General features: G+C 36.5%; 1 non-coding gene across 1 annotated transcript; it reads left to right on the forward strand.

Moving 5' to 3' along the window:
- Positions 1 to 35,723: 35,723 nt before the first annotated feature.
- Positions 35,724 to 35,830, forward strand: LOC132358082 (U6 spliceosomal RNA). The gene has a single exon (XR_009500435.1). It is a non-coding gene; the product is annotated as a U6 spliceosomal RNA (small nuclear RNA).
- The last annotated feature ends 36,259 nt before the right edge of the window (positions 35,831 to 72,089 follow it).

The following is a 72,089-nucleotide window of genomic DNA, read 5'->3' on the forward strand; positions in this document are numbered from 1 at the left end:
TTTAAGGTTTAACAAACACTGTTCTTTTTCCAACAAGCATCACTGCCCTGAGTCTGCAGTGTCCACACATGGTGATTTCCACTTTAGACTCGGGTGTGAGCCTTGCCCATATGCACTGCTGCGGTCAGAGCGAGGTCAGAGTTGAAGGCCTTGCACGGCGGTGCCTTTACCAGATCTGCTGTGCGAGCCACATATCCGTTAGACTTCAGTGTAGATTTTGGAGGGTTTTATTTATGCCCATTTATGTATGTGTCTTCAGAGCCGAAGGTCAGGTACGGTCTACCTGGAGATCATGCACGCCCTGAGGTGTCTTGGCCGGTGCCTCCAGAGGGTCTGAGACTCAGGGCCCCTCTTGTGTGGGTTCCCCAGCACAGCTGACCTTCCTCCCGAAGATGCCACCCTCTGCGTGCCCCTGCCTGGCTGGGCTGCTGGACCCGGGTCAGCTGGGCCCATGTGCCAGCGTGTTTGGGGAAGGCGTGTGTCAGTGCACCACTGGATTGGAGAATGTTGGCATACATTTAAGCCTAGGATTAAAGAAATCTGTACACATGTCATTTATGGGCCCTCAATCTTGAGGGTCGTTGACAGTGGGGTTGGCTGGGTGGTGTGTGTGCCTTGTGATCCTGCCGCAGGCACTGAGTCCGCCCACAACTTTTAGATCTTTTTCACTTGTTTACAACTAAGACTGTACTCTCTCCCACCCCCACCCCACGTTTCCCATTTCTCATGCTTTTTCTTCCTTCTCCAGCCCTTAGCCAAAAGGGTTGTTTTCTTTTGCGCCTATGCTATTCTTAATATCAGTGGTGTGCACCTCATTTTATTAAAAAATTATCCTACCAAAAAAATTATACTGGAAGGAAATAAAGTGATTAACATTGAATTGAGAAATATTATATTACCTGATTTTTCAGATACCTATAGTGTGTCCAGTCATTTGGACTTTAAGAATTCTGGAGGTGGATTTTGCTCTGATACTTAATATATCTACAACCTTGGCCAAGTTCTACTTGATAAGCCTCAGTTTCCTCATGTGAAAAAAATAGATAATTTTTAAAATCTGTATTACAAGGCAGTTTTGAGAGTTAGTGATTATGTATGGAGCTTAGCATAGTGCTTCACCCACAATAGTAAGCAATCTAAATTTTAATTACTCTCATTAGTGTAGACACAAGATATCTGTAAATCCATTTAGTTCCATTGTGTGTGGGTGTCTGTGTGTGTACACGTATGTCTCAGTTTTGTCAAACTCCTTACACAGGAGTTTCTTCTCCTTTAGATGACCATTTAATAATATAATTGTTACCAAACTGAACTGAGGTCCACTCGCCTAACATTCAGCAAAGCCTATCTACTGACACTGGGTTGTGGTGAAGGAAAATACAGCAGTTATTGCAGGGCACCAAGCAAGGTGAATGCGCAGCAAATACTCTAAAAACCCAAACTCCCTGATGGCTTCCAAGGAAGGGTTTTTAAAGGTAACGTTAGGGATGAGGGTTGCAGTGTACATGATCAGCGTGTGGACCTTCTTCTGATTGGATGGAGGTCAAAGTGATGTTTCAAGAATCTTAATCTAGGGACTTTCAAGATGGCGGAGGAGTAAGACGTAGAGATCACCTTCCTCCCCACCAATACATCAAAAATACATCTACATGTGGAATAACTCCTACATAACACCTACTGAATGCTGGCAGAAGACCTTAGGCTTCCCAAAAGGCAAGAAAATCCCCATGTACCTGGGTAGGGCAAAAGAAAAAAGAAAAAACAGAGACAAAAGAATAGGGACGGGACCTGCACGTCTGGGAGGGAGCTGTGAAGGAGGAAAAGTTTACACACACTAGGAAGCCCCTTCACTGGTGGAGATGGGGGTTAGGCGGCGGGGGGGGGGGAGCTTCAGAGCCATGAAGGAGAGCCCAGCAACAGGGGTGCAGAGGGCAAAGCAGAAAGATTCCTGCACAGAGGATCGGTGCTGACCAGCACTCACCAGCCCGAGAGGCTTGTCTGTTCACCTGTTGGGGCAGGTGGGGCCTGGAAGCTGAGGCTCGGGCTTCGCAGGTCAGATCCCAGGGAGAGGACTGGGGTTAGCTGCGTGAAGAGAGCCTGAGGGGGCTAGTGCACCACAGCTAGCCAGGAAGGAGTCTGGGAAAAAGTCTGGACCTGCTGAAAAGGCAAGACACCACTGTTTCGGGGTGTGTGAGGAGAAGGGATTCCTTCCCCATGTGCCCACAGAAGGCAGAGCACCACCCAAGCAAGCTCCAGAGACAGACGTGAGCCACGGCTATCAGCTCAGACCCCAGAGACAGACATGAAATGGTAATGCTGCTGCTGCTGCCACCAAGAATAAAGTATGCAACCACAGGTCATTATCCACAGCACCCCCCTCCACACCGGGAGCCTGTGCAGCGGCCACTGCCAGGGTCCCATGATCCAGTGACAAGTTCCCCAGGAGAACACATGGCATGCCTCAGGCTGTTGCAACGTCACACTGGCTTCTGCCACTGCTTGCCCCGCATTACAGTTATGACTACCGTACCTCTCCCTCCCCATGGCCTCAGTGAGCAAGAACACCCTAATCATCCACTGCTTTAACCCCTTCCTGTCTGGGCGGGGAACAGACACTTGAGGACAACCTACACGCAGAGGTGGGGCCAAAACCAAAGCTGAACCCCAGGAGCTGTGAGAACAAAGAAGAGAAAGGGCAATCTCTCCCAGCAGCCTCAGGAGCAGCGGATTAAAGCTCCACAATCAACTTGATGTACCCTGCATCTGAGAAATACCTGAATACACAACGAAATGTCCCAAAATTGAGGCGGTGGACTTTGAGAGCAACTGTAGACTGAGGGTTTGCTGTCTGTGACAGATTTGTTTCTGATTTTTATGTTTATATTAGTTTAGTTTTTAGCACTTGTTATCACCAGTGGATTTGTTTACTGGTTTGGTTGCTCTCTTCATTTTTTATTATTTTTTCAAATTTTAATAACTTATTTTTATGTATTTATTTATTTATCTTTTTTTCTTCTCCCTTTTCTTTGGAGCCATGTGGCTGACAGGGTCTTGGTGCTCTGGCCTGGTATCAGGCCAGACCCTCCGAGGTGGGAGAACTGAGTTCAGGACATTGGACGACCAGAGACCTCCCAGCCCCAAGTAATATCAGTCAGTAAGAGCTCTCCCAGAGATATCCGTCCCAGCTCTAAGATGCAGCTCCACCCAATGGCCAACAAGTTCCAGTGCTGGACACCCCATGCTAAACAGCTAGCAAGACAGGAACACAACCCCACCCATTCGCAGAGAGGATGCCTAAAATCATACTAAGTACACAGGCACCCCAAAACACACCACCAGATGCGGCCCTGCCCACCAGAAAGAGAAGATCCAGGCCCACCCACCAGAACACAGCCACCAGTTCCCTCCACCAGAAAGCCTACACAAGCCACTGAACCAACCTCACCCACTGGGAGCAGACACCAAAAACAACGGGAGCTACAAACCTGCAGGCTGCGAAAAGGAGACACCTAACACAGTAAGATAACAACATGAAAAGACAGAGAACTATGCAGTAGATGAAGGAGCAAGGTAAAAACCCACCAGACCAAATAAATGAAGAGCAAATAGGCAGCCTACCTGAAAAAGAATTCAGAGTGATAATAGTAAAGATGATCCAAAAGCATGGAAATAGAATGGAGAAAATACAAGACATGTTTAACAAGGACCTAGAAGAACTAAACAGCAAGCAAACAATGATGAACAACACAGTACATGAAATTAAAATGTCTCTAGAAGGAATCAATAGCAGAATAACTGAGGCAGAAGAACGGATAAGTGACCTGGAAGACAAAATAGTGGAAATATCTACTGCAGAGCAGAAAAAAGAAAAAAGAATGAAAAGAAATGAGGAAAATCTCAGAGACTTCTGGGACAATATTAAACACACCAAGAGTCGAATTATAGGGGTCCCAGAAGAAGAAGAGAAAAAGAAAGGGTCTGAGAAAATATTTGAAGAGATTATAGTTGAAAACTTCCCTAAAATGGGAAAGGAAATAGTCAATCAAATCCAGGAAGCGCAGAGTCCCATACAGTATAAATCCAAGGAGAAACATGCCAAGACACATATTAATCAAACTAACAAAAATTAAATACAAAGAAAAGATATTAAAAGCAGCAAGGGAAAAGCACCAAATAACATACAGGGACTCCCCATAAGGTTAACAGCTGAACTTTCATCAGAAACTCTGCAAGCCAGAAGGGACTGGCAGGACACATTTAAAGTGATGAAAGGGAAAAACCTACAACAAAGATTATTCTACCCAGCAAAGATCTCATTCAGATTCGATGGAGAAACTAAAACGTTTACAAACAAGCAAAATTTAAGAGAGTTCAGCACCACCAAACCAGCTTTACAACAAATGCTAAAGGAACTTATCTAGGCAGGAAACACAAGGAAAAGACCTACAATAACAAACCCAAAACAGTTAAGAAAATCATAATAGGAATATACATATTGATAATTTACTTAAATGTAAATGGATCAAATGCTGCAACCAAAAGACATAGACTGGCTGAAAGGATACAAGAACAAGACCCATATATATGCTGTCTACAAGAGACACACTTCAGACCTAGGGAAACATACAGACTGAAAGTGAAGGGATGGAAAAAGATAATCCATGCAAATGGAAATCAAAAGAAAACTGGAGTAGCAATTCTCATATCAGAAAAAATAGACTTTAAAATAAAGACTAGGGGCTTCCCTGGTGGCGCAGTGGTTAAGAATCTGCCTGCCAATGTGGGGGACACGGGTTCGAGCCCTGGTCTGGGAAGATCCCACATGCCGCAGAGCAACTAAGCCCGTGAGCCACAACTACTGAGCCTGTGCGTCTGGAGCCTGTGCTCCACAACGGGAGAGGCCGCGACAGTGAGAGGCCCGCACACCGTGATGAAGAGTGGCCCCCACTCGCCGCAACTGGAGAAAGCCCTTGCACAGAAATGAAGACCCAACACAGCCAAAGATAAATAAATAAATAAATAAATTTTTTTTTAAAAATAAAGATTATTATAAGAGACAAAAAAGGACACTACATAATGATCAGGGGATATTTCCAGGAAGAAGATATAACAATTGTAAATATTTATGCACCCAACATAGGAGCACCTCAATACATAAGGCAAATGATCACAGCCATAAAAGGGGAAATTGACAGTAACACAATCATAGTTGGGGACTTTAACATCTCACTTTCACCAATGGACAGATCATCCAAAATGAAAATAAATAAGGAAATACAAGCTTTAAATGAAATATTACACAAAATGGACTTAACTGATATTTATAGGACATTCTATCCAAAAACAACAGAATACACTTTCTTCTCAAGTGCTCATGGAACATTCTCCAGCACAGATCATATCTTGGGTGACAAATCAAGCCTTAGTAAATTTAAGAAAATTTAAATCATATCAAGTATGTTTTCTGACCACAACGCTATGAGAGTAGATATCAATTACAGAAAAAAATCTGTAAAAACTACAAACACGTGGAGGCTAAACAATATACTACTAAATAACCAAGAGATCACTGAAGAAATCAAAGAGGAAATCAAAAAAATCCTACAAACAAGTGACAATGAAAACACGATGACCCAAAACCTATGGGATGCAGCAAAAGCAGTTCTAAGGGGGAAGTTTATAGCAATATAATCCTACCTCAAGAAACAAGAAACATCTCAAATAAACAACCTAACCTTACACCTAAAGCAATCAGAGAAAGAAGAACAAAAAATCCCCAAAGTTAGCAGAAGGAAAGAAATCATAAAGATCAGACCCGAAATAAATGAAAAAGAAATGAAGAAAACAATAGCAAAGAGCAATAAAACTAAAAGGTGGTTCTTTAAGAAGATACACAAAATTGATAAACCATTAGCCAGACTCATCAAGAAAAAAAGCAAGAAGACTCAAATCAACTGAATTAGAAATGAAAAAGGAGAAGTAACAACTGACGCTGTGGAAATACAAAGGATCATGAGAGATTACTGCAAGAAACTATATGCCAATAAAATGGACAACCTGGAAGAAATGGGCAAATTCATACAAAAGCAAAACCTTTCGAGACTGAACCAGGAAGAAATAGAAAATATAAACAGACCAATCACAAGCACTGAAATTGAAACTGTAAATAAAAATCTTCCAGCAAACAAAAGGCCAGGATCAGATGGCTTCACAGGTGAATTCTATCAAACGTTTAGAGAAGAGATAACACCTATCCTGCTCAAACTCTTCCAAAATATAGTAGAGGGGGGAACTCGTTCTACGAGGCCACCATCACCCTGGTACCAAAACCAGACAAAGATGTCACAAAGAAAGAAAACTACAGGCCAATGTCACTGATGAACATAGATGCAAAAATCCTCAACAAAATACTAGCAAACAGAATCCAACAGCACATTAAAAGGATCATACTCCATGATCAAGTGGGGTTTATCCCAGGAATGCAAGGATTCTTTAATATACACAAATCAATCAAAGTGATACACCATATTAACAAATTGAAGGATAAAAACCATATGATAATCTCAATAGATGCAGAAAAAGCTTTTGACCAAATTCAAGACCGATTTATGATAAAAACTCTCCAGAAAGTAGGCATAGAGGGAATTTACCTCACATAATAAAGGCCATATATGACAAACCCACAGCCAACATTGTTCTCAATGGTGAAAAACTGAAACCATTGCCTTTAAGATCAGGAACAAAACAAGGCTGCCCACTCTTACCACTATTATTCAACATAGTTTTGGAGGTTTTAGTCACAGCACTCAGAGAAGAAAAAGAAATAAAAGGAATCTAAATTGGAAAAGAGGAAGTAAAACTGTCACTGTTTGCAGATGACATGATACTATACATAGAGAATCGTAAGGACACTACCAGAAAACTACTAGAGCTAATCAACGAATTTGGTAAAGTAGCAGGATACAAAATGAATGCACAGAAATCTCTTGCATTCCTAAACACTAATGATAAAAAATCTGAAAGAGAAATTAAGGAAAAACTCCCATTTACCATTGCAACAAAAAGAATAAAATACCTAGGAATAAACCTACCCAAGGAGACAAAAGACCTTTATGCAGAAAGCTATAAGATACTGATGAAAGAAATTAAAGATGATACAAACAGATGGAGAGATATACCATGTTCTTGGATTGGAAGAATCAACATTGTGAAAATGACTATACTACCCAAAGGATTCTACAGATTCAATGCAATCCCTATCAAAATACCAATGGCATTTTTCACAAAACTAGAACAATAAATTCTACAATTTGAATGGAAACACAAAAGACCCCGAATAGCTAAAACAATCTTGAGAAAGAAAAACGGAGCTGGAGGAATCAGGCTCCCGGACTTCAGACTATACTACAAAACTACAGTCATCAAGACAGTATGGTATGGGCACAAAAACAGAAATATAGATCAATGGAACAGGATAGAAAGCCCAGCGATAAACCCACACACATACGGTCACCTTATCTTTGATAAAGGAGGCAAGCATATACAGTGGAGAAAAGACAGCCTCTTCAATAAGTGGTGCTGGGAAAACTGGACAGCTACATGTAAAAGAATGAAATTAGAACACTCCCTAACACCATACACAAAAATAAATTCAAAATGGATTAAAGACCTAAATGTAAGGCCAGACACCATCAAACTCTTAGAGGAAAACATAGGCAGAACACTCTATGATATAAATCACAGCAAGATCCTTTTTGACCCCCTCCTAGAGTAATGAGAATAAAAACAGAAATAAACAAATGGGACCTAATGAAACTTAAAAGCTTTTACACATTAAAGGAAACCATAAACAAAACGAAAAGACAACCCTCAGAACGGGTGAAAGTATTCGCAAATGAAGCAACTGACAAAGAATTAATCTCCAAAATATACAAAGAGCTCATGCAGCTCAATATCAAAAAATCAACCCAGTCCAAAATTGGGCAGAAGACCTAATAGACATTTCTCCAAAGAAGATATACAGATTGCCAACAAACACATGAAAGGATGCTCAACATCACTAATCATTAGAGAAATGCAAATCAAAAGTACAGTGAGGTATCGCCTCACACCATTCAGAATGGCCACTCTCAAAAAATCTACAAACAATAAATGCTGGAGAGGGTGTGGAGAAAAGGGAACCCTCTTGCACTGTTGGTGGGAATGTAAATTGATACAGCCACTATGGAGAACACTATGGAGGTTCTTTAGAAAACTAAAAATAGAACTAACATATGACCCAGCAATCCCACTACTGGGCATATACCCTGAGAAAACCATAATTCAAAAAGAGACATGTACCATAATGTTCATTGCAGCACTATTTACAATAGCCAGGACACTGAAGCAATCTAAGTGTCCAATGACAGATGAATGGATAAAGAAGTTGTGGCACATATATACAATGGAATATTACTCAGCCGTAAAAAGAAACGAAACTGAGCTATTTGTAATGAGGTGGATGGACCTAGAGTCTGTCATATAGAGTGAAGTAAGTCAGAAAGAGTAAAAGGAATACCATACGCTAACACATATATATGGAATCTAAAAAAAAAAACAAACAAATGTTTCTGATGAACCGAGGGGCAGGACAGGAATAAAGACGCAGACATAGAGAATGGACTTGAGGACACAGGGAGGGGGAAGGGTAAGCTGGGACGAAGTGAGAGAGTGGCATGGACATATATACACTACCAAATGTAAAATAGATAGCTAGTGGGAAGCAGCCGCATAGCACAGGGAGACCAGCTCGGTGCTTTGTGACCACCTAGAGGGGTGGGATAGGGAGGGTGGGAGGGAGGGAGACGCAAGAGGGAGAGGATGTGGGGATATATGTATACATATAGCTGATTCACTTTGTTATACAGTAGAAACTAACACAACATTGTAAAGCGATTATATTCCAATAAAGATGTTAAAAAAAAAGAACTTTTCCTCAACTTTTTGGTTCCAGTCAGTCTGGGATCTACATGCTTGTGGTCATCATGTAGACACCATGCTCCACCTAGGTGGGGGTCTTATTTCCTACAGAACAACTCAAATATATGCATTAGATTGTTGTGTATATCCCTTCAGTAGGAACTAGGGGTCCTGTAATTCTCTTTTGTCACTGAACTATTGTTTAAACTACCATTACTTTTCTTGCTTGACTGCTTTTCCTTTGTTTCTGCATTACTCACTTCTCTAATTAGTAACACCTGAGTGTGCTCTTTGGCACTTGAGAAAGGCCTAGAAGACTAATGTCTTTTTTTAAAGCAAGAAGTGGGGAACACAGAAGGGCTTTTGTACCCAGGAAGGCCCTACAGATTCCTGCTCAGTTTCAATCCCCCCTTTTGATACTCCCCAGTTCTGAGGGGAATAGGGGTGAGACAAGAAAAGGAATAAAGTTTTGGATAGAGAGGTAAATCATAAACTCTTCAGGGAAACTCAGTATTAGAAGGACTTGGTTTCATAATCACTAAATCAGTTAGCTTTTACTGTCTAGCAAGCAACCTCAAGATCCCATTTGCAAACAACAAGCACTTATTGTTGGTGTATCTGAGATTGCGCTAGGCCATTCTGCTTATCTTGTCTGGGTTTGCTCACATGTCTGTGCGTTAGCTGGCTGGTCTGCTGTCTCAGCTTGGGTAGATAGGGTGACTCAGCTCTGCTCCACATGTCTCTTTTCCTCTAATTTATGGGTTGGTGGGCTAAATTCAGCCTACCACCTGTTTTTATAACTAAAGTTTTATTGGATCACAGACCTGCCCATTTGTTTACATACTGTGTATGGCTGCTTTTGCACAACAAAAGCAGTGTGAAGTAGTTGCAACAGAACTATATGGCCTGCAAAACCTAAAATATTTATTATCTGTTACTTTACAGAAAAAGTTTGCCTACCCTTGTTCTAAAAGGCCAGCCCTGGCAGTTCTCCTGGTGATGACAATGATAGAAAAGCATGGGCACCAACTCATGTGCCTATTTTGAGCCTCTGTGTCACATGTGCTAATATTCAATTAGCCAAAGCAAGTCACATGCTTGAGTCCAGGGGCAAGGGGCAAAGAGTAAAGAGTGGTAAAGAGTGTGGAAGCAGGAAGGATAAAATGACTGAGGCCAATAATGCAATCTACAATTCATTTTCATAATCTTTCTTTTTGAAGAATAGTCACATGTGTGTACTTGTTTAGAACTTGCTACTTTCTCTTCCAGCAACTCTTTTAATACATAAAGAACCAATGATCTACCCCAGGGGTCAGCAAACTTTTTCCATAAGGGGCTAGATATTAAATATTTTTGGCTTTGTTGGACACGATCTCCTTCACAACTACTCAAATCTGTTGTTGTCACATAAAGTGGCCATAGACAATATGTAAACAAATGAGTTTGGCTGTGTTCCAATGAAACTTTATTCACAAAACAGGCCATAGTTTGCCTGTTCCTAATCTACCACATATAGAAAATAAGAAAACTAAGACACAAAGTATTTAGATGACTTTTTCAGGATCACACAACTAAGTAATGATTAAACAAGATGAGAGCTATAGTCATACAGTGGCCAACCCAGAAGATATGTTTTGTTTGGTTCCACATAAAGTTACAAGATTTGACTTGTCTGTCAACATGTAAAAATTGGGAGAATTTATATAAAAATCTGGATGTCCGGGTTTTCTTAAAAATTGGATCCCGTGGAAATACTGGACTCAAATTCCTACAATGCAACAATTGGTAGGAGTCAAGTAACTGCCATCTCATTAGATATACTGTCAGTTCCACCATTTTTTGAGACACTGCATTTGGCCCAGCTCACTCATTTACATTATTTTACTGACCCCTGTGGGCATATAAGTTTACTACCATGGACTTAGAACACAGTCCTTTTAATTTCCCAGTCCTGGGTTTCTTCCACTTGACTACTTCATCTGGTCAAGCCACTCCGATATGGTTAAGTGTTAGGTTTTAAGATTTGTAAGAACTGCTTTCTCTTTGAAGAAGTGTTTCCCTCCTCTATGGATTTCTGGAGATGATGAGACTTTCCAACTTAATTAGTTTAGAATCCATAAAAATGTGTTTCAGAGAAGTAATTTATGATCAAATCTCTTCTTTATTACAATTGAAGGTATAATTTGCAACACCTACTGAGGTGATTTTAAACTTTGGACTGTCTTTAATAAATATTTCTTAGCACCTGAGCTAGAAATATTGGAAAAGAAAGTGAACAAAAAAAGTGATTTAAGGGAAAATGCTCCTTGAACACACTCTTTATTAAAATTTTATGGTCATGAAATGAATTGAGAATTATTTGGCGCCACAAAAGTTGATAGATTCACATTCAGAGATTCTTCATCTTCATTTGAAAATAGGTGAAAGTAATGACATTCTTAGAAAATTCCACCTCATGTATTGAAGTTTGTATAAGACACATCTTTTTGGTAATTAGCTTCCTTTGCTCAAGGGTTCAAATCAACCACCTGATTATGATTAAAGATACTTCATCTTACAAATTTACATCATATAACAAATATCACCAACTAACACCCCCAAACACTTGTAGCTAATCACGTCTCATAGACTAAAGGTCATGCCTATGGAAAAGAGGAAGAGAAAAAGAAAACTAACATTAACTTTTACTACAATGCCATTCAATGTGCTAGGTGCTTTATAGACATTTATCCTCATTTAATCTACAAAGCAATCCAGTGGAATGGGTGCCTTTATTATTCCCAGTTTATAGTAGGGGAAACTGAGGCTCAGAGTACATAAGTAACCTGCCTAAAATCATCTAGTTAAGTGACAAAAGCTGGATTTTTTTAGGCAGGTCTGTCAGACTCCTGTGTAGTAAGCTACATGGGGGTAGCATGGAAGATAACAGTACTGGATCTATCTAGGAGGTAGGAAAACTGGACAGTGTAGTAATAGCTTTCTATTTAGTGAGCTAGCTTGACTAGATCAGAGCAAGGCCCAGTCAAGGCTAAATGCAAGGATCATAGATAAAATAAGCAAAGCTACTATAAGGCTTACAGATTATCAAAAGGCATCTCTTCATGACTATACACAGAATGAAGCTAATGCTGTTGTGCTTATTCTGGCAGTCAAATGAAAAATTCCTGCTTTGGAAGGTTTGTTCACAGAAGTGTTCCGAATTTGCAGAATTATAATAAAAGGCTTTCAAACATTTCATCAATCCATTTTGAGCTACTGTGGCATTCTTTCTGTCAAGGATTTTGAGTGAGTTTATTTGCCTGTGATTATTAAGGCTCTCGTAGAAGCATAAAAAGTAAGCTCTCTTGAAAGAGAATTTAACTCATTAAGTTCTGTTCTGCCTAACCTGCACATTTGCATTGTTTGGTCCTCCCCTCAGAGAAAATTGATGCATACTCCCCTCGTCCTGCAAAACTACTGGCAATTTTGCCAAGAGAAAATTTCTAAGAATGCCTCTTGGCATGGAAGAAAGTGAAGTGTTACATGAAAATAAGTAGAAATAGTTTTCAAAAGAGCTATTTAAGCAGTTGAGTGCAATTTGCAACAGGATTTTGTACACACTGTTGCAAGACTAACTGAGCATGAAGTTGCATGTGCAAAGCATCAGATGTTCAAAAAAGATTTTGTGTCCAGACTGACATTCTGATCACCACCCCTTTTATCTTTGACATAAATGACCCAAACAGTAGACCAATGGCTTTAAGTATGCTTCCTGTTGTGGCAAACTCTTCAACATTTATAAGAATTGCTTTGTGAAAAAACTGGAAGGTCACATGATAGGCTAGCCATAACCAAATGATCATGGTCAAATTCTTTATTTTTGTCTTCCTGTTTCTATCTCCATTAGATAGTGGTTATTTTTAATATTTTTGTAACTTTTTTCTATTTTTTTCCTGGTCCTCTCCTGGATGCTTTTATTACATTAGCAATATTAGAATAGTCAAGATTATGCAAGGCAATAAAAGCTTAAGTAAAATAAAGATTTTTATATATGAGCTCTCACACTGCCTAGTTGAGACCATTCTAGATAACTGATACAACCAGTTTTTGGAAAACTGGTTCATGCAACTTGAAATAGGAAGAAAACTCAATTCTTAGTATACCAAAATTAGGATGCTTCGACATTTTTACCTACAGGACATAATTAATAATGTAGAACTTCAGAAATGAAGTTATAAGAAGTATCCATCTATAAAACAAACCACTCTAGCTATTTTGAACAGAAAGATTTTTATTACAGGGAATTTTGTGCTTATGAAATCATTAGAAGGTATAAGTGAGCAAGATTTAGACTGGGAACCAAGAACAACTCCCAGAACAACACAGAATTGTCCCTCCGCAGGAGCTGATATCTACACCACAGTCAGCAATCAGGAAAACTAAGACACCATTGTAAAAAGTGTTGCGAAAAAGTACCATGTCACCCGAGTTATGACCTGGAAATCAGAGAGCTACTAACAGAACTGCTGGAGACAGAACCACACAGGGCTCCCCAGATCTATACCAGCAAAATAGATGTTTTATATATGTGTCTCTCCTAACATTTAATGCAGTTATGAATGCAAGTGTTGGGTGAATGCCTCTGGTGGAAACCTGAAAGCTTAGCTACCAAAGGATTTTGGAAATGTAATTTTTAGCTTGCTAGCATCTGCCATTCAGAAGGATAGCCTAAGAGTTGAAATAGATATTGAATAAATCAGTGTACCACATCTGCTGTACCAAAGGGCCTGGAGGAAACCTTATCACAAGTACTAGTTTTAAAAAATAGATTATTTTTAAGAAGGGAGTCAATACCTATAAATCATTTTGGTATAAAAATGATATAATTAAAGTGTATTTCTGGTATATTTATACCCACCCTAAACTGATGTATTTGAGAACTTGATATTTCAAATAATATTGAGCACCTGTAACATTTAAGAAGTTGGGCAAGGGGAGTCAGACATGGTCCCTGTCCTTGAGAAATCCACATTCTAACTTGGAATAGAAGAGCTGGGGACAATTGACAATACAAAATAACATGTGTTAAATACTGATAAAGTGCTGACTGTACTAGAGAGGACTCAGGAAAGGTTTTAGGAAGGATGTGGCAGTTAAACTTGGCCTTACAGAATGAGTGAGGGCAAGCAAAAGCAAATACTTGTAATTTTACAGCAATTTTCAGTTTAAAAAATATGTTTACATATATTTTTTCATTTTACTTTCCCAGCAATTTATAACTAGAGAAATGTTTTCCATATTCCACAGTTTTTTTAAAAAAAATTGAGGTTGAGACCACGTAGCTAGGAAGCAGCAGAGATAGAAAATGAACTCATGTATGTTTCACTCCAATTCTGCTGATCAACCATATCACATTGGCACTCTCAGAGGGATTTAGAAACATAGGAATTCCTATATAGAGAAAGCAGAATGAACAAAATAACACTGGAATAAAAGTTGTTATACCTTAGAAACTGCAAGCAATTGCATTTGGCTGGATTGCAAAGAATATAAAGAAAGTAGAGAGACTAGAGAGAAAAGATGGATTAGGACCAGACAGTAGGTATGTTTGAATATCAGACTAAAGCAATAGACATCTAATTAAATTTTTAGAAGGAAATGATTACTGCAGTGATTTATTAAAAAAAAAATCATGCACTAATTTATAGGGTTGAAATGCAGTGTGAAAAAGACTGGAGACTGAAATGGGGGAAATAAGGATCTCATAATTGCCTAGGTGAGAGTAATGAGAGTATAAATTAGTTTGGTAGGACTATGAATCAAGACTTCTATCTCCAGCAATATGATTAATTACATATTTTGACATACAGCCCCAACAATCTCAAAAATGCAGAAATGATGGATCAAACCTAATAAATACCTTTCCAAATCAGTACATAGCTGAGCTCATAGGAAAGCAAGGGAAATTCCCATGGATTAAAACTGAAGACAGCTGTAAAACAAAATGGTACACTGAAGCTAAGCTTACTAGAGCCCTAGAAATATTTGTCAATCTCCTTAAATAAGAGGCTTGTATTTCAATAATCTGCCACGTAGGCATAGGTGACATAGCCTTGGGCCAATACAAGGTAGAGAGTTGCAAAAGAACTTTCTCACCCTCGAAAAACTTGATATAACTAAATACTCAGTGAATGGGTAGAAAACAACTGGGAAAATACATATGGCTCTGAGTAGATAACAGCTTCCTGAGGGTAGTATCCTATCAATAGGCCTGACTATGTCTATATCTGGTCTTCTGGTTTTAAGGTGTAATAGCTATGTGATCCAAGAAAATATAAACTGAGAAATTAACTTAATCCTTGGTTGGCATCTTTCAGAACCTAGTACACATTAACGGAGAAATGGACCCTCAAACCAGGCTTTCCAGGATTTCCACGGGTAAAGTTACATTAAGCATAAATTCACAATCCAAAATCACATATATTATGACCAGGCAGGACACCTCATAGATAGTAGTAGCAGTAGTGGCATTATGATTTTTCACTCTGCCTAAACTGAGGAATGAGCTTCAGACTATCAAGGAAATATTGAAGTGCTTGTGAGCATTAAATATATTTAACTACATCACTAAGAATAAATGATGGGAATAAGGATGAATGAATATATGTAAATGATATGGGTTCTAATGATGATATACTGCAACTATCAAAAATCATGGTGAGAAGAAGGAAAAATCAATGGTAAGTAGAATAAGCTGGTTGATTGTCTTATATATATTTTTATTGGGAATATAGGGATATAGCTTTAATTTAGATGATTGGGGAAAGGAAAATGAAAAAAAAAGATTTGTAGCTATTTTCAGTAATGCTTATAGTAACAAACTAACAGAAAGTACCTTAAAAAACAAGATTAAGGATAGTAAGAATATAATGGCAATTATCAGAACAAAAAATAAAATCTTCCTAAAGAGCAACATTAGTATGAGAAAGATCTCATAGAAAAAAACTTTAGCTACAGAGTTTGATAGAGAACAGAACTGACACTAAATATATTACACATAATATAGTCATGACTCACAGATTAAAAGAAAAATACTTTAGATTAACTGAAGAAGCAGAATACAAACCTATACTTTATACAAAGACACATCTAACATACAGAGATTCAAAAGGTTAAAAATAAAAGGACACTTATTTTCATACCAAACAAGCAAATAAAAAGAGAGCAAGAGTCAAGCTCTTAATATCTAACAAGGTAGAATTCAGATTAAAAAGCATTAACACAGACAAAGAAAGATTTTATAATGCTCAGTCTATAATTCATAATGATGTAATCAATATTGTATAGGTAAATATTATCTCTGGTACCCTGGATTATAAAGAATATATCTTTTTTTAAGTGTACATTAAAAATTTATGAAAACTGAATATTTGGTTGTTTTGAAAAATCTCAACTCCAAAAAAGGGAAATATTACAGACATAATTCTCTAACTCCAGTGTGATAAAATTAGAAATTGAACACATTTTTTACAAGATATTTCCACCCAAAATTTTTTTAAAAAGCATGCTAGTGAGCAACCCTTAGGTCAAAGTAGAAATATAAAACAAAAATTGGAGAATTTCTTATATATAACAATGGAATACAGCAAAAGCAGTTGTCAAAGGAAAATTATGCAATTAAATACCTCCATCAACAAAATTGAAAAATCAAAATAAATGAACCACTCAGTTAAAAGAAATCCATAATTAAAAATAAAGAAAAACAATTAAGGAAATAATGAAATCAGATATTAATGAGCTAGAAAACAGAAAACTATAGCAATCATAAATAAACAATAAAGCTGGTTCACTGCAAAAAAAAATTTTAATACTGCATTATTAAATAACCTAATGGAAAGGGGAAAGGTACCACAAATGCACATAATCAGAAATGAAAAGTGGAAAACAACCATCAATTGTTTTAAATGAGACTATTTTGCACAAATAAATGCAATTCAATTTTAAAATCTAAAAACATAAATAATTCCCTAGGAATTATAGTTTACAAAATTTGACTGCAGTCAAACTAAAAATACTAAAGAGACTATTTCCCATAGAAAAAAAGAGACAGTCATAAAGTATTCACTTGCAAAAAAAGCACTAGACCTATATAGCTTCCCAAGGGAATTCTACAATACCTTTAAAGATCTGTTAACTCCAGTGTTTCTAAAACAATTACAAACCATACAAAAGAAAATCTCCATATTATTTTTGTATGGCAAGCATAACATTGACATCCAAATGAAATCTACAGTCTGGTATCACTTATAAATATTTAATGCAAAAAGTGTACATAAAACATTAGCAAACAGAATCCAGCAGCACATTAAGAATAACATATTATTTGGGATTATATAACTAATTGGGTTTTATTTGAGAATGCAATGGTGATTCAACAGAAAGAACAAATGAATACAACTATCATATTAATAAAACTAAAAAGAAAAAAAATCATCTTTATTAGATGCCTAAAAGGCATCCCATGAAATTCAGCAACCATTAATTTTTTAAAAAGCATTAAATCAAATAGGAATCTATGGATATTTTCATACAATCATCAGCCCTGAAACCAGCATATTTCTCAATTAGTAAATTTCACAGATTTCCCTACTGAAGTATGCTCACTGTCTCTACTACTACTTACATTGCATTATATGTATTAGTACACTTGGATAAGAGAAAGCAATTGAAAATATAAATCTAGAAGAGATAAAACAATGTGTTTGCAGGTATAACTATATAACTGAAAAACCAAAAGAATCAATGGAAAATTATAAATAATAAAAGAATTTAGTAAAGTAGCAGTAGCAATATATAAAATTAAGATATAGAACACAATAAACTTCACATATAAACCGAGAGTAAAAGATCTATTTACTAAAAACTATAAGACATTGATGAAAGAAGTTGATGAAGACACAAATAAATGGAAAGACGTCCTGTATTCATAGATCAGAAGAGTTAATTGTTAAATGTCCATACTACCCAAAGCCATCTATAGATTAAATGCAATCCCTATCAACATTCCAATAGCCTTTTTCATGGATAGAAAAAAACCTTGAAATTTGTATTGAACTAAAGAAGACTCAAAAAAACCACAGCAATCTTGAGAAAGAACAAAGCTGGAGGACTCCCACTTCTGGATTTCAAACTATAGTACAAATCTACAGTAATTAAAACAGTATGTAGGGACTTCCCTGGTGGCGCAGTGGTTGAGAATCCGCCTGCCAATGCAGGGGACACGGGTTCGAGCCCTGGTCCGGGAGGATCCCACGTGCCGCGGAGCAACAATCCCGTGTGCCGCAACTACTGAGCCTGCGCTCTAGAGCCCGCGAGCCACAACTACTGAGCCCACGTGCCACAACTACTGAAGCCCGCATGCCTAGAGCCTGTGCTCCACAACAAGAGAAGCCACTTCAATGAGAAGCCAGCGCACTGCAACAAAGAGTAGCCCCCACTCTCCACAACTAGAGAAAGCCCGCACACAGCAACAAAGACCCAATGCAGCCAATAAATAAATTAATTAATTAAAAAAAAAACAGTATGAACTAGCATAAAAATAGACACAAGGACCATTAGAACAGAATTGAGGGCCCAGAAATAAACCCTCACACACATGGTCAATTAATATTTGACGTGAGCCAAGAATACTTAATGGTGAAAGATAGTCTCTTCAATAAATGGTGTTGGGAAAACTGGATATTAACATGCAAAAGAATGAAACTGGACCTTTATCTTACACCACTCACAAAAATTAACTCAAAATGGATTAGGGACATACACTTAAGACATGAAACCATGAAACTCCTAGAAGAAAACAAGGATAAAGCTCCTTGACATCAGTCTTGGCAATGATTTTTTTTTTATATGACACCAAAAGTATAAGCAACAAGATCAAAAATATCAGTAAGTGAAAGCTTCTGCACAGCAAAAGAAACAAACAAAATGAAAAGGTGGAAAATATTGCAAACCATATACCTGACAAGGGATTCATATCCAAAATTTATAAGGAACTCATAATTCAATAGCCAAAAATAAGTAATTCAATTAAAAAACTTAATTGGCAGCGAATTTGAATAGACATTTCTCCAAAGGAGACAAATAAATGGCCAACAAGTACATGAAAAGGTGCTTAACATCACTAATCAGGGAAGTGTAAATCAAAACCATGATGAACTATCACTTCACACCTGTTAGAATGACCTCTGTGAAAAAGACAACAAATAACAAGTGTTGGCAAGGATGTGGAGAAAAGGGAAACTTTGTGCACTGTCAGTGAGAATGTAAACTGGTACAGCCACTATGATATACAGTATGGAGTTTCCCCCAAAAATTAAAAATCTAGCTACCATATGATCTAGTGTTGGGCTGTACCTCGCAGGCCTGCAAACCTTGTAATTGCCCAGCCTCAAGATTAAAGAAAGAGCCTGGAGCAGGGCTGCTACTTTTAAACTGGAAAGAGACTCTGAGGCTTACAGGATATCATCAACATAATGGAAGGGAAAGACGTCTCTCATGGTAGTCAGCTGCCACAGGGCCCCACATGCTAGTGGATGGCCACCTCAGGATTACCCCAGTAACTTTTCATTTCCCGTCCTTATTTCCGAACATCTCGGTGCTCATGGGAGTTTCCTCGGCCTCTTGGCTGACTCACCAATTGTTAGGCTGCACCCAGCAGGCCTGCAAGCCTTGTAATTGCCCAGCCTCAAGACCGAAGAAATAGCCCAGAGGCAGTGACAGAGACATCAACAGTTTATCGGACAGGGGATCTTACATGTTTGAAGCAAAAGGTCCTGGAGCAACACCCCATGATGTAAGGCAGACGGCAGACGGCAGACGGCAGACGGCAGACGGCAGACGGCAGACGGCAGACGGCAGACGGCAGACGGCAGACGGCAGACGGCAGCCATCTTTGCTACTGGGGAGCAGGGAGAAGGAGGCTACAATTTATAGGGGGAATTTACGTCAGATTGGCTCATCAGTTACCAGGGAAACCAGCAGCTGGGACCCATCCCGCACAGCCTCTCAGGTTAACAACCATCAGGAGGGCAGGTATTTCCCTTTAATAAACTAGCAGGTGGAGTCATTCTGGCCTAAGGATTAGAATAATCACTAGTTGAGGCAGGGGGCAAGCACGTTCATGTGAGTAGGGTGTGGGTGAAGCAGGGGATGAACAGCCATTTTGAGTGGCCGGACCGTACATCCAGCAATCCCACTTCTGGGTATATATTGAAGGAAAAGAAATCTCTATGTCAAAGAGCTATCAGAACCCTCACGTTCATAGCAGCACTATTTACAATAGCCAAGACATGGAAACAACCTAAATGTCCATGGACAGATTAATGGATAAAGAAGTTGTGGGGGGTGTGTGTGTGTGTGTGTGTGTGTGTGTTATTCAGCCATAAAAAAGAAGGAAATCCTGCCATTCAGGACAGCATGGATGGACTTTGAAGGCATTATGTTAAGTGAAATAAGTTGGACAGAGACAGACACATATTTTAGGATTTCACTTATATATGGAATCATAAAAAAAAAAAACTCGTAGAAAGAGATAAGATTTGTGGTTAACAGAGGGAGGGGGTGGGTGTATGGGAATTGGATGAAGGTGGTCAAAAGGTACAAACTTCCAGGTATAAGATAAATAAGTCCTGGGAAAGTAATGTACAATATGATGACTATACTTAACACCACTATATGGTATATTTGAAAGTTGCTAAGAGAGTATATCCTAAAAGTTATTGTCACAAGGAAAAAAATTGTAACTATATGAAGTGATGGATATTAACTAAACTTATTGTGGTAATCATTTCACAGTATATGTAGGTCAAGCCATTATGCTGTACACCTTATTTTTTTCGTATTGAAGTATTGGGATTTTCTTTTTTTTTAAACTTTTCATTTTATATTGGAGTATAGTTGATTAACAATGTGTTAGTTTCAGGTGTACAGCAAAGTGATTCAGTTATACATATACATGTATCAGTTCCTTTTCAAATTCTTTTCCCACTTAGGTTGTTACATAATATTGAGCAGAGTTCCCTGTGCTATACAGTAGGTCCTTGTTGGTTATCCATTTTAAATATAGCTATACAGTAGGTCCTTGTTAGTTATACAGTAGGTCCTTGTTGGTTATCCATTTAAAATATAGCAGTGTACATCTTATATTTATACAGTGCTCTATCTCAATTATATCTCAATAAAACTGGGAGAAAAAAACCTAAAGAAACCTAAATGTCCTTCAATAGGAGAAGAGATAAATTGTGACTGTATTCATGCAATGGAATACTATGTGCAATATAAATGAATATTACTCAACTAAAGTCATCAATACAGATGAATATCAAATAAAAAGTAAATTGCATAATGATGTATATAATATAATTCCATTTAAATAAAATTTTAAAACATTTAGGTCAATATTATAATATTATTTTGAAGTACATATATATATGGTAAAAATATAAAAATGAATATTAAAGATAAATACAAAATTCAGGATAAGTGGTTTCCTGGAAGAAGGAGGAACAATAACTGAGGGGAAAAGGAAATGTGACCAGAGAACATGAGTTTTGTAATGTATTAGGTATTAAAGCACTTAGTTGGAACTCAGACACTCACTACATTATTCTTTGTATCTTTTTGTATGTAGGAAATATTACAGAATATACTGGTTTAAGGAAGTGTAAATTGTGAGACATAACAAAAAGGGATAGGATTCAGGGTAAGCTGTTGAATTTAGACAGGTCATTGGTGATCTTTTAGGGTGAAATTTCCACAGAACGATAAGGCCAGAGGCCAGATGCCAGATTGTGAAGAGTGAAGGAATGACTTTAAGGTAAGAAAGTAAAGGCATTGAATACATTTTAGTTTTTCTAAAAGTTTTCTCTAGAGTTAGCAAAAGCAAGGCAGGGATTTTTAAAACAGGATTGTATGTCTTAGGCTGAGGAGAAAAAAATTTTAACTTTTGCATACAAAAGTTCAAATCCTAGCAGTGATATTTGCTGAGACCAGATGGTGAATCAATTCCATATGGAGGCAGATTTGCCTTGCCAAGGAGCAGAGATTCTTCTCTGAAACTCTACTAATAGTAAAGAGGAGGGAAGGTAAATATCCAGAGATTGTGGTTGTCAAACATATCATATAAAAAATCTCTGGGGAATGAAGGGATCAATCTTCCAAGCAGTAAATTAGTAACATTGATCATACCATTGAAAATATGACTATTGTACACATACAAATATATACAAACAGGTTATATCATGGGTTTACTCGTTTCTCTAAATGATAAAGATACTCATGTAACACAAACAACCTATAACGGGAATGTAAATCTTTTCCCTCTAACACAGCATAAAAAGTATTTCTTTGTCAGATAACTTGATTTGGACAAAAATATACATTAGTGTTTAAGTAAATCGTGATACTTTTTATCACTGTGCAACATCGTTGAATTAGCTACCTGCATTCTGTTAAGTTTGGGGTGTCTGGAAGCCTCTGTAGTCTTTTTGAGATTCTTGCCACTAGATGGTGATTCTGAGGCGCAAGGATTTTAATAAGATCTCTGATAACCACTTTGCATCAATGGATTTTTCGTGAGATTGTAGATTGTTTATCTGTATTACAATAAATATTACTATGACTTAAGTAACTAATTATTAAGTGACAAAGTCTAGGACATGACTGAAAATAAAAAGGAGCAAAGAGTTAAAAAGAATAATCTGTTCAGTATTGATGTACTTTCTACCTCACTAAACACGCTTTCAGAGTTACTGTTTCTGAAAAAGTTGTGTTTACTTGAAACTTAAAATGATGACTCATTTTGAAGTCACACTGAAACTTTAATGGCTCTCAATTTGAGCAAATCCTCAAGTGTTGCAGCCTCTATCTACGGGCTGCCAGCCAATGTTAAGCCACGCAAGTTGGGTAGGGAATATGAGCTGATCAGGCACGTATCTAAACATTTCTTTTCTGAAGTTGGCTTCCTTTTTGATGTGTTTGGTCTCATTTAGTAAATAGTTGAAACTCCACTTCTAAAATTAACCTTACATTAACTTTCAGGAAAACATTATTTTTTGGCTTTCTGCTTTCTGAGAAAAAACTGTTTCATTGGCTGCTAGGAAATTGTTTCAACTGTTATAGATGTGGAGCAAGCCTCTTTTACCCTGTCTTATTGCTTCGCTTTCTTACCAGAAAGGGCATCGCCAGACAATATTTGACTGGGGACACTATTACCTCAGCCACTAAGTCACTGGTTGATATGTACTTCTGCATATAACTCATTTACAGAATAATAGCCAACATATTTTAAACAAATAGATACCAATACCCTTCCGTTTATCATCAAGAAGGTGTTTCTGTCTTCTGAAAAGTAAACAATATGAAATAATTACTGGTTATGCAAATCTCCCCAAGCAAAAGAGAAAATAATTCTTCTGGCTTTTCCCTATTACCCTGTCAAGCTATGTCCTTTCTCACTCAGCTAAACTTGACAGATAATGAGAAGAGTTAAAAGTAACTGAAATATCAAGACTGGTGACTGAAAAGATGGTGGAACCAATTATCTGAAATAGTGCAGCAGGTTTAGAAGAGAATTTGATGTGATGTTGATGGCAGGCAGATCCTGGAAAAGGTTGTTGAAAGAGGATAAAGAACTCTCCATAGGAAAATGTTGTCCCATAGAATAAGTTCTCATACAAGGTATTCAATATTAACAGAAAATACTGAATATCCAATACTCATATGAATATTCAATATTCACAGAGGACACACAAAAATTAAGTGACCTTTCTATTACTTTTTCAGTATCATAATTAATGCTTCTTACAGAGCTTTCTGCTCCCAAACCCCAGAATAGGCAAGTAGTCCATTAAAAGTACCATTGAAATGCTTTCAAAATTTTATGATTTTGGTGGGGAAATGTTGAGCTTTTGAATTAAATCAAATTGTGACTGCATATAAAGTAAGTTACTTTACTTTTTAAAACTCTTGCCATTTATTTTCATTCTCCATAATAGTATGGTTCATTCATTTTTATTTCCTAAGATAACTAAGGACGGTATTATCTTTATACAATTTACATATACACTCAGTGAGTGTTTTCCACTTACTAAATGCAACACATAGAGTTTGGAGTATTTATTAAAATAATGTCACAAAGTTCCAGACTACTGTTCCCCAAAATAAAAAGTTAACTTCTATGATTTAAAATTTCTTTCTATGGAGTTATTCCTCTTGAAGCTTTATCAGAATACTGACTGTGAAAGAGAAAGCTGTACTGATGTTGAGTTCTATAATTAAGAATATAATTTCTATCTTTTAAAAGAAATGTAAATTTTCTCAAAAAAGTGCAAGTAGAGTGAGTTTTGCCCTCACTTAATTGGATTGAATTTTAAACGTAAGCCCAGTATAGATTACTAATTTTCCCAGAGTCACTATCTATAACTGTGGTAGCTGATACCAGATGATACATGGCACCAATATTACATTTACACTCTACTGAGTATAACTCCGAGAGGTGAGGCAAAGTCTGTGTGTCCATATGCTTTTAATTACAAATTTAGTGATGATGGTGTTGTGTATAATAATGATGGTAAAAATAACTCATTCATTAAGCACATTGTTAATGTACCAGGCACTGTGCAAACTGCTTTACATCTGGTATCTCATGTATTTGGCTGCTGTATCTTGCATCACAAAAGTAGCTCTGCCAGAATTTTGTCTGAATTTGTCAGAATTTTTGGTAGGACATACGATGTATTTTGCTTTCCCACATTATTCACTTCAGCACTATTAATATAAGGTGGGTCTGTCTTACAGTCTATGTAAGTAGGCTTTTTCATAAAAAGAATTAACCACAAACCAGCCTTTTCACATCATCCAGACTTTATCCTTTTTAAAAAAGCTTTATAATGTAATTTACATACCATAAAATCCATTCATTTAAAATGTGCAATTCAATGTTGTTTTAGTTTATTTACAGTGTTATGCAACCATCACTACAACCTAATTTTAGAACATTTGCCACACCCCAAAAAGAAACTCCATCTGTACTCATCAGCAGTCACACCACATCTCCCTCAACAAGCTCTCAGCTCTAGGTAACCACTAACCTACTTTCTCTATATATAGATTTGCCTCTTCTGGACAGTTCATATCATAATATGTTATATTCTGTGATTGATTTCTTTCACTTAGTATGGTGTTTTCAAGGTCCATACATGTTGGAGCATGTATCAGTACTTCATTATTTTTCATTGCCAAATAATATTCCATTGTATAGATTATATCACATTTTTGTTTGATATAAGTCAACACTGTTCTTTTGTGTTTGGTTTTCCAAATTAGTCTGTGTGACTTTTTGAGCTTCAGATGAAAGAGAAATAATCTTTCAAAACACTTAAAATTGAAAAATGCAGGTCAAATTCAGGAGAGGTGATGTTAATATTTATGGTTCTTTTCAAGGTGTGACAAAAATACAATTGGAATATTATGTTAGATTAGAAATTTAAAACATTTAGTTAACGTACCCATCTTCTAATTTCTTTTTCTTTTTTATATGGCATGGGATATGTAAATATATATATGATATGTATGATTTACATATATATGATATATATATATATATGATTTTAAAAGAGAATACTGTAATCTCACTATATAAATATATGAATCCATCAGAATGTTTCACACGAACGTGACTCTTATTTTGATATTTGGAAATTAAGTTTTGATTTTCTAAATGCTATTAAACTTGGTCTTAAGGAAAGGTTTTCCTAGGTGATGGTATCACATGAGGCATCTTCTAATCTTTACTGAGTGAATAACATTTTAATTTCAAATGAAATTATATATAAATGATGTAAATATATAACAGGTGCAAAACTTGCAGCATAAATTGAAACATAAGTGCTGTTATTTTCTGCTTAGACTGTAAGGTCCAAAAAGAGATAATGAGAACATGCAGAGGTAAGTTTAAAAGAAAAATATCTTGTGTTTTTTTTAGTTGTTGTTGTAGTAATCAACAACTGTGTTCTTTATACCAAACTGTAGATCTGACTGGAAAATGGTATATTAAAAAAGTAAATAAGAATTTAAAATAATAATAATAATAAAGAAAAATGTCAAATAGAATTATTTGAAATTATGTCAATTTTAAGCCTAATGTTATACACAAAGAAATATATGGACAATTCATTATGAAAAAAAAAGAATAAATCAACGCTATAGTAGTGCTTAGGAAAAACACAACACATGAATGACCTGTTTTTCCTATGATGTTTATTTTCTTTTATTGTATGTTTAAAAAAAGGTTGTTGTACTCAATTTAAGAACTTCTATTAGGTCCTTAGGAAACTTATTCTTCCTATGAAAGAGGTTCAGTTTCCCCATTTGTATTAAATAGCTTATATCATTCATATCCTTTTGGCTATATATTGTTTTTTTAAGGACTGGATACCTAACACTTCTTAGAAAATAACATTAGATCTTACCCACATAAAGAGTTTGGTTTTTACCTTGTTTTATATCTCAGTATAGCACCAAAGTATATGTCTCAATATTTTTTCTTTGTACTAATCGCCAAAATTATGACCTAGTTATTTCCAATATATTTTTTATACTCTTAAAATTCTGCAAAGTACTTATCCTCATGGTTATACAGTTTTAAGTTAAACAGACATAATATTCTAGGACAGTGTTTCTCAAACTTGGCTGCACATTGTCAACATCTGGAAAGCTTTAAAAATTCAGGTGCCTCATCCACACTCTCAAGAGTTTTGTATAATCAATGTAGTGTGTGGTTTGGCATCCGTATCTTTCATAGCACCTCAGGGAATTCTAATGTACAACCAAGGCTCAAAACCACTGCTCTAAGAATTTACATAAAACAGAGGCAATTATCTACAGCAACTAACAAGATATGATATAAGATATGATATAACGATATTGTCCTACTAGCTCTTATATTTGGGGTATCCACTGAAAACAGGAATTGAAGTTGGGAGGGTGAATTTTATCCACATGGAATCAGTTGATTTGCTAGAATACACAGAATTTCATCAAATAATACAGTAGAAGTGAAGGTTTTTGTTGTTACTGTTGTTGTTGTTTAATTAGCTAAAGTTAAAATACTTCCTAAAAGTCAGAAAATTCTGCCTCATCATTCAGCAGTATGAAGCTTTTTATAAGCACTTTCTTGGTTTGGATTTATAGGGCAAAATTTTAGAGGCTTATTACTTCCTATGTGCCATCTGGAGATGTGCCACCAGACGGCATGTGGGTGGCAGTGATCATATGGCTTAAATAGAAAATTTCATATAAATTTTAGGAACTAAATCAAAGAGATTATATCATGTTTTCCCAGAGACTCATATTTTCTCTATTGAACTAGAGCTATACTAAGTCAAGACTAAAAATAAATTAAACCCTAATAACTATATGTTAGAGAGTAGCACACAGTTTTAAGATTTACTTATTTATTTATTTTTAAAATGTTTTCTCAAAGTATTTAATATGTTTCCTCACATATAAAAGGCTTATAATAAAAAACAACAGTTCCTTACTCCCTAGAAGGAACCATTTTAATTGTTCTTCTGTTGGTTCCTTATGTTTCTTAATTTGTCCAAACGATGAAGATTTAGAGTATTTTTTTAAAAAAGCAAACATATATGTCGAAGTTAGTAACTTTAATGGCTGGCAACTGCTGCTTAAATGTAACACTGGCTCTATTTATAAACAAGAGAAGAAATCACCCTGATTTTATATTGACTTTTCCAGGAATAACTCTATTCCTGGACAACTGATTGCATCTCACTGAGGTCTTGAAAGCATTACAACATTTCTTCTGTTATTGACACAAGTCTTTTGACTACCATAGGCTTTCTTTATCTGCTAACTGGTGCTTGACTCTTACCTTATAAATTAGGTAACTATCTTCTGTTTATTTGGCTAATGTAGAAATTGACTTTTTGCTCCATATAACTTACCAAAATGTAGTGATGAGAGAGGTGTGGGCTCGCTGTGCATATGATGACCATTTTCTTCCCAGTTAGGAAAAATTTTACCCACCAAAGGGATTGGGTTTATCCTTTTCCAACAAGATATTGCTACTAGATGTTTACTATTTAATTATTATTTAATTCACATAGAAAAAGCAGTTTATCCACCAACATATTTAGCAAGATTTAAATTTAAACTCATTTCCAAATTTCTCTTTAGCATATTTTCTAAAAAAGTTTTCAAATTATGACTCTTCTGGCATTATTTTTTGTTGTAACATGGCCAGAGTAGAACCTCCTCTCTCCCTCTCTCTCTCTCTCTCCATATATATATATATATATATATATATATATATATATATATATATATATATATATACACACACACACATATACACACACACATATATGTATATATACATATATACATGCATAATTCAGTAAAAATCAAAACATTCTGAAATTCATTATACTAGAACATAGAGTATTTAAAAACAGATTTAAACAAGGAATCATAGTTTTTCTATTGAATTATAAAATAGTTTTTTACAATAGTCAATCAAGGAAAAAAATCTGCATGAGAAGAAGAAAAAACATAATCTAGTACGGCAATTTCCCAAGCAGAGGTAGAAGCACTAAACTTTAGTCCTTGGAAAAGTATGGAAGATAGTGATGGTACCAGAGCAAATAGGATAGGAAAACTTTAACCCATGAATACCATCTACCATAAAACTAGGTTTAAAACTATTCAACAAAAACCAAAAAATGAGTGGTTAAGGACAGAATACCTATAGGTACAAGACCTACATAGTATCAATACAGTAAAAAAGTGGAGATAAGCAATAGAGCATATGACAGACACAAGAAGAGGAGAACTCCCAATCACTAACAGGTTCTCATCATCACTGGAAAGAGTGATAGGCAAATTTGTGAACAGGCATTGAAACTGGGAAGGATTTCTGTACACTGCAATTCCCATATAAAGCAAAGGGTCCTTGGTGAGATCTGAAGTTGCTGTAATAGTCTAGACCTTATGAACTCTAGAAAACAACCAGCTAAAGCTACCCTCAAGGACAAAACTTAACATTGAGAATAATTTGCTGAGCGTAGAATCCAAAGTGACAAGGACAGAGATAATAAGGATAAGGAAAAAAAGCTTCAGAGAAAGTAAGTGGAGATGGCCTTTCCATCTGAAATTATTCTATGATTTAAAAACTTAAAAAAAAAGACCTAAAGATGATTATTGCTAGAAAACAAGGAAACTTAGCCAAGTGAAACAAAGACTTGAACTATTTGAAGGATTCTGAGCAGTCAACCCAAAACATTTGTGTTAGAGCATGGATTTATTTTTGGCTTGATCTTTCCTAGTTGATATCACTAGATAATTACCCCTCTGTGTCATAGGATAATGGACTCATTGGATATAGAATAAAGGCTAAGATAATCCAGCATCTATATAACAGTTTTTCTTTAAAAAAAAAAACTAAAATAATGGGACATCACAGATATTATAAATTATAATCCAACAAAACTCTCCTTTAAAAATAGACAGTTGGAACGATGTTTTGAGAGGGAGCACCATGAGGCAATTGGGACTCCACCTGGGGGTGAAGACACTGGCAGCAGCCACTTGAGGGAGCTCATTCTACCACGATGGCACCAGCACTTGCAAGTGCCATTTTGAAATCCTCCCTCTATCCTATTAGCTCTGAGAAACTGCCACACCCACCAATGGGCCAGCAGCAGCCCTGTGCCCAAAGCTGCACAGAGAGCCAAGCAGGGACCCTGACTCACCCACCAGTGGGCCTGTAGCCACTGCACAAAGCAGGGTCTCACAGCCAACAGGGTCAGGGGACAGCTTTACCTACCAACATACCCAAAGTAGTCAGCCCTGCCACAACAGGAAGCTGTATGCAGCCCATGTAGGGGGCATCCCTAGAGATATAGCTCTGGTGACCAGAGGGGAGTGTGCTGCTGGGCCCCACAGAACATCTCCTACCTAAGGTCACTTCTCCAAGATCAAGAAATGTAAAACATCTACATAATACATAGAAATAAAAACAGAGGCTTAGGCAAAATGAGGTGGCAGAGGATTACAGTAGGCCCCCTACATACAAATGAGTTCCGTCCCGAGAGAGCGTGTTCATAAGTCCAATTTGTTCATAAGTCCCACAAAGTTAGCCTAGGGACCCAACTAACACAATTGGCTATGTAGTACTGTACTGTAGTAGGTTTATAATACTTTTCACACAAATAATATATAAAAAGCAAACAAACACAAAAAATAAAAAAAAAACATTTTTAATCTTACAGTACAGTACCTTGAAAAGTATAGTAGTATAGTACAACAGCTGGCATACAGGGGCTGGCATCAAGGGAATAGGCAAGAAGAGCTACTGACTGGAGGAGGGAGAGGATGTGGGAGACCATAGAGCTGAAGGATCATCAGCAAAGGGAGATGGTGGGCAAGCTGCAATTTCACTCATGCCTGACGTTGATGGAATGCACGTTTGCATCTTTGAAAGTTCGCAACTTCAAGGTTCATATGTAGGGGACTTACTGTATTTTCCAAATGAAGGAACAACATAAAAACACAGAAAAACAAATTGAAGTAAAGATAAGCAATCTACTTGATAAGTGTTCAAGATAATGATCATAAAGATGCTCACCAAACTTAGAAGAAAAATGGATGAGCACAAGGAGAATTTCAACAAAGACAAAATATAAAGAACCAAACAGAACTGAAGAATACAATAACTGAAGCAAAAATAAACTAGAAGCAATCAACAGTAGATTAGATAATACAGAGAAACAGATCAGTGATCTAGAAGACAGAGAAATGGAAATCACTCAAGCTGAATAGAAAAAAGAACTTTAAAAAAATGAGGATAGTTTAAGAAAATTCTGGGACAACATTGAGTGTACTACCATTTGCATCATAGGGGGCCCAGAAAGAGAAGAGACAGAGAAAGGGGCAGAGAACTTATCTGAAGAAATAATAGCTGAAAACTTTCCTAACCTGGAAAAAGAAACAGACATCCAGGTTGAGGAAGCACAGAGAGTCCCAAACAAGATGAACCCAAAGAGGTCCACACCAAGACACATTATAATTAAAATGGCAAAAACTAAAGATAAAGAGAGAATCTTAAAAACAGTAAGAGAAAAGCAACTAGTTACATGCAAAAAAACTCCCATGACATTATAAGCTGACTTTTCAGCAGACACTTTGCAGGCCAGAAGGGAGTGGCACGACATATTCAAAGTCATGAAAGGAAAAAACTTACAACAAAGAGTATGCTACCTGGCAAGGTTATCATTCAGATTTGAAGGAGAAATAAATAATTTTACAGACAAGCAATAGCTAAATGAGTTCTTCACCACTAAACTGGCTTTACAAGAACTGTTAAAGAGACTTCTCTAAGTAGAAAAGAACATGACTAGGAATATGAATATTACAAAAGAAAAAATCACATTGGTAAAGGAAAACATTCAGTAAACGTAGTAGATTGACCACTTATGAAGCTAGTAGAAAGGTAAAAGGTAAAAGTAGTAAAGTTATATATATATATATATATATAGAGAGAGAGAGAGAGAGAGATCCACAATAAGTAGTTATGGGATACACAAAGAGATGTAAACTATGAGGTCAAAAATATTAAACATGAGGAGGGTAGTAAAAATGCAAGCCTGTTAGAATGTGTTTGAAATAAGAGATCATCAATTTAAAATAATCATATATATGTTTATATATACAGTTATATAGTTATAGTCATAGATACAGTTTTATATACATACACCAAAAACCTAAACCCAAAATCCAAAAACCTATAACAGATACACAAATAAGAAAAAGGAATCCACATATAATACTAAAGATAGCCATCAAATCACAAGAAAGAAAGTAAAGGCAGAGGATCAAAAAAGAACTATAACACCAAACAGAAAACAATTAACAAAATTGCAATAAGTACATACCAATCAATAATTACTTTAGAAGTAAATAGACTAAATACCCCAATCAAATGACAAAGTGGCTGAATGGATACAAAAACAAGACCCATCTATATGCTGCCTACAAGAGACTTAGTTCAAATCTAAAGATACACACAGACTGAAAGTGAGGGGATGGAAAAAGGTATTCCATGAAAATGGAAAACAAAAGAAAGCTGGGGTAGCCATACTTAGAGAAAATATACTTTAAAACAAAGTCTGTAACAAGAGACAAAGAAGGACATTACACAGTGATAAAGGGGTCAATCCAACAAAATATATAACAGTTGTAAATATATATACAACCAATGTAGGAGCACCTAAACACATAAAGCATATATTAAAAGAAATAAAGGGATAAATTGACAGTAACAAATTAATAGCAGGGGACTTTAACACCCCTCATACATCAATGGACAGATTATCAAGACAGAAAATCAATAAAAAATATACTGGTCATAAGTGACACATTAAACCATATGAATTAAAGAGCTATATAGAGAGCATTCCATTCAAAAGCAGCATAATACACATTCTTTGCAAGTGCACATGGAACATTCTCTGGGACAGATCACATGCCAGGCTACAAAACAAGCCTCAGTAAATTTAAGAAGACTGAAATCATATTAAGCATCTTTTCCAACCACAATGTTACAAGACTAGGAATCAACTACAAGAAAAAAAAACTGCAAAAAACACAAACACGTGGAGCTTAAACAGTATGCAACAAAACAACCAATGTATCATTGAGGAAATCAAAGGAGAAATCAAAAAATGGAAGGAGACAAATGAAAATGAAGCACAATAATCCAAAGTCTATGGGGACACTGCAAAAGCAGTTTAAAGAGTGAAATTGATAGCAATACAAGCTTACATCAGGAAACAAGGAAGCAAACAAACAACCTAAAAGAACTAGAAAAAGAATAAACAAAACCCAAAGTTAGAAGAAGGAAGGAAATAATAAAGATCAGCACAGAAATAAATGAAATGGAGACAAACAATAGAAAAGATCAATGAGGGGACATTCAAGATGGCAGAGGAGTAAGACGTGGAGATCACCTTCCTCCCCACAAATATATCAAAAATACATCTACATGTGGAACAACTACTACAGAACACCTACTGAACACTGGCAGAAGACATCAGACTTCCCAAAAGGCAAGAAAATCCCCACGTATCTGGGTAGGGCAAAAGAAAAAAGAAAAAACAGATGGGACCTGCACCTCGGGGAGGGAGCTGTGAAGGAGGAAAAGTTTCCACACACTAGGAAGCCCCTTCACTGGTGGAGACAGGGGGTGGGCAGGGGGGAAGTTTCAGAGCCATGGAGGAGAATGCAGCAGCAGGGGTGCAGGGGGCAAAGCAGAGAGATTCCCACAAAGAGGATTGGCGCCAACCAGCACTCACCAGCCTGAGACGCTTGTCTGCTCACCTGCCAGGGTGGGTGGGGGCTGGGAGCTGAGGTTCGGGCTTCAAGGTCAGATCCCAGGGAGAGGACAGGTGTTGGCTACGTGAACACAGCCTGAGGGGGCTACTGCATCACAGCTAGCTGGGAAAGAATCTGGGGAAAAGTCTGGAACTGCCAGGAGGCAAGAGATCATTGTTCTGTGGTGTGCAAGGAGAGGGGATTCAGAGCACCGCCTAAATGAGCTCCAGACAGGGGCACAAGCTGCAGCTTTCAGCATGAACTCCAGAGATGCGCATGAAATGCTAAGGCCACTGCTGCAGCCACCAAGAAGCCTGTGTGCGAGCACAGGTCACTATCCACAATTCCCCTCCCGGGAGCCTGTGCAGCCTGCCACTGCCAGGGTCCATTGATCCAGGGACAACTTCCCCAGAAGAACACACGATGCGCCTCAGGCTGTTGCAACGTCATGCTGGCCTCTGCCACTACAGGGTCGCCCTGCATTCTATACCCACCCCCTTCCCCTGGCCTGAGAGAGACAGAGCTGCCTAATCAGCTGCTACTTTAACCCTGTCCTGTCTGGGCAGGGAACAGATGCCCTCAGGCAACCTACACGCAGAGGCAAGGCCAAAACAAAAGCTGAACCCCAGGAGCTGTGTGAACAAAGAAGAGAAAGGGAAATCTCTCCCATCAGCCTCAGGAGCAGTGGATTAAATCACCACAATCAACTTGATGCACCCTGCATCTGTGGACTACCTGAATAGACAAGGAATGATCCCAAAATTGAGGTGGTGGACTTTGGAAGCAACTGTAAACTTGGGGTTGGCTTTCTGCATCTAATTTGTTTCTGGTTTTATGTTTATCTTAGTTTAGAATTTAGAGTTTATTGTCATTGGTAAATTTGTTTATTAATTTGGTTGCTCTCTTCATTTATATGTATATATATATATATATATATATACACATATATATATATATACATATATATATATATACTTTTTTTCCCCTTTTTCTCTTTTTGTGAGTGTGTATGTGTATGCTTCTTTGTTTGATTTCGTCTGTATAACTTTGCTTTTACCATTTATCCTAGGGTTCTGTCTGTCCGTTTTTTGTTTTGTTTTTTGTAGAGTTTTTAGTGCTTGTTATCATTGTTGGATTTGTCTTTTGGCTTGCTTACTCTCTTCTTTTTTCTTTCTTTTTTTGTTTTATTACTTTTTAACTTTTTTATTTTTAATAATATTTTATTTTTTATTTTAATAACTTTCTTTTCTTTTCTTTCTTTCTCTCTCTCTCTCTCTCTCTCTCTCTCTCTCTTTCTTTTTCTCCCTTTTCTTCTGAGCCATGTGGCTGACAGGCTCTTGGTTCTCCAGCTGGGTGCCAGGCCTGAGCCTCTGAGGTGGGAGAGCCAAGTTCAGGATATTGGTCCACCAGAGACCTCCCAGTCCCACATAATCTCAAAGGGTGAAAGCTCTCCAAGAGATCTCCATTTCAATGCTAAGACCCAGCTCCACTCAACGACAAGCAAGCTACAATGCTGGACACCCTATGCCAAACAACTAGCAAGACAGGAACACAATCCCAACCATTAGCAGAGAGGCTGCTTAAAATCACACTAAGTTCACAAACACTCCAAAATACACCACCGGATGTGGTCCTACCAACCAGAAAGACGAGATCCAGCCTCATCCACCAGAACACAGGCACCAGTGCCTTCCACCAGGAAGACTACACAAGCCACTGTACCAACCTTACCCACTGGGGGCAGACACCAAATACAACGGTAACTACGAACCTGCAGCCTGTGAAAAGGAGACCCCAAATAGACTAAGTTAAGCAAGATGAGAAGGCAGAGAAATACACAGCAGATGAAGGAGCAAGGTAAAAACCCACCAGACCAAACAAATGAAGAGGAAGTAGGCATATAACCTATACCAAGGCATATAACCTATAACCAAGATTACTCTAACCAGCAAGGATCGCATTCAGATTTGATGGAGAAATTAAAACCTTTACAGACAATAAAAGCTAAGAGAATTCAGCACCACCAAACCAGCTTTACAACAAATGCTAAAGGAACTTATCTAGGCAGGAAACACAAGAGAAAGAAAACACCTACAATAACGAACCCAAAACAATTAAGAAAACAGTAATAGGAACATACATATTGATAACTACCTTAAATGTAAATGGATTAAGTGCTCCAACCAAAAGACATAGACTGGCTGAATGGATACAAAACCAAGACGTGTACATATGCTGTCTAAAAGAGACCCACTTCAGATCAAGAGACACACACAGACTGAAAGTGAAGGGATGGAAAAAGATATTCCATGCAAATGGAAATCAAAAGAAAGCTGGAGGTGCTCGCTTCAGCAGCACATATACTAAAATTGGAACGATACAGAGAAGATTAGCATGGCCCCTGCGCAAGGATGACATGCAAATTCGTGAAGCGTTCCATATTTAAAAAAAAAAAAAGAAAGCTGGAGGAGCAATTCTCATATCAGACAAAATAGACTTTAAAGACTATTACAAGAGACAAAAAAGGACACTACACAATGATCAAGGGATCAAACCAAGAGGAAGATATAAAAATTGTAAATATTTATGCACTCAACATAGGAGAACCTCAGTACATAATGCAAATGCTAAGAGCCATAAAAGGGGAAATCGACAGTAACACAATAATAGTAGGGAACTTTAACACCCCGCTTTCACCAATGGACAAATCATCCAAAATGAAAATAAATAAGAAAACACAAGCTGTAAATGATACATTAAACAAGATGGACTTAATTGATATTTAACGACATTCCATCCAAAAACAGCAGATTACACTTTCTTCTCAAGTGCTCATGGAACATTCTCCAGGATACATCATATCTTGGGTCACAAATCAAGCCTTGGTAAATTTAAGAAAATTGAAATTATAACAAGTATCTTTTCTAGCCAAAAAGCTATGAGACTAGATAAGAATAATAGGAAAAAGTCTGTAAAAAATGCAAACACACAGAGGTTAAACAGTACACCACTAAATAACCAAGAGATCACTGAAGAAATCAAAGAGGAAATCAAAAAATACCTAGAAACAAATGCCAATGAAAACACGACAACCCAAAACCTAAGGGATGCAACAAAAGCAGTTCTAAGAGGGAAGTTTATAGCAATACAATCCTACCTCAAGAAACAAGAGACATCTCAAGTAAACAACCTAACCTTACACCTACAGCAATTAGTGAAAGAAAAAAAAAAAAACCAAGTTAGCAGAAGGAAAGAAATCATAAAGATCAGATCAGAAATAAATGAAAAAGTAAGGAAGGAAACAATAGCAAAGGTCAATAAAACTAAAAGCTGGTTCTTTGAGAAGATAAACAAAATTGATAAACCATTAGCCACACTCATCAACAAAAAAATGGAGAACACTCAAATCAACTGAATTAGAAATGAAAAAGGAGAAGTAACAACTGACACTGCAGAAATACAAAGGATCATGAGAGATTACCACAAGAAACTATATGCCAATAAAATGGACAACCTGGAAGAAATGGACAAATTCTTAGAAAAGCACAACCTTCCAAGACTGAACCAGGAAGAAGTAGAAAATATAAACAGACCAATCACAAGCACTGAAATTGAAACTGTGATTAAAAATCTTCCAACAAACAAAAGCTCAAAAGCCCAGGACCAGATGGCTTTACAGGCGAACTCTATCAAAATTTTAGAGAAGAGCTGACACCTATCCTTCTCATATTCTTCCAAAATATAGCAGAGGGAGGAACACTCCCAAACTCATTCTCCAAGACCACCAACAACCTGAGACCAAAACCAGACAAAGATGTCACCAAAAAAGGAAACTACAGGCCAATATCACTGATGAACATAGATGCAAAAAATCCTCAACAAAATAGTAGTAAACAGAATCCTACAGCATATTAAAAGGATCATGCAGCATAATCAAGTGGGGTTTATCCCAGGAATGCAAGGATTCTTCAATATAAACAAATCAATCAATGTGATACACCATATTAACAAATTGAAGGAAAAAAACCTCATGATCATTTCAGTAGATGCAGAAAATGCTTTTCACAAAATTCAAAACCCATTTATGATAAAAACCCTCCAGAAAGTGGGCATAGAGGGCACTTACCTCAACATAATAAAGGCCATATATGACAAACCGACAGCCAACATTGTTCTCAATGGTGAAAAACTGAAACCTTTACCAGTAAGACAAGGAGCAAGAAAAGGTTGCCCACTCTCACCACTATTATTCAACATAGTTTTGGAAGTTTTAGCCACCACAATCAGAGAAGAAAAAGAAATAAAAGGAATCCAAATTGGAAAAGAAGGAGTAAAAGTGTCACTGTTTGCAGATGACATGATACTATACATAGAGAAATCACTTGCATTCCTATACACTAATGATGAAAAATCTGAAAGAGACATTAAGGAAACACTCCCATTTACCACTGCAAAAAAAAGAATAAAATACCTAGGAATAAACCTACCCAAGGAGACAAAAGACATGTATGCAGAAAACTATAAGATACTGACGAAAGAAATTAAAGATGATACAAACAGATGGAGAGATATACCATGTTCTTGGACTGGAAGAATCAATATTGTGAAAATGACTGTACTACCCAAAGCAATCTACAGATTCAATGCAATCGCTGTCAAACTACCAATGGCATTTTTCACTGAACCAGAACAAAAAAAAATCACATTTTGTATGGAAACACGAAAGACCCCAAATAGCCAAAGCAATATTGAGAAATAAAAACAGAGCTGGAGAAATCAGGCTACCTGACTTCAGGCTATACTACAAAGCTACAGTCATCAAGACAGTATGGTACTGGCACAAAAACAGAAATATAGATCACTGGAACAGGATAGAAAGCCCAGAGATAAACCCACACACATATGGTCACCTTATCTTTGACAAAGTAGGCAAGAATATACAATGCAGAAAAGACAGCCTCTTCATTAAGTGGTGCTGGGAAAACTGGACAGCTTCATGTAAAAGAATGAAATTAGAACACTCCCTAACACCATGCACAAAAATAAACTCAAAATGGATTAAAGACCTAAATGTAAGGCTATAAAACTCTTAGAGGAAAACATAGGCAGAAAACTCTATGACATAAATCACAGCAAGATCCTTTTTGACACACTTCCCAGATAAATGGAAATATAAACAAAAATAAATGAATGGGACCTAATAAAACTTAAAAGCTTTTGCACAACAAAAGAAACCATAAACAAGACAAAAAGACAATGCTCAGAATGGGAGAAAATATTTGCAAACGAAGCAACTGACAAAGGATTGATCTCCAAAATATACAAGCAGCTCATGCAGCTCAATATCAAGAAAACAACCCAATCCAAAACTGGGCAGAAGACCTAAATAGACATTTCTCCAAAGAATATATACAGATTGCCAACAAGCACATGAAAGGATGCTCAACATCACTAATCATTAGAGAAATACAAATCAAAACTACAGTGAGGTATCACCTCACACCAGTCAGAATGGCCATCATCAAAAATCTACAAACAATAAATGCTGGGGAGCATGTGGAGAAAAGGAAACCCTCCTGCACTGTTGGTGGGAATGTAATTTGATACAGCCACTATGGAGAACAGTATGGAGGTTCCTTAAAAAACTAAAAATAGAACTACCATATGACCCAGCAATCCCACTACTGGGCATATACCCTGAGAAAACCATAATTCAAAAAGAGTCATGTACCAAAATGATCATTGCAGCTCTGTTTACAATAGCCAGGACATGGAAGCAACCTAAATGTCCATCGACAGATGAATGGATAAAGAAGATGTGGCACATATATACAATGGAATATTACTCAGCCATAAAAAGAAATGAAATGGAGTTATTTGTAGTGAGGTGGATGGAGTTAGAGTCTGTCATACAGAGTGAAGTAAGTTAGAAAGAGAAAAACAAATACAGTATGCTAACACATATATATGGAATCTAAGGGAAAAAAAAAAAGGTCATGAAGAACCTAGTGGCAAGACGGAAATAAAGACACAGACCTACTAGAGAATGGACTTGAGGATATGGAGAGGGGGAAGGGTAAGATGTGACAAAGTGAGAGAGTGGCATGGACATATATACACTACCAAACGTAAAATAGATAGCTAGTGGGAAGCAACTGCATAGCACAAGGAGATTAGCTCTGTGCTTTGTGACCACCTAGAGGGGTGGGATAGGGAGGGTGGGAGGGAGGGAGATGCAAGAGGGAAGAGATATGGGAACATATGTATACGTATGACTGATTCACTTTGTTATAAAGCAGAAACTAACACACCATTGTAAAGCAATTATACTCCAATAAAGATGTGAAAAAAAAAACCAGAAAGAAAAGATCAATGAAACTAAGGTCTGGTTCTTTGAAAAGTTACACAAAATTAATAAATTTTTAACCAGACTCATAAGAAAAAAAGATAGAGCGACCAAATAAATAAAATCTGAAATGAAAGAGAAGTTACAAGTTGCACCACAGGAATACAAAAGAACTTAAGAGATTACTATGAACAATTACATGCCAATAAAACTTATGACCTAGAAAAACTATATAAATGTGTAGAAAAACAATATCTCCCAAGACTGAATCAAAAAGAAATAGAAAGTATGAACAGATTCATTACGAATAAAGAAATACAATCAATAATCAAAAAACTCTAAGCAAACAAAAGTCCAGGACCAGATGGCTTCACAGGTTAATTCTACCAAACATTTAAAGAAGAGTTAATATTTCTCCTTCTCTATCTATTACAAAAGTTGAAGAGGAAGGAATGCATCCCAGCATTCTACGAAGACAGCATCACCATGATACGAAAACAAGATAGGCATCACAAAAAGGAGAATTACAGGCCAATATCACTGATTATCATAGGTGTAAAAATCCTCAACAAAGTATTAGTGAACAGAATTCAACAATACATTAAAAGAATAAAACATCATGATCAGGTCAGATTTATCCCTGGGATGAAGGAATGGTTCAATACCTCCAAATTAATCAATGTGATATTCCACATTAAAAATTGAAGGACAAAAATCATATGGTCATTTCAATAGATGCAGAAAAAAGCTTTTGACAAAAGTCAACATCCATTTATGATAAAAACTCAACAAAGTGGGCAAAGAGGGAACATACCTCAACATAATGAAGGCCATATATAACAAGCCCACAGCCAATATCATACTCAATGGTGAAAAGCTGAAAGCATTTCCTCTAAGATCAGGGTCACGACAAGGATGCTCACCCTCACCACTTTTATTCAACATAGTATTGGAAGTCCTAGCCACAGCAATCAGATAAGAAAAATAAATGAAAGGAAATAGTAAAACTGTCACTCTTTACAAATGACATGATAATATATATAGAAAATCCTTAAGATGCCACAAAAAAACTATTAGATCTAATAAATGAATTCAGAAAAATTACAGGATAAAAAATTAATATATGGAAATCTGTTGCATTTATATTGCACTAATAACAATCTATCAGAAAGAGAAATTAGGAAAACAATCCCATTTACCATTGCATCAAAAAGAATAAAATACTTAGGGATAAATCTAATGAAAGAGGTAAAAGACTTGTACTCTGAAAACTATAAGACATTGATGAAAGAAATTGAAAACAATACAAACAAATGGAAAGATATACCATGCTCCTGAACTGGAAAAATTAATGTTGCTAAAATGACTATACTACTCAAGGCAATCTACAGATTCAATGCAATTGCTATCAAAATAACAATGTCATTTTTCACAAGACTAGAACAAATGATGCTAATGTAAACACAAAAGACTCCAAGTAGCCAATACAATCTTGAGAAAGAAGAACAAAGCTACAGGTATCATACTCCCTGATTGCTACTATAATTACAAACATACGGTAATCAAAACAGTGTGGTACTGGCACAAAAGCAAAGACATATAGATCAAAGGAACAGAATAGAGGGCTCAGAAATAAATCCACTCATATAGTCAATCTATGACAAAGGAGGCAAAAATGTACGATGGGGAAAAGACAGCCTCTTCAATAAATGGTGTTAGGAAAACTGGACAGATACATGCAAAAGAATGAAACTCGACCACTGTCTCACACCATATACAAAAACAAACTCAAAATGGATTAGAGACTTAAATGTAAGACATGAACCCATAAAACTCCTAGAATAACACATAGGCAGGATACTCTTTGACATTGGTCTTAGCAAGAGATTTTTGGATCTATCTCCACAGGCAAGAGGGGAAAAAATCAAAAATAAGCAAAAGGGACTACATCAAACTAAAAAGCTTTTGCACAACAAAGGAAACGGTCAGCAAAATAAAAGTGTAGCATACTGAATGGAAGATGTCTGCAAATGATATATCTGACAAGGAGTTAATAACTAAAATATACAAAGAATTCATACAACTCAACATCAAAAAAACCCCAAACAACCCAATTAAAAAATGGGAAGAGGACCTGGATAGACATTTTTCCAAAGAAGATATGCATATGGCCAACAGATACATGAAAAGATATTCAACATCACTAATTACCAAAGAAATGGAAATCAAAACCACAACGAGATACCACCTCACATCTGTCAGAATGGCTATCATCAAGACACAAACATGACAAATGTTGGCCAGGATGCAGAGAAACAGGGACCCCCATGCACTGTAGGTGGGGCTGTAAACTGGTGCAGCCACTATGGAAAACGTAATGAAGATTCCTTAAAGTTTTTTAATGGAATTACAATATCATCCTGCAATTTCTCTTCTGGATATTTACCAGAGGAAAACAAAAACACTAATTTGAAAAGATATATGCACCCAATGTTCATTACAGCACTACTTACAAAAGCCATGATGTGGATTCAACTGAAAATGTCCATCGATTGATGAACGGATAAAGAAGATGTGATATATATACATATATATGTATATATACACACAATGGAATATCACTCAGCCATAAAAAATGAAATCTGGCCATTTATGACAACACAGATGGACCTAGAGTGTATTATGCTAAGTGAAATAAATCAGACAGAGAAAAAGTACCATACGATCTCACTTGTATGTGGAATCTAAAAACAAAACAAACAAAACTATATGAAATATTCTTAGATAGAGAGAACAAACAGGTGGTTGACAGTGGGGACATGGGTGGGGAAACAGATGAAGGGGATTAAGAGGTATAAACCCCAGATTCAAAAGAAATAAGCCATTTGGGTATAATATACAGCATAAGGAATATGGTCATTAATATTTTAATAATTTTGTATGGGGACAGATGGTTATTAGACTTATTGTGGTGATCATTTCATAATGTATGAAAATATCAAATCACTTTGTAATACTCCTGAAACTAACAAAATATTGTACATCAACTATGTTTCAATTTTTAAAAAATGATAGGTAATTCTCCAAAAAAGATATAGCAAATAAGCATATGAACATTACCAGCCATCAGGAAAGGGCAAATTGAGACCACAATGACATATCACTGCACACCAATGGCTAAATAATAAATAAATGGCTAAAATAAAAATAGTGAAAATACCAAATGCTGGTGAAGATATGAAGCAACTTAATCCCTCTGTGGTGGGAATGTAAAATTGTACAGCTACTTTGGAAAATAGTTAGGCAGTTTCTTAAAAAACAAAACAAAACCACCATATGACCCAGCAAATGTACTCCTGAGATATTCCCCAGAAAATGAAAACTTGTGTTCAAACAAAAATCTAAACATGAATGTTTATAGTACTTTATTTACAATAGATAAAAGCTGGAAATAATCCAGATGTCCTTCAATGGGTGATTGAATAAATAAACTCTTTTACATCCATTTCATTGAATACTACTCAGCAATAAAAATGAACAAACTATAGATATGGTCAACATCTTGGATGAATCTTCAAAGACTTATACTGAGTGGAAAAAAGCCTGAAGCTTACTCACTGTATGATTCCACTTTTATAGCATTGTTGAAGTGATAACACTATAGAAATGTGGAACAGATTAGTGGTTGTCAGGGGCTAAGGAGAGACAGGAGGGAAGGGGGTGTGGATACAAAAATTCAACAAGAGAGGGATACTGTGGTGATGGAAACTTTCTATATCTTAATTGCATTAATGCCAACATTCTGCTTGTGATAGTATAATAAAGCTTTGCAAGATATTACTAGTAGAGGAAACATAGGCTCTGTCTGTATTATTTCCTATAAGTGCATATGAATCTACATTTATCTCAAAATAAAATACATAATTTTTAAAAAGGAGTTTAAACAGGTATTTTTCAATTGCATTGTATAAGCCTTATATACACATGGATTCAAACAAAAATTTATGTCAGTAGTGACACATTTGGAAATTTGAACACAGATTAGACATTTGATTATATTAAGAAATTATTAAAAGGTATAGATGTGATAGTTCTCTTCTTTTTATGTTTAAAAAATTTTTATCTTTAGAGATCCATACTGAAATACTTATGGATATAAAGATATAATGTCTGGATTTTGCTTCAAAATAATATGTGATGAGAGGTAATGGATGACATAAGATACAAGGTTTACCATGAGTTGATGATTGCTAAAGCAGTATGATGGGTACTTGGGGAGTTACCATATTTTTCTCAATACTTTGCTATGATTAAAAATTTCCATAATAAAAAATGCAGTTTTAATGAACCATAAGCAAAACATTTGATTTTGAAAACCAAGAGGGTTTTTAAAGTAATCATTGATTAGGCTTTGCTTTACCTCTAATGAGTCCTGCCTTGTGCAAAATCAAGCACATACTGGACAGAAAAATATATTTAAGATGAATGTTGAATATAAAGGAAAATCTCCTCCCTATTTCTGGTATTTACCATGTCAGTTCCAACTATACGTAAGTTATTTTGCCAACTCTAATATTATTCCACTTATCAGGTTACCAATTATCCAAATTCTAACCATCTTTCTTCATTTATCTTAATAAAGAGCAAATAAAATGTTTATTGATAATATTCATAATTAGTTTAATAGTAAACTAACAACAACAACATAAATCTATATTGGAACTTTATCACTAAAGAACACAGTAGCTTTGCAGCCACCAAGAATCCTGTGTGCAAGCACAGGTCACTATCTACACACCCCGGGAGCCTGTGCAGCACACCACTGCCAGGGTCCTGTGACCAGGGACAAGTTCCCCTGGAGAACATTTGGTGCACCTCAGGCTGTTGCAACGTCCCATAGGCCTCTGCCACGGCAGGCTTGCTCTGCATTTCAATTATAACAATCATACCCTTCCCTCCACCAGGCATGAGTGAGCCAGAGCCCCCTAAACAGCAGCTCCTTTAAACCCATCCTGTCTGGGTGGGAACAGATGCCTAAGAGTGACCTACATGCAGAGGTGGAGCCAAAACCAAAGCCGAACCCCAGGAGCTGTGCAAAAAAAAGAAGAGAAAGGGAAATTTCACCGTGCAGCCTCAGGAGCAGCAGATTATATCCCCACAATCAACTTGATAAACCTGCATCTGTAGAATACCTGAATAGACAATAAATCATTCCAAAACTGAGGTGGTGGACTTTGGGAGCAACTGTAGACTTGGGGTCTGCTGTCTACAACTGATTTGTTTCTGATTTTTATGTTTACCTTAGTATACCTTTTAGCACTACTATCATTGGTGGATTTGTTTATTGGTTTGGTTGCTCTCTTCTTTTTATTATTATTTTTTTATTTATATATATTTTTAAATAATTTTTTTCTTTCTTTTTTCTCACTTTCCTTGTGAGCTGTGTGGCTGACACAGTCTTGCTGCTCCATCCTGGTGTCACACCTGAGCCTCTGAGGTGGGAGAGCCAAATTCAGGACACTGGACCACCAGGGACCTCCCAGCTCCACATAATGTCAATTGGTGAGAGCTCTCCCAGAGATCTATGTCTCAACGCTAAGACCCAGCTCCACCCAACAGCCAGGAAGCTCCAAGGCTCGATGCCTCATGCCAATCAACTAGCAAAACAGGAACACAACTCCACCCTTTAGCAGAGAGGCTGCCTAAAATCATACTAACATCGCAGACACTGCAAAACACACCACCGGATGCGGCCCTGCCCACTAGAAAAACAAGATCCAGCCCCACCCACCAGAACACAGGCACCAGTCCCCTCCACCAGGAGAGGGACTACACAACCCACTGAACCACCTCACCCACTAGGGGCAGACACCAAAAACAATGGGAACTACAAACCTGAAGCCTGCAAAAAGGAGACCCCAAACACAGTAAGTTAAACAAAATGAGAAGACAGAGAACTATGTAGCAGATGAAGGAGCAAGGTAAAAACCCACCAGACCAAACAAATGAAGAGGAAACAGGCAGCCTACCTGAAAAAGAATTCAGAGTGATAATAGTAAAGATGATCCCAAACATTGGAAACAGAACAGAGAAAATACAAGAAACATTTAACAAGGACCTAGAAGAATGAAAGAGCAAACAAACAATGATGAACAACACAATAAATGAAATTAAAAATTCTCTAGAAGGAATCAATAGCAGAATAAATGAGGCAAAAGAACGGTTAAATGACCTGCAAGATAAAATAGTGGAAATAACTACCACAGAGCAGAATAAAGACAAATGAATAAAAAGAATTGAGGACAGTCTCAGAGACCACTGGGACAACATTAAATGCAACAACATTCGAATTATAGGGGTCCCAGAAGAAGAAGAGAGAAAGAAAGGGTCTGAGAAAATATTTGACGAGATTATAGTTGAAAACTTCCCGAACATGGGAAAGGAAAGAGTCAATCAAGTCCAGGAAGCACAGAGAGTCCCATACAGGATAAATCCAAGGAGAAACACACGAAGACACATATTAAGCAAACTATCAAAAATTAAATACAAAGAAAAAATATTAAAAGCAGCAAAGGAAAAGCAACAAATAACATACAAGGGAATCCTCATAAGGTTAATAGCTGATCTTTCAGCAGGAACTCTGAAATCCAGAAGGGAGTGGCAGGACATATTTAAAGTGATGAAAGGGATCTTCTCAAGTGCGCAGGGAACATTCTCCAGGACAAATCACATCTTGGGTCACGAATCAAGCCTCAGTAAATTTAAGAAAATTGAAGTCATATCAAGCATCTTTTCCGACCACAACTCTATGAGATTAGAAATGAATTACAGGGAAAAGAACGTAAAAAACACAAAAACATGGAGGCTAAACAGTACGTTACTAAATAACCAAGAGATCACTGAAGAAATCAAAGAGGAAATCAAAAAATACATAGAGACAAATGACAATGAAAACACGATGATCCAAAAGCTATGGGATGCAGCAAAAGCAGTTCTAAGAGGGAAGTTTATAGCTATACAAGCCTACCTCAAGAAACAAGAAAAATCTCAAATAAACAATCTAAACATACACCTAAAGGAACTAGAGAAAGAATAACCAACAAAACCCAAAGTTAGCAGAAGGAAAGAAATCATAAAGATCAGAGCAGAAATAAATGAAATAGAAACAAAGAAAACAATAGCAAAGATCAATAAAACTAAAACCTGGTTCTTTGAGAAGATAAACAAAACTGATAAACCATTAGCCAGACTCATCATGAAAAAGAGGGAGAGGACTCAAATCAATAAAATTAGAATTGAAAAAGGAGAAGTTACAAGAGACACCGCAGAAATACAAAGCATCCTAAGAGACTACTACAAGCAACTCTATGCCAATAAAATGGACAACCTGGAAGAAATGGACAAATTCTTAGAAAGGTATAACCTTCCAAGACTGAACCAGGAAGAAATAGAAAATATGAACAGACCAATCACAAGTAATGGAATTGAAACTGTGATTATAAATCTTCCAAAAAACAAAAGTCCAGGACCAGATGGCTTCACAGGTGAATTCTATCAAACATTTAGAGAAGCGCTAACACCCATCCTTCTCAAACTCTTCCAAAAAATTGCGGAGGAAGGAACACTCTCAAACTCATTCTATGAGGCCACCATCACCCTGATACCAAAACCAGACAAAGATACTACAAAAAAAGAAAATTACAGACCAATATCACTGATGAATATAGATGCAAAAATCCTCAACAAAATACTAGCAAACTAATTCAACAGCACATTAAAAGGATCATACAACATGAACAAATGGGATTTATCCCAGGGATGCAAGGATTCTTCAATATACGCAAATCAATCAATGTGATACACCATGTTAACAAACTGAAGAATAAAAACCATATGACCATCTCAACAGATGCAGAAAAAGCTTTTGACAAAATTCAACACCCATTTATGATAAAAACTCTACAGAAAGTGGGCATAGAGGGAACCTACCTCAACATAATAAAGGCCATATACGACAAACCCACAACAAACATCATTCTCAATGGTGAGAAACTGAAAGCATTTCCTCTAAGATCAGGAACAAGACAAGGATGTCCACTCTCACCACTAGTATTCAACATAGTTTTGGAAGTCCTAGCCACGGCAATCAGAGAAGAAAAAGAAATAAAAGGAATACAAATTGGAAAAGAAGAGGTAAAACAGTCACTGTTTGCAGATGACATGATACTACACATAGAGAAACCTAAAGATGCCACCAGAAAACTACTAGAGCTAATCAATGAATTTGGTAAAGTTGCAGGATACAAAATGAATGCACAGAAATTTCTTGCATTCCTATACACTAATGATGAAAAATCTGAACGAGAAATTAAGGAAACACTCCCATTTACCATTGCAACAAAAAGAATAAAACATCCAGAAATAAACCTACCCAAGGAGACAAAAGACCTTTATGCAGAAAGCTATAAGATACTGATGAAAGAAATTAAAGATGAGACAAACAGATGGAGAGATATACCATGTTCTTGGACTGGAAGAATCAACATTGTGAAAATGACTATACTACCCAAAGGATTCTACAGATTCAAGGCAATCCCTATCAAACTACCCATGGCATTTTTCACAGAACTAGAACAATAAATTCTACAATTTGTATGGAAACACAAAAGACCCCAAATAGCCAAAGCAATCTTGAGATAGAAAAATGGAGCTGGAGGAATCAGGCACCCTGACTTCAGACTATACTACAAAGCTACAGTCATCAAGACAATATGGTACCGGCACAAAAACAGAAACATAGATCAATGGAACAAGATAGAAAGATCAGAGATGAACTCACACACATGTGGTCACCTTATCTTTGATAAAGGAGGCAAGAATATACAATGGAGAAAAGACAGCCTCTTCATTAAGTGGTGCTGGGAAAACTGGACAGCTACATGTAAAAGAATGAAATTAGAACACTCCCTAACACCATACACAAAAATAAAGTCAAAATGGATTAGAGACCTAAATGTAAGACCAGACACTATAAAACTCTTAGAAGAAAACATAGGAAGAACACTCTTTGACATAAATCACAGCAAGATCTTTTTTGATCCACCTCCTAGAGTAATGGAAATAAAAACAAAAATAAAGAAATGGGACCTAATGAAACTTCAAACCTTTTGCACAGCAAAGGAAACCATAAACGAGACGAAAAGACAACCCTCATAATGGGAGAAAATATTTGCAAATGAATCAATGGACAAAGGATTAATCTCCAAAATATATAAACAGCTCATGCAGCTCAATATCAAAAAAACATAAAACCCAATCCAAAAATGGGCAGAAGACCTAAATAGACATTTCTCCAAAGAAGACATACAGATGGCCAAGAAGCACATGAAAAGCTGCTCAACATCACTAATCATTAGAGAAATGCAAATCAAATCTACAATGAGGTATCACCTCACACCAGTCAAAATGACCATCATCAAATCTCTGCAAACTAAATGCTGGAGATTGTGTGGAGAAAAGGGAACCCTCTTGCACTGTTGGTGGGAATGTAAATTGATACAGCCACTATGAAGAACATTACAGAGGTTCCTTAAAGGAACCTTAAAGGAACCTAGAAAAGGAACTACCTTATGACCCAGCAATCCCACTACTGGGCATATACCCTGAAAGTCCACAATTCAAAAAGAGCCATGTACCACAATGTTCATTGCAGCACCATTTACAATAGCCAGGACATGGAAGCAACCTACGTGTTCATCGACAGATGAATGGATAAAGAAGATGTGGCACATATATATAATGGAATGTTACTCAGCCATAAAAAGAAATGAAATTGAGTTATTTTTAGTGAGGTGGATGGACCTAGAGTCTGTCATACAGAGTGAAGTAAGTCAGAAAGAGAAAAACAAATACTGTATGCTAACACATATATATAGAATCTAGGGGAAAAAAAGGTTCTGAAGAACCTAGAGGCAGGACAGGAATAAAGACGCAGATGTAAAGAATGGACTTGAGGACACGGGGAGGGGGAAGGGTAAGCTGTGACAAAGTGAGAGAGTGGCATGGACATATATACACTACCAAATGTAAAATAGATAGCTAGTGGGAAGCAGCTGCATAGCACAGGGTGATCAGCTCGGTGCTTTGTGACCACCTAGAGGGGTGGGATAGGGAGGGTGAGAGGGAGGTGTAAGAGGGAGGGGATATAGGGATATATGTTTACATATAGCTGATTCACTTTGTTATACAACAGAAACTAACACAACATTGTAAAGCGATTATACTCCAATAAAAATGTTACAAAAATAATAATAATGAGAAAAAAAAAAAGAACACAACAGCTTGAAAACACAGTCTCCATGTTGCTAGGGCTATGGAAGGGCCTAGACCCAAGACATTCTGAATTACCCAGATCATATTCTTTTCAGACTCTGGAAAAATATGCCTGCCTATCACACTCAGAGCCAAATTCACCTGAATCATATTTCAAATCCTGTAGAGAGAAACACAGAATTTTATTTTAATCAATTGCGTGTATTTGGATAGGAACGTTTATCAATATTTGAACCATTCTTTATTGTCTTATTTGAGATAATACGAATTTTAATATGGACATTAAAGAATAAGACAGCATGGTCTCTGCATTCAGGGTTAGTGATTCCTCCAAAATGATTGGAGATTTTGAAGATGTTGAGTCACTCTAGTCATATTTCCACAGAGAATTTAATTTCTAGCAATTCTCTTCATTGTGCAACAATGATGAATGAAGTTCTCCAAATATTTTACATTCTGAAAAACACTAGCCTAGCCAGAGTTTTAGGAAGGGGTGCCAAGGGAAGTAAAAATCTTGGAAACAGATTCTATTAAGTAAGAAAACCCCAAAAAAGGGTAAGCAAAGAATATAAGGGGTAAAAGGCCTCAATATTTCCCCCCAAAATGGACCTAGCAATAGTCAGTCATCTCTACTATGGTAAAGAAATCCATGTTATTGATGAAACCTGAAGAGTGCTAGCTAAAAAAGACACTGCTAATTACAAAAATTAGCTGATTCCTTATAGTAAAGACAAAGAAGAGACACTGAGTTTGTGAAAAGTAATCACAAAAGATCAGCAAAGCTGATAAGGAGTAAAGTACATGTACCTCTTTCTCCCAAGGGATGATGTAGAGTTATGCACATGTCACACTGTGAGGACTCTCAAGAAGTGAGTTTTGATAACTCAGTTAATTAACCATGTCTCTAATTATTTATATTCTTTCAATGCACTTTGCCATCTCTATTTGATGCACTCCTACCATCCCTCAACTGTGTAATGTGGTGTAAAAGATTTATCAAATTTTAAAAATAACTGTTTGAAAAAATATTTAGCAACAATTTATATTGGTTCCAGTCTGAGTAGATAACATATTCATTCAATGGGTTCTCGGCGCCTGGGCACATTAGGCTATTCTGCAGTGAATTTATATATCTCTAGGCCCTTGTATCCCATACCAACCCACTTCCTACAGTCAAAATCACATAATTAGATTAAAACTCCTCCTCTGTATAGGGCAACAGATTTTGTGACGTTCAATTCATTCCATGCAACATTATCAAAGCAGAAAAATTTCCAATCTGTATATCTGTTTATTGTACTTCAGAGCCTAAGTCATCCCTTCTTACCTCCGGTGTGAAATAGTTAAAAAAATAATAGCTCTTGTGGCTTTTAGACTTCTTTCAAATCACCTACATAAACATGACAAATGTTAATCCATGGATTAAGGTGCAAATCTCTTTTCAGCACATTATCCATTTGTTTTTGATTAATTTCTCCAGTAATAGACATTCCAGTGTGCGACTTTTAGTAACAGCGAATGTTAATACTATAAATTTTTCTGAGTTTTTTCTTGCATCAACTGTGACTTTGTCAAAAAACTGAATAAAAAGGAATAATATAGACAAAATATGAATGTAATTAAAGGATAGTTTTGTGTGGAAGAAAAGGAACAAATCCTGAGAGAGGCAGTGCAGGCTGACGTTAGGGCACCCAGCATCAGTGTCCGCATCTCAGCATTCTACGCATGGATATTTACTAACTAGTTTTTTGAACCCAAGCCCGTGACATCTCCTTTCAGGATCTGAGGTTCTGCATTTGGAAAATAACAGAGCTGAATCTCCAAACTCTAAGATTCTCTAAGTTTGGAAATATTATATGTTGACATTGTCTGATCTGGTAATTCTAAGATAGAAAATATGCCGTTTTTTAAAAGCCACAAGGCACTATCACTTGTTGTATCATCCATGTGCTTGAATACTTTCACCTGAAAATAGTTATTAAAAATCTACTCTCTGCTTGCCTATGTGATAGATATTATAGAGAAAATAAAAAGATGCATGAGACAGAGAGCCTTCCTTTAGGGAAGCTTACTTGGTAGAATATAATAGAGGAATATATTTATATTTATAATATATTTATATTATATATTTATAATACATTTCTAATAACAGAATAAAAGAGGATAAGCATCATGAGACAATTAGAAATAAAATGCTATGGAAATAGATAAAATGAAGAAGTTCCTTTCACCTAATAAGGTCATTAAGGGCTTATGAAAAAGGTGGTATTTGAGCTGGGTCCTGAAAGATTATATATATGGAAAAAATGGAGAAGAAAGAGGGAACTGGGTAAACAGTTAAGAGGGTTAAAAAACTGAGGATTTCTTGGGATGCTGTGAAGATTTTAGTTTAGTGTGTTGAAATTGTTATAACAGTGAGAAATTGGAGGCAGGGAGAGTAGTTATTTTTTTATTGGAAGCCACAGTTTTTGCTTTGTGGATTCTGACTCAGAGGTTCCCTACAGAGCATACTCAATTATTCTGAGCACTCCTATGTTAGTCTTTTCTTTATTTGTATATATTTCACTATACTGTTTAAAACAAACTCTACTTGACATTCATACATCCATTATTATAAAAATAAATATGAATTTTTGAATAGACAAACATTTTTTCATTTAGTCCCTCAACAACAAAGTATATGGATAAAATAAGTATGCGACGGCAATTTGAATACCAGAAATGCTTTATATAGAAAAAATATAATGATCCATTTTCCATGACAAAAGTTGTCTCTCTATGTTGTCATGTGGAGTGTTATTTAGTGAAGTATATGGTTAAAAATATAATTTGCTGTTTTTTCTATTTTAAAATTTGTTAGCCCTCTTAGGTTAATCGGTACATAGTGGCATAGATTTTCTGAAGCAGTTTGCAACCTAGGAGACCTAGTCATTCTGTCCCCTAGCACACAAAAATGTTTTATTCACTTAAGTGAAGGAGACCACCCCAAATATTAGAGAAAAGCAATCATCTAACTGAAGTTTAAACAACATCCTATACATGATTAATTATGTTTTGTCTTGGTTTCCGTTGGGCCTAGAATCCAGGAAGATGTCACCTCCCATTATCCTTATTCTCCAGAGTCCTTTTGGAGAACTGTCATTCTACAAATATATTAACTAGGAATGAGCCTATTCTAAAGCACATACACTTTTGTCCCACTCTCTTTAAAAGTGAATTAATATTGCTTACTTTATTCTGGTTGCTAGGTCAAAGAATTTTGTGGAAGAATATGATAAATGCCATTTTCTGTGTGTGTGTGTGTGTGTGTGTGTGTGTGTGTGTGTGTTTGTGTGTGTGTGTTTGTGTGTAAGGTACATGGCCCTCTTTGATCACCTCCTTCCTTTCATTTAACTCCAGACCTTAAGTCTGGTCTTCAAACAGTACAACTTCAAAATTCTGAACAGGTTTATTTGGATGAAACCGTGGAACATTCAGCACAAAAAGGAACAAGAGGGGCTAAAGGGCGCTGGTATCTATACAGAACGGATATTACTTTTGTGGCCCAAACATGAGCTCTAAATCATTTGATGCTATAAACAACAGAGATTTGGAGAGCAGAGTCTTCCAGAAGAAACTGCCTTATAGTGGCTTTCATTTTTGACTTGTATGAAAATCCAGGCTTTCAAGAATGAGTGATCTAAACTTAAATGTCTCTAAGCATTTGATAGCCCACATGCTGTAGCCAGAATGGTTTGAATTTAGGTCAGGGCCTCTTTTTGAGCAAGGATACATTTGGTGTGTCTCCTTCATACAGTTTTGCCAGAACTAAAAACTGTTAAAATGCTTAGAATTTAAAGTGGCAGATGTTACAGAAGCAGCTTCTGAGAAGCTCATGTATCTTCTTTAAAATCACTGTCTCTTCTAACTTAGATTGTATTCATTGTTGTATTGAGATGAATGCTTACTGCTCTACGGATTTATTGGAAGAGTTCAGAGTGCTACATTAGTGACAATTTAGAAATTATTGAATTCCAATTCAGTGTACTTCTCAGGTCCCTATGGCAGTTTTTAAAGGTTTAGCCACAGAAACAGGTACCTACTGAATGTCAGCTAAGTGAACAGCATTGATCTGAACACTGAGGTCGAGTGGTACAAGATGAACTTGAGATGTGCTATGCTCTTACATTCTGAGTAAGATAATAAGGCAAGCATATCTGAAAGGATATCTATAATTTTGGGTAATACATGCTAAGTATCCAGATAAGTACTGACCATGTTGGAGCTCTGAGGAGGCAAAAAATAATATTCAATAAAGCTGGGCAAGGCTCAAAGAGAAAGAGAAGTCTAAGATGAGCCTTGAAGCATTGGTCAAGGCCATATAAAAGGATGAGTGATCCTTGGTGGTAGGGGAATTGTGATAGGCAGTCTCTACAATGGCACCTAATGATCCTCATCTTCTGGTTTTCACACCGTTATGTAATACTTTCCCCTTGAGTGTGTGCTGGACTTATTGACTCATTTATAATTAATATAATATGGCAGATGTGATGGCATGTCACTTCCAAGATTAGGTTACAATAAGACTATGTCTTGCATCTTTGACACCCACACTTGCTCTGTGGAAAGTTACCTTTCTTGTTGTGAGAAGACCTGCACCTACAAGGCAAGAACCAGTATCTCCAGCCAACAGTTAGTGAGTAACTAAGACCTGCCAACAGCCACATAAGTGAACTTGGTAGTATATCCTCCCCCAGTTGAGCCTTAAAATATTGCCTGGCCAACATCTTGACTACAGCCTCATGAGAGACCTTGAGCCAGAGGCACTCAGCTAAGCCACACCCAGATTCTTGACACAAAGAAACTTAGATCATTAACATTTGTTGTTTTAAGCTATAAATTTTGGAATAATTTGTTACACAGGAGTAGATAACTAATATAGGACTGGGTTTGCAATGGCTTAAACTAAGGTTCAGAGGTTTAAAAAAAAGAAAAGAAAAAAAGAGGAAAATAATTTCCATGACTAGGCTTGGCACTTTGAGTATACCAGTATTTTGTTTGTTTGTTTTTACTTGTTTGCTGTTTTGGCTGGGTCAGTCCAGGTAAGAGAAAAACATAAAGTAGAACTAAATCTCTTTGCCCTAAGGATGATTTAAGAAAATGGATTGGCAATTCAAGCCATTCAAAAGTAATGAACTTAAAAAGGTAGTTTCCAATTTTGTAAGCACTTAGATAAGTAAAAATATCAAGTTTGCAAATACTGAGGCCCAGAGTAAAGGATGATTACAAGGCATAGAAAAGCTTTACTATTTTGGAGCAGCTTGTTTTTGAGCAGTTTATTTTTGTTCATTAAGGAAAAACTGGATTTTCTTACCTTTATCTGAAAAAATATTGATAAACCACATTTTGTTTCATATTGATGATTATTTTTTGCTAGCACCCACAAATGAACAGGTAAATGAAATGCTTCACATTTTCTTCAGTGCTGTCTCTTAAAGGAATTAAACAACTAGCCCCAGGGTAAGAGTAAAATTTTAAAGAAGGTTCTTTGACTAAGTTGAGCTAACTTTTTGAATGAAATCTCTTAGGCAGTCAAGAATTCAGTTCTCTCACCAGCTCGAGATAATCCTCTAGTACATGGCCAGCACCAGAGCCCAAGTTCAGATTCTATCTGCTTGGCAAAATGTGACTTCATCAAAGGTGATCCCATTAAAACTTCTAGTATACCTGGCAAAGTTTCAGCCCAGTCATTTTTGGGAGAAGTCTGGGATAGGCAGGTATTTACTGAATTCTATTTTTGTCTTACTACCTGTTGATGGTGTCATGTTTTCCTGACCTAACTAAGGACATATTAATTTTTATGTTTTGAACTAGCTAATCCTCACAGACAGAACAGCATGACAAAAATTCAATTATGTTTCAAATTGATGACATACTTTTGGAGAAAGTCATGGAGACATGCCTTATTTGTCTCAGAAGCAACACGTTACTGGGAATGCAGAAGTGTTAAGAAAGGGCCTTCCTTGTTGAAAGAACGTGTCCCACTCAGTTTAAAGACACTTCTATTTATTTAAATTTCAGACTTGAACAAGATTTTTTTAGTGTATCTAGTGCTGCTGTTGTAATTCTTTAAAAAAAGAAAAAGTTTAGCTCGGTTATCTCCAAATACATGCTTCACTAAAAGGTCAGCTATTGCTAAAACTTAGAAGTAACATAACTTTAGCTCTTCCTTTCAGTCCCCAGGTACAGGAAAAAGCCCAAAGATAAAGGAAAGATTGTTAAAATACAACGTTCATTTTTGCTTCATTTTTTTTTTCCTTTAGAACTAATTGATAAATCCTTAACTGCAGATACTGTATCTTTTCTGAAAGCTAGAACACATTGTGGATATGAAGAGTGGTTATTGTCTTAAAACTGCATGTATACAACGTCTGATGTATACACATAGGTTTGCATTATATCACTACTCTTCTCATCCCTGAGAATGAACAAGAAGAGAGAAAAAGTCCTTATCCTTGTATTTATATACCTGCCATCACCATGGCATCTAACTCATGGTAACTTATGATGAAACATAATATCATAGAAAGTTAGTTTTGAGAGCTTGCTGTCAAATAATTTCCTTTAAAAAAGGCCAAGTGATCTTCCTAAGGGTTACAGAGAGAAAAACTGAGGTTTTTTGGCCCCCAGTCTACAACACATTTAATTATATTATTTTGCACTACAAAATATTTAGCAGTTAACTAATTTAGAATTCATGATATTTTCAGGAAACATATTCCATTAACAACTTTCAGCCTGACTTCCCTCAGGTTACTTATTAAATGGAAGTACTTGCCAGTTTTCTCATTTAAGCATGCATTATGCCACAAATATTTATTAAACTACAATCTATGAGATAGACAATGTTTCTGATACAGGAATGATCAAGGCATATTCCCCTATCCTACGTATCTTTGATAGTAAATGAAATGGTTGTTTCATTCAATTTTCCCACCATATTTTAAAGTGGATTGAAAAAATTAACATCCTGGGAGCTTATAAAATCCTAGTTGACATGCTTGCCTTTCTTCTATGTTAGAGTAGCTAGTATCTTTCTTGCAAAGAAACACTATGAAGGTAGAATAGAAATATAATTGGCTATTTGAAGGTGTCAGAGAAAATAAAACTAGAACTTGAGGGGTCACATCCCAGAGAGAAATAAAACACATTAAGGTGATCCCTGAACGCTCAGTATATTTTTTCCTCAAATTATTTTCCACTTAAGTGTGTGGTAGATAGAGGCCAAAGAAAAAGTCCTAGATTATATAGCAATCTTACTGATATTTGAGATTATGTCATCAGTGTCATATAAGATAACATAAAGGATAGAGACTGAACAAATTGTCAAGAAATTATTATTGTCAAGAAATAATAACATAAAACTTCTCAAATTCAACAAAAGACATAAACCTACAGATTCCAGGTGCTGAGCAAATTTCAAACAGGAAAAATCCAAAGAAAGACACACCAAAACACATCATAGTAAATTTACTGAAAACTAAAGACAAATGAACACTTTAAAAAGCAATAAGGGAGAAACAACACCTTACTATAGGGGAAATAAAACAATCTGAGAGACAGTGGATTTCTCATTGAAAACAATGGAGACCAGAGGAAATGGCACAACAGCTTTTAAATGCTGAAAGAAAGGAACTGTCAATCCAGAGTCCAATATCAAGTGAAAATATCCTTCACGAATGATGGAAAATCAAGATATTCTCAGATGAGGGAGAACTTAAGGGAATTTGTCACCAGCTGGCCTATATTAAAAGAATGTCTAGGAGATTAACCAAGATGGTGGAGTAGAAGGACATGCTCTCACTCCCTCTTGCGAGAGCACCAGAATCACAACTGGCTGCTGGACAATCATTGACAGGAAGACCCTGGACTTCACCAAGGAGGATACCCCACGTCCAAGGACAGAGGAGAAGCCACAGTGAGACGGTAGGAGGGGCACAATCAGAGTAAAATCAAACCCCATAACTGCTGGGTGGGTGACTCACAGACTGGCGAACACTTATACCACAGAAGTCCACCCACTGGAGTAAAGGTTCTGAGCCCCACGTCAGGCTTCCCAACCTGGGGGTCAGGCAACGGGAGGAGGAATTCCTAGAGAATCAGACTTTGAAGCCTAGTGGGAATTGGATTGCAGGACTTTGACGGGACTGGGGGAAACAGAGACCCCACTCTTGGAGGGCACACACAAAGTAATGTGTGCATCAGGACCCAGGGGAAGGAGCAGTGAGCCTGGGGGAGACTGAACCAGACCTACCTGCTGGTGTTGGGGGGTCTCCTGCAGAGGCGAGTGGTGGCTCTGTTTCACCGTGGGGATAAGGACACTGGCAGCAGAGGTTCTGGGAAGTTCTCCTTGGCGTGAGCCCTCCCAGAGTCTGCCATTAACCCCACCAAAGAGCACGGGTAGGCTCCAGTGTTGGGTTGCCTCAGGCAAAACAGCCAACAGGGAGGGAACCCAGCCCCACCCATCAACAGTCAAGTGGATTAAGGTTTTACTGAGCTCTGACCGCCACAGCAACAGGGAGGGAACCCAGCCCCACCCATCAACAGTCAAGTGGATTAAGGTTTTACTGAGCTCTGACCGCCACAGCAACAGTCAGCTCTACCCACCACCAGAGCCTCCCATCAAGCCTCTTAGATAGCCTCAACCACCAGAGGGCAGACAACAGAAGCAAGAAAAACTATAATCCTGCAGCCTGTGGACCAAAAACCACAGTTACAGAAAGATAGAGAAGATGAAAAGGCAGAGGGCTATGTACCAGATGAAGGAACAAGAAAAAACCCCAGAAAAACAACTAAATGAAGTGGAGATAGGCAACCTTCCAGAAAAAGAATTCAGAATAATGATAGTGAAGATGATCCAGGACCTTGGAATAAGAATGGAGGCAAAGATTGAGAAGATGCAAGAAATGATTAACAAAGATCTAGAAGAATTAAAGAACAAACAAACAGAGATGACCAATACAATAACTGAAATGAAAACTACACTAGAAGGAATCAATAGCAGAATAACTGAGGCAGAAGAACGGATAAGTGACCTGGAAGACAGAATGATGGAATTCACTGCTGCGGAACAGACTAAAGAAAAAAGAATGAAAAGAAATGAAGACAGCCTAAGAGACCTCTGGGACAACATTAAACGCAACAACATTCGCATTATAGGGGTCCCAGAAGGAGAAGAGAGAGAGAAAGGACCAGAGAAAATATTTGAAGAGATTATAGTCGAAAACTTCCCTAACATGGGAAAGGAAATAGCCACCCAAGTCCAGGAAGCGCAGAGAGTCCCATACAGGATAAACCCAAGGAGAAACACGCCGAGACACATAGTAATCAAAGTGGCAAAAATTAAAGACAAAGAAAAATTATTGAAAGCAGCAAGGGAAAAACGACAAATAACATACAAGGGAACTCCCGTAAGGTTAACAGCTGATTTCTCAGCAGAAACTCTGCAAGCCAGAAGGGAGTGGCATGATATACTTAAAGTGATGAAAGGGAAGAACCTACAACCAAGATTACTCTACCCGGCAAGGATCTCATTTAGATTTGATGGAGAAATCAAAAGCTTTACAGACAAGCAAAAGCTAAGAGAATTCAGCACCACCAAACCAGCTCTACAACAAATGCTAAAGGAACTTCTCTAAGTGGGAAACACAAGAGAAGAAAAGGACCTACAAAAACAAACCCAAAACAATTAAGAAAATGGTCATAGGAACATACATATCGATTATTACCTTAAACGTGAATGGATTAAATGCCCCAACCAAAAGACACAGACTGGCTGAATGGATACAAAAACAAGACCCATCTATATGCTGTCTACAAGAGACCCACTTTAGACCTAGGGACACATACAGACTGAAAGTGAGGGGATGGAAAAAGATATTCCATGCAAATGGAAATCAAAAGAAAGCTGGAGTAGCTATACTCATATCAGATAAAATAGACTTTAAAATAAAGAATGTTACAAGAGACAAGGAAGGACACTACATAATGATCCAGGGATCAATCCAAGAAGAAGATATAACAATTATAAATATATATGCACCCAACATAGGAACACCTCAATACATAAGGCAACTGCTAACAGCTATAAAAGAGGAAATCGACAGTAACACAATAATAGTGGGGGACTTTAACACCTCACTTACACCAATGGACAGATCATCCAAAATGAAAATAAATAAGGAAACAGAAGCTTTAAATGACACAATAGACCAGATAGATTTAATTGATATATATCGGACATTCCATCCAAAAACAGCAGATTACACGTTCTTCTCAAGTGCGCACGGAACATTCTCCAAGATAGATCACATCTTGGGTCACAAATCAAGCCTCAGTAAATTTAAGAAAATTGAAATCATATCAAGCATCTTTTCTGACCACAACGCTATGAGATTAGAAATGAATTACAGGGAAAAAAACGTAAAAAGGACAAACACATGGAGGCTAAACAATACGTTACTAAATAACCAAGAGATCACTGAAGAAATCAAAGAGGAAATCAAAAAATACCTAGAGACAAATGACAATGAAAACACGACGACCCAAAACCTATGGGATGCAGCAAAAGCAGTTCTAAGAGGGAAGTTTATAGCTATACAAGCCTACCTAAAGAAACAAGAAAAAGCTCAAGTAAACAATCTAACCTTACACCTAAAGAAACTAGAGAAAGAAGAACAAACAAAACCCAAAGTTAGCAGAAGGAAAGAAATCATAAAGATCAGAGCAGAAATAAATGAAATAGAAACAAAGAAAACAATAGCAAAGATCAATAAAACTAAAAGTTGGTTCTTTGAGAAGATAAACAAAATTGATAAGCCATTAGCCAGACTCAACAAGAAAAAGAGGGAGAGGACTCAAATCAATAAAATCAGAAATGAAAAAGGAGAAGTTACAACAGACACCGCAGAAATACAAAGCATCCTAAGAGACTACTACAAGCAACTTTATGCCAATAAAATGGACAACCTGGAAGAAATGGACAAATTCTTAGAAAGGTATAACCTTCCAAGACTGAACCAGGAAGAAATAGAAAATATGAACAGACCAATCACAAGTAATGAAATGGAAACTGTGATTAAAAATCTTCCAACAAACAAAAGTCCAGGACCAGACGGCTTCACAGGTGAATTCTATCAAACATTTAGAGAAGAGCTAACACCCATCCTTCTCAAACTCTTCCAAAAAATTGCAGAGGAAGGAACACTCCCAAACTCATTCTATGAGGCCACCATCACCCTGATACCAAAACCAGACAAAGACACTACAAAAAAAGAAAATTACAGACCAATATCACTGATGAATATAGATGCAAAAATCCTCAACAAAATACTAGCAAACAGAATCCAACAACACATTAAAAGGATCATACACCACGATCAAGTGGGATTTATCCCAGGGATGCAAGGATTCTTCAATATACGCAAATCAATCAATGTGATACACCATATTAACAAATTGAAGAATCAAAACCATATGATCATCTCAATAGATGCAGAAAAAGCTTTTGACAAAATTCAACACCCATTTCTGATAAAAACTCTCCAGAAAGTGGGCATAGAGGGAACCTACCTCAACATAATAAAGGCCATATATGACAAACCCACAGCAAACATCATTCTCAATGGTGAAAAACTGAAAGCATTTCCTCTAAGATCAGGAACGAGACAAGGATGTCCACTCTCACCACTATTATTCAACATAGTTTTGGAAGTCCTAGCCACGGCAATCAGAGAAGAAAAAGAAATAAAAGGAACACAAATTGGAAAAGAAGAAGTAAAACTGTCACTGTTTGCGGATGACATGATACTATACATAGAGAATCCTAAAACTGCCACCAGAAAACTGCTAGAGCTAATTAATGAATATGGTAAAGTTGCAGGATACAAAATTAATGCACAGAAATCTCTTGCATTCCTATACACTAATGATGAAAAATCAGAAAGAGAAATTATGGAAACACTCCCATTTACCATTGCAACAAAAAGAATAAAATACCTAGGAATAAACCTACCTAGGGAGACAAAAGACCTGTATGCAGAAAACTATAAGACACTGATGAAAGAAATTAAAGATGATACCAACAGATGGAGAGATATACCATGTTCTTGGATTGGAAGAATCAACATTGTGAAAATGACTATACTACCCAAAGCAATCTACAGATTCAATGCAATCCCTATCAAATTACCAATGGCATTTTTTACTGAGCTAGAACAAATCATCTTAAAATTTGTATGGAGACACAAAAGACCCCGAATAGCCAAAGCAGTCTTGAGGCAAAAAAATGGAGCTGGAGGAATCAGACTCCCTGACTTCAGACTATACTACAAAGCTACAGTAATCAAGACAATATGGTACTGGCACAAAAACAGAAACATAGATCAATGGAACAAGATAGAAAGCCCAGACATTAACCCACGCACCTATGGTCAACTAATCTATGACAAAGGAGGCAAAGATATACAATGGAGAAAAGACAGTCTCTTCAATAAGTGGTGCTGGGAAAACTGGACAGCTACATGTAAAAGAATGAAATTAGAATACTCCCTAACACCATACACAAAAATAAACTCAAAATGGATTAGAGACCTAAATATAAGACTGGACACTATAAAACTCTTAGAGGAAAACATAGGAAGAACACTCTTTGACATAAATCACAGCAAGATCTTTTTTGATCCACCTCCTAGAGTAATGGAAATAAAAACAAAAATAAACAAGTGGGACCTAATGAAACTTCAAAGCTTTTGCACAGCAAAGGAAACCATAAACAAGACGAAAAGACAACCCTCAGAATGGGAGAAAATATTTGCAAATGAATCAACGGACAAAGGATTAATCTCCAAAATATATAAACAGCTCATTCAGCTCAATATCAAAGAAACAAACACCCCAATCCAAAAATGGGCAGAAGACCTAAATAGACATTTCTCCAAAGAAGACATACAGATGGCCACGAAGCACATGAAAAGATGCTCAACATCACTAATTATTAGAGAAATGCAAATCAAAACTACAATGAGGTATCACCTCACTCCTGTTAGAATGGGCATCATCAGAAAATCTACAAACAACAAATGCTGGAGAGGGTGTGGTGAAAAGGGAACCCTCTTGCACTGTTGGTGGGAATGTAAATTGATACAGCCACTATGGAGAACAATATGGAGGTTCCTTAAAAAACTAAAAATAGAATTACCATATGACCCAGCAATCCCACTACTGGGCATATACCCAGAGAAAACCGTAATTCAAAAAGACACATGCACCCGAATGTTCATTGCAGCACTATTTACAATAGCCAGGTCATGGAAGCAACCTAAATGCCTATCAACAGACGAATGGATAAAGAAGATGTGGTACATATATACAATGGAATATTACTCAGCCATAAAAAGGAACGAAATTGAGTCATTTGTTGAGACGTGGATGGATCTAGAGACTGTCATACAGAGTGAAGTAAGTCAGAAAGAGAAAAACAAATATCGTATATTAATGCATGTATGTGGAACCTAGAAAAATGGTACAGATGAGCCAGTTTGCAGGGCAGAAGTTGAGACACAGATGTAGAGAATGGACATATGGATACCAAGGGGGGAAAACTGCGGTGGGGTGGGGATGGTGCTGTGCTGAATTGGGCGATTGGGACTGACATGTATACACTGATGTGTATAAAATTGATGCCTAATAAGAACCTGCAGTATAAAAAAACAAACAAAACAACTAATACTAAACTTTCATTGGGTTATTTGTATGGAAACATGTTAATATAAATGTTTCAGACATTACATGAAATTTCTAAAAATCTTATATTTGTATTTGTATGGAAATATGTATGGAAATATGTTAATATAAATGTTTCAGACATTACATGAAATTTCTAAAAATCATATTTGTATTTGTATGGAAATATGTATGGAAATATGTTAATATAAATGTTTCAGACATTACATGAAATTTCTAAAAATCTTATATTTGTACTTGTATGGAAATATGTATGGAAATATGTCAATATAAATGTTTCAGACATTACATGAAATTTCTAAAAATCTTATATGTTATGGTATAATGTTATAAGTAATAATCCTAGTTATTACTTTAAAATGTATATCTCAGAAATAACTAATTTTCTTGTCAACTGCATTATTATGAACTGTCATCAAATCTTTAACCGTGGTCATTTTTAAGTCTTTTGTCATTTACAGACAGTTCTGGGTGTACTCTGATGATTTTGCAAATATGTTCCTATAAAAGGGTTTCATCTTCAAGAAATACATGGAAAAGACTCTGACAAGTACAGGTTTCTGGTAACAGACTGTACTGCTGAACTGAATGAATAAGCATTTTCAGAACTCTAATGAAAAACTGATGAACTCATAAAAGTGCTAACAAAAGATCAAGATGAAAAAAAAAATTAATTACATGGGACTGAGTGAACTGATGAGGATGAGTATAATTTTTGTGACTTTCTGTCTGAATTAAAAAAAAAAAAAAAAAATTCCACAAGGACTCAGAGGCAAAGAATATACAAATCAATTTTCACTGCAAAGTAAAGGAGCTGTTACAGTGGAGGATTACTGGACTGAATGTCAATACTATGACATAGTATGAGTGTGTTTCATGTTTGGTAATTGCAATCATTGTTGCTTTTGTTGTGGTCATCCATGTACAATGCTTGGTGTCAGTCGATTTATCTCTTGTAAAAATAAAATACAGTGTGTGTGTGTGAAAAAAAAAAAAAAAAAAGAATGTCTAAAGGAAACTCTAAAAAGAAAAGAAACTAAAAAAGGCAAAAACTTGGAAGTTAAAAAAAAGATTAAAAAAACATGGTAAGCAAAATATGTGTTAAAAAGAATAAACTTTCCTTCTCCCACTTGAGTTTTCTAAGGTATGTTTCAGGGTTGAAGCAAAAATTATAACACTATCTGATGTCATTCTAAATTTAGATACAGGAAATATTTAAGACAAATATAAACAGGGAAGGGTGAATTTGTCAAATGACACCAGTAGACTATGACAAGTTGTGTATATAAAGTGAATAACTACAGCAACTACTAAAACAAGCTATAAAAATATATAAACTTAAAACACTACAGATAAATCAAACTGACATTCTAAAAATTGTTCAAGTAACCAAAAGAAAGGCAGGAACAACAACAACAAAAAGGAAAAAAATAAAATGGAAAGCTCAATTCCTAACTTATCAATAAATGCGTTAAAAATAAATGGTCAAAATATACCAATAAAAAGATAGCAATTAAATGAGTATGGTAAAAGATGACCCAAGTTTATGCTGTCTACATTAAACTCACTTCAAATATAACCACAGAGGCAGAATGAAAGTAAATGGATTAAAAAACATATATCATGAAAATATTAATCAAAAGAAAGCAAAAGGGAAAGACTTCTGTAATGGTTATCATAAAGAGCATCATGGGCCTTCTCATCAGTGTAAAAACCATAACTCATGAAAATTAAAAAAAAACCAATCTGAAAATTATCCTAAAGGCATATAGCAAATGAATGAATAAACAATTGTTCAGTGGTGACATCAGCAAGATGGCAGAATAGGAGATTTCAGTCACCATATCCTCACAGAAATGTTGGTTTTAACAACCATCCATGGACAAGAACATCTCTGTGGGAACCCAGGAGTCCAGTAGAAAGATTCCAGCATCCTGTTTGAGCAAAAACTCTGAGAATACATATAAGACTTCAAGGAACATGAAGAAAGGAAGAACAGACTCACTTTACCCATGTCACCTCTCCCCCAAGGCAGCATAGCAAAGTGCCAAGAGAGATAAATTTGGCCTGCAATTTCTTATACAGGAAAAGTGAGACCAGCATAAACACGGGGCTTCACCAGCTTCATGGAACATTGCCTAAGAAGCCACTTTTGCCTTGCCCCACGCAGATCGCTGTGGGGATTGGCAAGGCTAAATAGCCTGAGAAGAGCTAGGAGCAAGAGGCAGGGACAGGGTCTCACAACAACCACAACATGGATCTGAAAAACAAACCACAAATCCTACTAACTAGTTCACAGATTCCACCAAGAAGAGGCCCTCCCATGAACCTCATGGGACACCTCACCTGCAGCTCTCCATAATTGGCCGACATGTGCCCCCAGCATTCTGTGTGTGCCCTGAAACAGCACAAGCAAGCCTCCGCATTCATTGTGCACAAGCCTCCACAGATGGTGAGTACCAGCTCTGCAGAGGGTGAGCACAAACCCAAACAGAAAGCACATTGATATCAACAATCAGTTCAACGCTGCAAGATTGGAAGAAGGCACACAACCTTGAACACTTCAGGGCATTACCTTGGAAAAAAAAAAAAGAAACGGGAAGCTCTCAGCAACTAGCCTGATTTTGTGGGATTGAGAGAAAGGACACAATCTCCCCACAAGAGAAAACAAGAAAACTGGGACAGACGCATCCATAGAAAATGTGACAAAAAGGAATCACTTTCCTAAGCATAAACATTTAAAAGAAATTCACCTGAGCCACTCTGAATTTATGCCTTCAAGATTTTAGCAGATAATCTGCAAAAGCATCTTGTTATTGCAACATGCAAAAGAGGATTATTACTTTCCAAGAGATGCTTAAAATATTTTTGGATACACTAAGTGGAATTTATATTTGGAATCTCCATCACTCTTAATTGAAAACTCCAGTTTATTAGAATGGTTTTAAAACGCTAAACCCCAAACATGGTTAGCCCTGGTAAATTCATTTCCTGAGAATATAAGATTAAAGAATGTTTTCCCTCTTTTCTACTCAAATCTCAATTCTTTTGATTTTGGCTATAATGGTTTGAAATAATAGGCATTTCATTGACCAGGTTGTTCATTTAGTCCAATCTCTAATACCTTTAGCTCTTGACAATATATCATATTGTCCTGCCCAGTTGAAAATGATTATCTGGAAATGCTCTAAACATCTAAACAAGATGAGCCTGCATCAAAGTGGTAAATAAGAAATTGGAGTTGAATTCTGATTGAGGTAATTACTTTGGGTCCATTGGGCATAATTCATCTTTGGATGATTCTCAAAATTTTTGGATTTACAAGCCTTCTGCAACTCATGAATTTCCTAGTCCTGAACAAATTACAATAGTAACTCATATGAATCTATTACAACTTGATGTGCCATCCACTCAAGAATTATTCCAGTCAGGTTCCAATGAGGCAAGTTAAAATACAAGAAGAGATTAGGCAAAAGCAAGAGAACAAACAAGGTCAGATCACAAGGCAGTACCACACCCAATTGATGGTGGTAGTACCAGGTGGTAGTGTTTGGCTTTCTTCATTTATATTTATATATATGATATATGATATGATATGATATGATATGATATGATATGATATAATATAATATAATATAATATAGTAGTTCCCATAGAGAAACCTGAAATCATAGTCATTCTGAAATGGTAGTCTATGATGTAACCCTTTGTGTATCCTTGGTGAATTCTTTTTTAAAGTAAACATATAAAATTTGTTAATGATCACCCTCTGAGTTAGACAATTGGGTAAACCATAGCCCACTGACATCAATTTACATGTCAAAATCATGTGGCTGATGAGTTAGGCCTTCTAATTCGCAGTTTCCTATATTTTTCTGTTATTCTACCTACAAATATTTTGTTTTTGCATTGCTGTAAGAGACTTTCAAGTATGGCCTATTCATTTGAGCACTTGCTGTTAATGATAGCTGTATAATGCCTGGCAATGGAAGAATAATAGAAAACTATTTTCCAGGAGTATAATTACTTCTTTCAAAAAGATGCATAGGGCTTCCCTGGTGGTGCAGTGGTTAAGAATACGCCTGCAAATGCAAGGGGCACGGGTTCGAGCCCTGGTCTGGGAAGATCCCACATACCGTGGAGCAAATAAGCCAGTGCGCCACAACTACTGAGCCTGTGCTCCAGAGCCCGCGAGCCACAACTCCTGAAGCCCGGGCACCTAGAGCCCATGCTCTGCAACAAGAGAAGCCACTGCAATGAGAAGCCCGCGCACTGCAACAAAGAGTAGTCCCTGCTCACCGCAACTAGAGAAAGCCCGCGCACAGCAACAAAGACCCAACACAGCCAAAAATAAATAAATTAAATAAATTTTTTAAAAAAAGATGTATATATCATTCAATACAAAAATTCAAGGCATATACATCGAATTGGATAAACTTGAATTATGACTAATTAGAAAGCATTAAAAAGTAATCCACAGAAATTAGTGGTGGAGAGTTTGCAAATCCATTGAACCCCATTTTGTCTCTGCCTTGAATGTTTTTGGAAACTGAATTATGAGTTTTGTGTTGATTCATCGGCAGACCACAAATGCTTCCCTGTGAAAGCCTGTGTACCACTCATGCTGAGTTTTGAAATGTTAACAGGTCTGTCCATTTCATTTTGAGTAAACAGAAAGCTAAGAAAGTCAAATAAAATTACCACTCACAGAAAATGCAGTCAGCAAGGCTGATGAACTGTGCGAGGGCCAAAATTATTAAAATGGAATGTATTTAACAGGGTTGGCTAAGGAAGAAAAAGGTAATGCCAATTTAAAAAATAATAAGTATATGAATTGGCAGAGAGTACTACCATGTAGTACTAGGCAAATGGTATAGAGAATTCAACATTTCCCATGGTGTTTTCAATTGCAGCCTTTTAAATTTGGACATTATTTTGCTTGGACTGATAGTTACAGGCTATCACTAGTAGTGAACATTGAAGTAGCTTTCTTCTGGACCTCCTTACTGGGAGGCATATGTTTCCATAGTCACCAGTGTTGTGCATAGTGTTGATAATAATCTCATTAACAGAACACTCTAACTGGGCAAGGAGAAAAGCCTAACCGATATGTATGCAGGATTGCTATATGGACCAGTAGTTCTCAGAAGGTTCTTACTTAGTGTAATTGATTAGATGCAACCTTGCAATTGGACATATCAGTTGGATAATGAGGAACTGTTCATTCGTTCCAAGTAAACTACAATTTAATATCAAAGAGAGCTTTCTTGTAAAATAGTGCTTTGAAATCAGATTATTGATTTTAGGAAATTATTAGTAAGGCATTTATCTAATTCTTCCACTTAATAAGCTAAATGAAATAGCCCTCAACATGTAGTAGAGCACATGATTAGATTGATTTTTATGTAACTCTGTCCGAGATTGTGTGGTGGAACAACAAATTCTGTCTCTATTCATTCCTAGCCTGGCACACAAAATGGAAACATGCTACAAGGCAAATTAATTTAAAGAAGAAAAAAATGTGTATATGTTGTGTGGTCTAAAGTATACTTTGTAGAATAAGGAATCTGAGTTACCCAGGACCTCATTTTGGAATACGCAACAGAAAGGTACGGATATTGCCAAGGTCATCATTTATTATTTTTAAACAATTACTTGCATCAAATGTATAATTTCTTAAGATTTTTTTTAAATTGCAAAGCCTTACGCCTCGTTGTTTCCAGTTTATAGGTGGTTACCAACAGAGTGGTTATTGTACATACAAAAAGTCAGAAGGAAAAATCAAAGGTCTGGTGACAATTGGTCTCAAGACCTGAACAGATTTTATTTTTCTTTGTTTCATATACGTGGAAAAGTTGGCTACATAAAATAGCCAGAGTTCACAAATGTGCTGTTAAAGAAAAGAATGGCACCAGTCTCTGTGTCTATTTTCTCTCACCAGTCTCTGTGTCTATTTTCTCTCACCAGTCTCTGTGTCTATTTTCTCTATCTCTGTCTTTCTCTCTCTCACACCCCTCACCCCAACACATGCACACAAACACACACACATCCATCACCATGATCACACTCATGGACCAATAATTTATAAGAACAAATTCTATGATTCTGATATTTATGGGAGATTAACATGGCATTGTGCTATTTTCTTTGGTACTGCAAAACTAAGCCAAAATTGTTGGTTTTTAAAAATCAGTTTAGAAAATTAGTTCACATTACATAGTAGATACTGTTATATCAATAGCAATACACTAAAATAGGAAAATTAATCTTGATTTATCTTTATCACCAAGATAAATCTCATTCTATAAGGATTTTGGTATCCTACTGTCACACTTTCAAAATATACTGTCCAAATGTCTTGGGATTTCTATGGGATTGCTTACTTTTGGTGGCTCAGATAACTGAATGAATGAATGAATGAATGAATACTTATAGTAGGTCACAGTTTTCCCTCTAATAACTCAGAATAACTAGATGCTCCTAAATCTATTACCTAATGCTTTACTTTATCTAGATGTAGTACATAATCTGATTCTGCTCCCACTGCGAAGAAAACCCAAATTGATCTGTTTCTAAATTAAGTGTGTCATAGTTATTTTATATGGTGCCCTATCTAAAATTTCAAAATCATCAGTACTACATGATGGCAAAGAAACATTTAAGGGAGATATTAACAATTTTAAACAGATTCTGATAATAAAAATTAAAATGTGGAATTTGTTTCACAACACTTATGTGATATTAAGAGGAATGTCTCAAAAATTTTAACTGATATGGTTGTTAGTAAGCAAAGTAATGTTCACATTCTGAAATATTTTGGTTTTACTCCAGGTAAAGAAACAATAATGAGAGAGAAAATTAGATTAGCCAGATAAAGCAATTTTGTTAGAATATGTTGACTTCCTGTCAAAAAGCTAAATCATATAAACTCAGATCCCAGTACTTAATCTATAGATTCTCTTGTTGCAAATATTACCAGTTGGACTTGGAAGATCTTGATTTTTAAAATCCTATTTGCAATTATTAAACTAGAGGCTTATTCAGGTGAAAGATATGTTTTGAGGAGAGTAAATCTCCTGGGTTTTTTTCTCTCTGAACTTGTGATTAATTTTTTGAAATGCCTAGCTTGGTTCAGACAGAAAATTACTGGCTATGTGGGAAAAGGCCAAATGATCACCCCAAGAAGATGTCATAGGTACTCAAGCCAGAGCTATAGGCAGGGGGGAGGAATGCAAAACAGAAATAAAACATCAGGTTTTCCTGTTTAGCTATCTTATGAATAATTAATATAGACAGCCACAAAATCAATATGGATCTAAGAATTCCTGAGGATCTTATTAAAAATTAGCTAATAGAGGTACAATATTTTGATACATTAAAAACAAAAACTTCTAGTTTTCTAACCAGAGATTCCATTTTTCCCAAGCTGTTTATTTCCATCTGTTTATTTTTTTTATTTTTTCCCCCCAGGAGAATCAGAGTATATTTATTCTTAGTACATATACAAGGCTACAAACTTGATTACTTTCTTCCAAGGCCATTGTGGAAAAGAAGTAAACAACCATAAAGAGCAAAAGGCATGCTATAAGTAAACACACCAAGGTATTAAGAAGTAATAGCTGAATGCTCTAGGGGAAACACATGAAACTATAAAAATCAGATAAAAATCTTGACAGTTTTAACTATCTGGGACCATTTAAATATAGTATCGATAGTCTTTTACTCTGTGGATTGTGAAGGCTTTATTTTACTACAATAAGAGCACTCACAGATTTTATCAAAAACATATCTAGCACATTTTATAAGTCAAAAAACAACCTTGTTCTTTTTTTTTTAACATCCTTTTGGAGTATAATTGCTTTACAATGGTGTGATAGTTTCTGCTTTATAGCAAAGTGAACCAGCTATACATATACATATATCCCATATCTCCCCCCCCCCACCTCTTGCATCTCCCTCCCACCCTCCCTATCCCACCCCTCTAGATGGTAGTGTATATATGTCCATGCCACTCTCTCACTTCATCCCACCTTACCCTTCCTCCTCCCCATGTCCTCATGTCCATTCTCTACGTCTGTGTCTTTATTCCTGTCCTGCCCCTAGGTTCTTCAGAACCATTTTTTTTTTAGACTCCATATATATGTGTTAGCATACGGTATTTGTTTTTCTCTTTCTGACTTACTTCACTCTGTATGACCGACTCTATGTCCATCCACCTCACTACAAATAACTCAGTTTCGTTTCT

This window comes from Balaenoptera ricei, chromosome X, assembly GCF_028023285.1.
Source record: "Balaenoptera ricei isolate mBalRic1 chromosome X, mBalRic1.hap2, whole genome shotgun sequence".
Lineage (NCBI taxonomy): Eukaryota > Metazoa > Chordata > Mammalia > Artiodactyla > Balaenopteridae > Balaenoptera > Balaenoptera ricei.